The sequence below is a fragment of the Anguilla rostrata genome, chromosome 7 (genome assembly GCF_018555375.3).
Source record: "Anguilla rostrata isolate EN2019 chromosome 7, ASM1855537v3, whole genome shotgun sequence".
Classification (NCBI taxonomy): Eukaryota; Metazoa; Chordata; class Actinopteri; order Anguilliformes; family Anguillidae; genus Anguilla; species Anguilla rostrata.
In genome coordinates this window covers 44,442,319-44,503,266 of record NC_057939.1, presented here as the reverse complement: position 1 = coordinate 44,503,266, position 60,948 = coordinate 44,442,319, and the positions used below count along the sequence as shown (strand labels likewise).

Here is a 60,948-nt window from a genome sequence, read left to right as displayed (position 1 = left end):
CATTAGTGCTTACATTATATATTAAATGGGTGAATGTTATTATCAGGGTTTTTTGCATCATATTTCAAACATTAATGAGGTTATAAAGGTGATTGTTTTCTGGCGATTAAATTGTGAGCATGCTGAGCATAGAGCACAATTTCCCAAAAATGTGATATTATATTGCAGCCGGTTATATAATATACAGTTTCAAATGATCTTGAACCATTTTTTGAATTTTTATTCAACTTCAGCAGATTTATTCTTTACTGATAATTACTGTTGAAACAGCTCGATATATTGGCACACTTAAAAGTTTTTTTTTCCACAAAAATGTCTGGAATAAAATCTACAGCCTACATAAAAACATCCATTATTACTTGAATTACATTACTTACTTAAAAGAACTGTTGCATTGCTCCAAAGCCCAATACATTGATAGAAAATACTTTGATCAATGCAGAGTAGTACAACCACCGACAGAAAACGTTGTAGGATCCAAGAACTTGCATTTGAATTCACTCTGCTTCCATTTAAATGTTTTCATATTCAAGAAATGCATTTTTTTCCCCCAGAAGAGAAAATGCACTGTAAGGCATGACACTGTTATGAATGTTTATTTTAAAAGACACCACGCTAATTCAATGTCCTGGCATACAGTACACTACCATTCTGTACATAAATAAAACACAGCTGTACAGATAAATGGTACCTGCAACAGACCACAAAATAAACATTGACCCATTAGGTGCAAACTTCAAAGATCTCAAATTCAAGTTTGGACTGGCTGGAACAATCTAATGCCTGCCAACCCAGGGCAGTTACCTACATACAGCTTATCCTGTGTGCCGTAAAAAAATAACCGTTATACTTTTGTTTTTCCAACTAGCTTTGCTAAATATAGCAGAGACAACTTCTCATTATTATTTTGTTATCTGCTTTATCTGACTCCCTGATCCTGTCTTCACTGGTAATATGATAGCACTCAGTTAAATAAGTAGGCACGTGGTGAACTTGGAGACACAGGTTTGTACCATTAAACACTGCCACGTCCATCTGTCCCCCGCGGACACCCCTTCCGAGATCACATGCCATTGTACGCTGGTCCCCCGCTACCCTCCGGCACCACCCAGTTAATGTTCTGGCTGGGGTCCTTGATGTCACAGGTCTTGCAATGAACACAGTTCTGCGCATTGATCTGCAGTCTCATGCCCTCCCCGGACTCAAGAGGAACAAACTCGTACACCCCTGGGAGGAGGAAGATAAGAGAGGGGAAAAAATGAAAATAAAAGTCTGAGACTCACGTCAATATAATAGCAATGTAAAAGGTTTCATGACACAGGACCACCTCGGCTAATAATGCTTGCTAGTTATGCCATTACAGGTACGGCGAATGAGCAGAAGTAATACTTGGGCACATATAACCCTGTAACAAAGTAAATTGTGTCTACATGCTTCATCTGTCTGGAATATAATAGCAGCTTTTTCAGTAAGATTTATTTGAAGGATTCTGAATAAGCACTATATAAAGCCTCCATAAGTATTACATAAGCATCAACTACTTCTGTCAACAGATGCAGACTGTCATTTGGTATGCTGTTTGGCATTCAGTGTCATAAGTGACATATGATAACCATGACATTCTGAATTGATAGGCTATGGTAATGCATTTCTTCAAGCCCAGCTATGCTTATAGGTACAAACATTAACGAATATCGTGACAATAATTTGTAGCACCTAAAAAAAATATAACTTGTAGCTTATAAGTAAAACCCTTAATACTCTTAATACCCTTAACACAGATTTTCTTGTGACTGGACTAAATGAGGATATGCAATGCATGACATGCATCATATTTTCTCATTTGACCTCATTTGACAGTGATGTCATAAAAAAGTAATGTGCATGTACGAGGATCTGATGTGATCGGTACCTGCTGGACAGAACCGCTGCTCGGGTCCGTCGTAAATGGCCAGGTTATGGGCGACGGGAACGCTGTCGTCCTTGAGGGTGAGGTGCGCGGGTTGGTCGTGCTCGTGGTTGGTCCCGCTCAAAGCCACGGAGGAGAGCAGGTCGAAGCTGATCTTGCCATCCGGCTTTGGGTACTCGATTGGGGTGCAGTCCTTCGCTGGTTTCAGCTGAGCAGAGTCCTTACCTGCAATCAATACCACGGATGCAGTCAGGGGTCTGAAAACATGTACACCATGTGACCCAAGCCTGCTAAACCCCATTTTGAGAGACAAAACTCGCGAAACTAAGTGCAACACGTACCTGCATGTTTCAAGGTCCAGGGCTCTTTCCCTCTGAATATCCAGTAAAATATTCCAGTGTACACCATTCCCCCGTAAAGCCCAAAATAGTTATGGAAGGAAGGTCGGATGTTCCTAACAGCGTGCAACTCTTTCCAAATCCAAGACTTTCTCAAGCTCTCTTCATATTCAGGAACATGAACTCCTGTTGGAATAAATATTACGAGTACAATTATGACTGTGCACATGTGCAGGTATGTGGGAGGGGCAATGAATGGGAGTGGGGGGGTTTCACAACTGAAGTTTCATAACTTTTGATTAATGCCATCAGCACGCCATATTTGCCAAATTAGAACGGATTAATTAATTTCAAATGGACAAGGCTCCATTTCAGTACAGGGTTGAATAATTTCCATCCCGCCATTCAAACTTAGTCAAATAAAATTAAATGAACTTCCATCTATATTAAAATAGCCACAATCACAGTAAGACGAGAGAGAAATACACGCAATGAATTATTATTCATGAAAATGAAAAAAAAGTGATAAAGTAAAACTCATGCATTTTAACATCTTCAGCAACATCTACACAACTCAAGGGAAATGATCTTCATTGCAATCTACCTTAATGAGAGTTTATTGGAGGTATATTGCTAAGATGGCGATTTTTCTTTAAGGCCAGGGTTAAATAAAACCTCAGAGACGTGCTCTGGGGGCCGTGGGCTTGCTCCTCGTATTTACCGGCGGTCTCGGACTCCAGGTCCTCGTTGGTGATCCTGCTGAAGACCGCCTCGGCCGCCAGTATGCCGCTCTTCATGGCCGTGTGCGTGCCCTTGATCTTGGGGACATTCATGAACCCCGGACTGCACCCCATCAGCAGGCCCCCGGGAAAGGTCAGCTTGGGCAGGGACTGGCGGACGGAAACAACGAGTCATCCCCCGGGGAGAGACGCGGGACTCGCTCGCGAGGGGAGCCGTCCGCGGCAGGTCGAGACGAGGCCTACCTGAACTCCGCCCTCGTTCAGGGCCCTGGCTCCGTAAGCTATCCGGTTTCCTCCCTCGAGGGTCGGGGCCACCGAGGGATGGTGCTTCCAGCGCTGAAACTCCCTGAAGGGGCTCAGGTAGGGGTTCTGATAGTCCAAACCCACCTGCCAAAACCATTCAACGCAGTATTCAGCTAGAGGTTCTGATAGTCCAAACCAAACGGCCAAAGCCATTCAACACAGCGTTGACCCAACTCTTCTCCACATGAGCCCTTCTTCTCTGCATCAACTCTGACCACCTTTACACCTTCCATGTGAATAGGGAAAGCCTACTCACCCGGGTCCCCTTCTCAATATCGCTGCATTGTCACATAACTCTGGGTACTTTGGGTAAGCAGGTCCGGCACAGTGAATGAGATCACGGGACTCACCACAAATCCTAAGGCCACCAATGGTTCCCCTTCATTTAAATGGTACAAGAAGGACCCTCCATAAGTGTTTCTGTCCAGAGGCCACCCGACTGTATGCTCCACTCTGCCTGGTCTCCATTTCTTTTCATCAATGACCCATATCTGAAGAACGTTCATACATTATAAAGCACATATAATGCATACAATACAATACATCAATTACGTAGGATAATACTATGCAGCACACATATATTTAAGCTACGCAAACAAAAAAGGAGCACTTGCTTTCATTTTGATGAGAGGTCAAAAGGTGCACCAATGAATGATACAAAATGCATTCAAAGTTAAGGTGGACAACTGAAATATGTATGAGTGTGTTCAAATGCTAGATGTCAAACGTACAGTACATGAGATGGAGACAGATTTGTGGACGCATAGTAAAGGAATAAAATATACATCAATGATAGATACCTCTTTTAGCCCAATGGCATACGTCTGAGGTTGACAGTTCTCTCGCAGGTTGTAGTGCTTGTATAGTTGCTTGGCTAAGTGCCCATGGCAGCCTTCACCAAATAGTGTTACCTTAGCATGGAGCTCCATACCCCTCTCAAATACATCCTGCATGTCAACAAAAATAAAGATGATGCAAAGCCAATGAAATGTTAACTGCAAAATTTTTTTTTATAAAATAAGAACTTGGCTGAATGCTTATGTTCCTGAAAAAATTAGGAGAAGGATTCATATATATGGAATTGTTTTCCTGTCATAAACAAACCGCGTAACAAGTAAAAAAAAAAAATAATAATAATAATAAAAAATTTAAAAAAAAGAAAAGTTTGAATTCAGGCACATACACATTAAAATAAAACAAAAAACCAAACAAGTGTCAAAATATTTTTTTTTTAAAAAACATTTAAATTATATTTTTGAAGAGCCCTACTTCGATTAATTAATATTTTTTCAGTTAATTATGACACTGTGAAACTTATATACAGAAAGATATTGACATACATGTACTTTCATGCACTTGTGATAGAAAGCTACATGCACACTTTTGCACCAAGACATTACAAATCATCATGTATAAAGTTACTAAAACTTACAGATGGGATCTCAAAAATTGTTTGGTAAAAGCTTACTTTAGGAGAACCATCCTTAGCAATTCCAACATCATTTGTTGCAATCCCCTTAACACTTCCATCTTCATGAAATAATACCTAGAAAACAAATGAAGGAGAAACAGACAAGGAAAAGATGAAAAACACAGGAATCAGCGCAGTGCATGGGTATAGACGGGGTCATAGACAAAAAGTCATCCACATAAGGAGGCTCCAAAGAGTTCTTCCAGTATATTATGTTACATTACATTTATTTAGCAGACGCTTTTATCCAAAGTGACGCACAAAAGTTCATATCAAGGTCATTGGAACAACTACAAAATACAGGTTCGGTAATATATCCAGAAACCTGGTGTAATGTGCCGAATTAACCACCCTTACCTCTGCAGCAGCGTAGCCAGGATATATCTCCACCCCCAGCTCCTCTGCCTGTTCCCCCAGCCACTGGACAAAATGGCCGAGCCGAACAATGTAGTTACCGTGGTTATTCATCGGGAGGCCTGGAGCACATCATATCACACTTCGTTATTTTGTCAATAGTCACGGTTTAGCCAGGGCAATCTGTCATATATTCAACTGTATATGATAATATTAACAAGTTTCTCTCTCCCCCCCCAGGGACCACATCCATATGCAGACACAACACATACTGAATTTTACCAGTCAATTGAACTAATGTTACAGACTGAAGCTGAAGAGCTTTTGAACACAGATATGTTTTTTTTTTTTTTTTTTTTTAAACAAGTGACACAACTTGGATAAAATTATGTAAGGTGCTTAATTTGGACTTTGACTTTTATTGTGCCACATAAAGGAAGTACTATATAAGATGACTGTCACCACTCACCTGGCAGAATTGGGACTGGAATTCTGTACTTTTTTGTTAAAATTCCAAACACATCCTCTGTAACTGGTGTATTAAGAGGTGCCTAGAAACAGTAAAAGAGAATAATCATGACTCTAGTGCACCACGTGATTTCCACCAAGTTAAATCTAAATGAATACCATTCTCTTACCGCCAGAAAATGCATACCTTCTTTATAGTTTACAGTGCAATGAATATTACTGCAAATTCCCATTCGAATGACTTCCATTCAAATATTGTCAGTAAGCACACAATGCCAACTGGTTCAACCTTTGATGTGTGCCTAGTGACGCCCATGAATCTTACATTAAAGCTCTCAGAAACTACCTTTTTACATATGGACAGGTGAAATGCAGGAAATTTCAAACCAGAAAAGAGAATGCCAGGCTTTTGAAGTGTCAGCGTTTTGGGAAGAAGACAACTCACTCCTCTCTCTTTCCAGTCAGGGAAAAGCTCGTTGAGGGCGCTGGGTTCCAAACAGGCCCCCGATAGGGTGTGAGCGCCGATCTGGGAGGCTTTCTCCACCAGGCACACCCGGAGCTCCTTCTCGTGCTCGTTGGCCAGCTGCTTCAGTCGGATGGCGGCAGACAGGCCCGCAGGGCCACCTCCCACGATCACCACGTCCGCTTCATCCGCAAACCTCTCCATCTCCACTCCTGCAGAAATCCAAAACCAAAAACTCTCATCTTTCAACCCACTGGCTATGGCTTTATTATAACTAAGAACCAATCTTAAAACATAAATGTAGAATTTGTAATCAATAATGATACAAACATTCATGAAATATTTGCTAACAGAAAGAAAACATTTTAATTAGTCAGACGAGTGAAATGAACATGTACGGGGCAAAAGGAAAGGACGGCACTGTACCTTCCCATCGCGAGTCCTTGTCCCTTGGGTAGACCGTGTAGTGTGACGTAATGCGCGGCACCGGCGCGGCCGTGGAACACCATCTCGGTGTATTCGGTAACTGATGATCTCTGCGCAGGGCCTTCAGAGCCCGGACACATATTCGTGCTGCATAAACATAGTTTTCAGTGAAAACGACTGCAGAAACCTAAGGTCAAACCCCAATAAGCCCTAACCTTGTATTTTGAAACTTTGCCAGGAAGCGAGACCGGAAGTTCAATTCTTAATGGGGCTAGCTTCACAGCTGCTTCATATATATAGCGACTTGTGGATCAGCATCCACTGCCGTGGAAAATAATTCGGATATACACATTGTGCTCAAACTCTTCTTTGTCATGTTATGAAACCGTAAGCATACAAGAAACAATTAAAAGTTTAACTACTGAAGATAGGTTCCGCTAAACGGCTTATCAGATTTGGCCACTGATTTCTATTTAAGGAAAATGGAAAATAAAACGAATAACTGGAGATTCAGAAACCTATAGCCTATAGTGTCAAGCAGTTAACACAATAAGGTGACGTCGCATGCATACTTGCTGCTCGTGTGTTCATTATAAATACCATACGTTACGTAGATAGCTGGCTTAAAGTGCCTAGATACAACACTGTTAAAAAGTAACAGTAATCTTCATAACATATCTTTTCCTATCTTTTTCTAGATATGTGCACGCATGCATAGCCACAAGAGCTGTTTACAGCTGACAATGTCCCGAAAGCACAAGGACAGTAGTACTAGTAGGTTGAGTAACCTACATTCGGTGTGAACTTTGGCCTACATTGATCGCCAGTCACCAATAGTCTTTCGTATTCTCAATTTTTATACCATGTCTATTACATAACAAAATCATAAATTACTTTTGTGTAGCTAGGTTACTGAAACATCGCGACGTACAACTGCAGAGATAAAGATTCGGTAAGTAGTCACTGTTTTTCCACTCTGTTTAAAAATATGCACACATATGAAGTTTTCAACTGAAAAAGCATGCTTTGTTCTTTACCTTGCAGTGGATACCTGGCTGGAAACATACTTGGACCCAGGTAGCTAGCAAGCTAGCTAATACTGTGTGCGTACTTCTGTGTTTGTAACCACTATTTTGATGATCAATTCAGGTAATCCTTGAGCCGTGCTTCAAGCATTTATCCCGATCACCCCTCCTCGGTGAGAAAACGCATTGCGTCACGACAGCTGGACGAAAAATAGCTATTGTCGCAAAGAACTATGGGAATTAGAGTTTATAAACAATGGTGCACACGTGTATTCATCCGTGTGTTAAACTACAATTGGCAATGTACGTAAATTGTCGCAATGTTGACTTACGAAAGTCATGTTTTGAAAGACGGTGTTTTATTGCAAGGCACGCAACATATGACTTTTGGATCTACTTCCAGGCATTTGACAAATGACCGGAAAAAAAACAAAAACAACCTCCAGTTCTACCAGGCTGGTGATAGAGCTGTACAGAGAGTGCTTTCAAAATATTGGAGAAGGTAACAGACAAATTAAAATTAACATTGCTGTTTTAAACATTTTTTATTGAAAGAAGCTCAACCTTTCAATGTTTTCTGACTACAATACAATTATGTATTTATACATTATAATACAAAATGAATTTATGCATCAATGCAATTTCCATAGGAAATGACTGTATTGCTGTCACAATTTACACAAACAGCACCCTGTGTAGAACCTTCATGATACAGTGGATAACTTAATGAGTATGACATACAGTAACTACTACATATAACATTCAAAAGCCATTATAGTTAGTTATGATGTTTCTATGCATCATACATATCATTTTATGTACTGTACGTGCATTGCATTTTTCCTGAAAAATGTTTGACATTTCTATCAGCATGACTACATGAACTGTGTGTGACATACTGTAGTAAAAATAATAATAATAATAATCTCCAGAGTTACCTTTTTACACTTGTGAAACCTTGGAAAAGTACAATGATTCCTCACTCTAAGGAACGCAGAAAAACTCACCTGCCTGAAAGGCTTGGTTTTTGATACAAAACATATAGGTCATTACGCTAGGCAGTAAGGTATAGCAGCGTAGTCCTGCCCAGAATACATCATACTATCAGTAAACTTGTTCTGCACCCTTTAGTGAACATCTCTTACCTTACAAATGTTTCAAACGTGGATGCTAAGCTTACCAACTTTTAGTTTAGTTTTAATCCACTGTTGTTAAGTGGTTAAGATAAAAGTTACTGTAACATTTTTTTTGATTCATTCATTTTGTTATTATTGTTAAAATCCTTAAACTATAAAAATTACATTTTAATTATGTGATCAAGAGCCATTGCACTTAAATAGACACTCATTGCCACAGTATCTTATGGTCATTATTGGAAATAAAATATGAATCACGTTATACATCATGTGACATCACGGGAACTAAGTGAAACATGGCACAATTAAATGGAGTTCAGGTCAACTGTATAGTTTGTTTCAAGAGTATGCATTGGATCACTTCAGTCATCCAGAAAATGACTGGCATTGTCAAGGTCAATATCTCACATTAGGGACCTTCATAAAATGTATCCATGCTTTCCCATCCTATCCCATAACATCAAACTTTCTAAAATTGTATTTGTTTTGCTTTCCCCATTCAGAATAATGACCAAAATGCAATCAGCAAACACATTGCATGTGCACATGATATGGGTTATTCAGACTGATTGGCCGTGCATTTCAGCGGCAGCAGGTTGGACTTTCCCAACGTTTCAATGGGGAGTGTTGAATATTCTGCCAATGACAGAGGATTTGCAGTGTCCTGAAGTGGCCACATCTCCAGCCAAGTGAAGGATGGCGTGCACGCAGAGTTCTGAATGCTGGAGATGGTCCTTCTCTCTCTGTAGTTTTCCCACACTTGGAGAATGGTCTCCTTGAATGGGCGTGTCGTTAGAGTGTAGAGGATGGGGTTGAGGGCGCTGTTGATTGGCAGGATGAATATCACCACCCAGGAACTGATTGTGCCTATGAGAGAAATGATTGGATGTGAGAATGAATTGGTTCTTTTAAAAGTGTACATTTAAATTAATTTAGAGAAAGACAAACCTGGTATTTCCACCTGTGCTAAAGATAAAATCTTGAGGATAAAGATGGGTATCCAGCAGAGAGAGTCAGTGATAACGATGGAGAAAAAGCGCTTGGCGATGGTCACCTCCTTCTTGATGTGATTTCTGTATTCTGTGGCCCGGGTCCCAGTTCTTTGTATGTTGTAGAACATACTTCCATAAGATATCAGAATTATCAGGAATGCTATCAAGTTCAAACCTGTGGAGCAATGTGGAACAGATTTTTATTTTATTTTTGAGGTTGTTGAAACAAAAGTGGTCATGTTAAACAAGAACAAAAACACTTTATTCATCAATTTGTTTTTATAAATCAGTAATTTATAATAACTTCAAATTCTTGATAGAAATGTTCTAAATAGCTCTTCCAGAAATGCATGTCTAATTTTGCTTACTGAAATATACAACCATAAAATGCCATTTAGCTGTGACTATATTCACAACACAATATAGCATGGCCACTCTTGCCTGATTGCTTAAATATATAATATTTGTAAAGACAAAAATATATACTTGTTTGAGCACAGAAATCAACGCCAGAGGAAGACATTCATGGTAACAATTTGGTGGCTGAGCTATTATTGTAGTTCAAAATTAAAGGATTTTCCTGTCATACATTTGCCATACATCATACGTCAGCTAGCTATACAAATATAAAACATTGATTACATTTATCATCAGTGGAAATGTAGAAACATTGCAGATATGAAGCTGAGAGCAACGGCAATTGATATTCTTGTGTGAAAGCCTGTGAGTTGCTAATGACATCTACATTAGCAACTCGGACGGTTTTTCTCCGCTCAGTGTAACCACAGAAATACTCATATAGAATGGTTTCACGGACGAACATTTTCAGATTTTTGGATTTGTGAGGTTCTGAATTTTAGGAGAAAAAGGTTGTTCATATTCTGAAGGTAGCCATTGCCATGCCATAAAATGAGATCCGTTTCAAACAATTTAGCACACAGATAATGAACATATTGATAAACAGAATAAAGAAACATAGGAAGTAAAACATTAGCCATCACGTTTCACTAAAAGATCTGTACACTTGGGTTATTTTCTCTTAGTTCTCTTTGGTGGTCTACAGAATACCACATATTCTATATAATAACAGGTTTAAACTGAGCAGAGCCCTGTGCAAGAGCTTCTGTCTCTTTAAATTGGCCATCTGCTGGTTCTTTGCATTTGCCAATATATTTGCATTATGCATTTTGGACAAACAGTTAATATCTTAGCTATTAACACACTCGATTGATATGTTCCTGTTCTTTGTTTAACAAGCTCGATGGCTTCTGTTGTCTAGACAATAATATCAGTATTTTTTTTAGCAGACCTTCAACTGTCATTCAGAATGATTTTCATTTCAATTTCACAGTACTCACACTGTGATGAGATTTCCTAAATAATTACTTACATAATGAAGGCTACAGAACTGCATGATAATGACAGAGTAAATCGTTATAAAATGTGCAGTGCAAATTTACAGACCCAGCCATAGTATTTGTACAATGCCAGCAACGAGTCAACTGTAAACCTGGGACACTTACTAGGAATGTGTATTTGTATATAAGCAGATACGTACGTGCAAAGAAAATATTTGGTCATTTATATTTCATGGTTTTGGTCTTCTTCCATAATAAATCAGCAAAAAAGTGGACATTCAAAAAGAGCATTGGTCTGTAGAAAATATTTGCAAACTGGAGATAAAAGCTTGCATCAGGCTGACTTGCTTCAAATTTATTAACTTGGAAGATGGTCTTATTGTGCATGACTCACATGGCCTGCATTGTTATACTTTATCGATTTACACTACTGGATGTTTTCTTGATGACTTTAGGTTGGAGCACTTGCCTACAACTACAGCAACCCTTCTGGTTACAGGGACAGTTCCCTTGTGTACCACTCCCAGCATGTAACAGCACCATAGATGCTACCTACCAAGGAAAATGATGATGGAGTAGATTTGGGCCCCTGGGGTCTCTGGCTGCTCAGAATGCAAGGGGAAGCACACTCCGTTGGTCCCATAGAAGTTCCTGAAGATGCCCTTGCCGACCAGCGGGATGAAGGCGATGATGAACCCCAGGACCCAGATGCTGATGAGGACGCTCACGGTGCGCCCCCTCCTGGGAGAGACGTACCGGAACGGGTACACGATGCAGACGTATTTCTCCAGGGTGAGGTAGGTGAGCAGCAGGACGGACACTTCTGTGGAAAGCATGGCCAGGGAGCCCACCACCTGGCACTCGGAGCTGTCCATCCAAGCCTGGGCGTGGTGGTTGTACTCGCCCCGGAACTTCAGGTCAAATGCGCCAATCACAAAAAGGTACACGCCCATTAAACCATCAGCGCCTGAGGAGAGGGAGTGGAGGGTGTAACATTGTAGGAAAAGCTACTTGCTACATCTGCGAACAGTAAGATCAATTCACAATTAAATGACGTGCCACTTTCACAGTAAACTAAAATAATTAGCAACAGGTGAGAAGATGACCTTATAACTAAGAAGTTTGAACCCGTAATGATCTTTAAAATAAATGTTAAAAAATGACTGCAGCAAAGAGAAGGATAAGTAATATAGCACACTTGAGAGACAGTTGAAACAGAACAAACGGAAATTGAATTAAAGACACAACTGGTAGCATTAGTTGGAACCACAAGCAAAAGGAGGCATTGATGTTTGCATCTATATGAATGCATGAAACAACTAGTCAGGGCAAATGAGTTGAACTTAGAGCACAATTGCTTAGATAACCAGCACATTAGGAGGAGACAGACAACAATTTGGAGAAGCTGAGACAAAGCAATGCATGATCTCTAGAGGTGCGCTAAAGAAAATCATTATTAGTTTGACGCTCAATGCCAGCAGATATCACACACAGATGGGGGCAATCTGAAGACTGGCCTCTGCCAGAGATGGTGCAGTGGCAGTGTGCAGCACTGTGGGCGATTGGAGTGCATTGCACAGAGACAGTTGAGCGTGAAACATTTAATGATGTCCAGGCAGCTGGAAGAGGGAAACTGTTGTCCAAGCTATTTTTCTCTCTCTTGGTTCGCTGATTTGCTGCCAATGTCTCCATCGTATAGTAATTATAGCTGTCGCAGTTATAAGGCTGAGCTCCGTAATACACATTTAAAAGACACTCTTATCCAGAGCAGCTTACAAAAATGGAGCCTTGGATTTATTCTAACCCCTGGCTTGGCTCTGAATTAATAGCAGCCTTGTACCAATTTTTTTATTAATAAATTGTTCCTAAGGCATGACATTGCACAGGTATAGTAATTAGGATTAGCTAAAAAGCTTTGCAAAGGTCCTTTGCTCAGCCTCTACCTTTTTTGCTAAAAATGCCACAACTGCACAAGCATAAGGAACATTTTACAGTTGTTCCAGAGCTTCACAGCTGCACAATTTGGCGTGAATTCAAATGTATTTATTCAACATGACATTTTACTTAATCCTACGCACAAGCCCTCAAACGCATTAACACATTGACTTCACTTGTGAAATTCAAACAACTTATGTCATTTCAGTAATGCCATGAGGACACTGGTTCGCAAGAGCATACAATTTACTCTTCATATGGCAACTCTGAATAGCTTGTTGAAGAACACATTAATTTGTATTCATTTGTTCCACAGTCATGACTCATCATTGAGGAAAGAACATGAATGTATACAGAGGCCATTCATATTCTAAGAACAGAAAAGAAGCATAAGCCACAGGAGAGTGTTCAACATATATACTGCCTATAAGTAGAGACGTAATTCATACTGAACAAAGCTATCAGATCTCCATTGAAACTAATATGTTTCATTATACCTAACACATATACACAACCCAGTGCATGAGAACCAATCAGAATTAATTGAGATGAAGCTAAAAAAAAAAGGCACCAGAAAAATGTTTTACTTACAGCAAAGAGATATGATGCACATGGCGTGCAGTTTGTTCTCGGATCTGATGTATGACCTCATTCCGATGACAAAGATGTTTCCGATGCAGGTGGTGGCCGACACCACCCAGACAAAGACACGCAGCACGATGTTGGCCAGCAGGTCCTCCAAGGAGGAGATGCCATCTGTGTTGGGCTTGCAGCTACGCACGTGGGGAGCATATCCACAGTATTGGAACTTCTTAAAGTATCTGCAAAACATGGAGAACCAGAGATCCTGCCTTTTACCAAGCAAATAATCCACTCTATCAGTTTTCCTTTTACATTTACTTGTAATGTACAAGAAATATAAGTGGCTTAAACGATATTTAGCAGGTCATACACTGATATGCACTGATATGCAAATATTGACATTCCCTTTTCACATTCTAACAAGTGGGTGTTGTGGGTTCCCTGTAACCTTTTTCAATCACCTTGCAAGAGAGATTTTGAGTCTCTATAGAAGGAGGTGGAATTGCAGATGAATGGGAATTCTATAAAGTTGTGTTCAGTTAGTAATAATCTTTAACACTGAAATGTAATCCTACAGTGAAATAATTGTCGTTTATGAAGACTCTAAGGTGTAGGCTGGCCAATGGAATAGCGCAGTCAATATGACATCATCTCCATTGTTAACTGAGTTACTAGTCATGTAGTCATGTGTTTGGCAGCACACTGTTGTTTTATCATTGAACAAGTAACTTAAACTGAATTAACACATTAAAACATCTGTCTGCACATAAGAAACATATTTAAAATGAGCGATAACCAAAAGCCACAGGACAATGGTGTGTGATTAATTAATGCATGCAAGATGTAAAGTATGCATTCTCAGCATTAAAATAACATGGGGATAAGATAAAACTCACATGTGTGTCAGGTTTTTCAGAGGTTCGAACATTCTTCTCTGGATGTTCACAATCTCAATTCCCTCTATGCTTCTAGAAATCACAAATCGTGATCAGCAATCAGCGTTTAATATAAGCAAATTATCATTGGATCTGATGAACATCTGTTCTTAACTTTGACTTGCATTGAAATACATGAAATGATGAATTAAACTGAGTGTGAAGAAAAAAACATTGACATTTAATTCTCCATGTCAAGGACAAGATAAGATAAATTCTGGCATATATTTGTGCTATGATTCCTTTTTGTAAAAGTAAATAATTACAGAAATCTTCAACAGATGTGCTACTGATTGGCCAAATTGCCTTCACACCTGACTCCCAAGTAAAGGGAGGATGTAAAACCCTTGAGTGCCATGATTTGAGTAACAGGCCCTAGTATGAATAATTATTGTTGCCAAAGTGGGAAAATAAAACAGAATGTAACTCACAAAGATTTTAGTTTATGCAGGTTATCAAAGTGGTCCATCTGGAATTCTACTATGGGGTTATGTGAAATATTCCTGAGGGAGAAACAAATATAGGCTTAATGAACCATCTACAATTTTACATTATTTGATTGTCTACAATTATAATTTGTTAATAGATTCTTACTCCTATTTCCTTATTTCCACTGACACCATCTTTACAATGAAAAATACTATAGAAAATACACAGCATTAAGTATATCCAGAACTATTATGAGTAATGGATCCGCTTTTGAATTTTATTTGTAAAATTAATTTACTTTGATTAAATTCATATCTAAAATATATTAACAGGATTTAATAATATGTGTAAAGATGAATGATATATCATACAAATAGTATGCATCATGCAACACGTTTAATACTGTACACTTACAACTGTAGTAGCTCAGAGAGCCCAATAAATAAATCTTGTGGAATCCTTTCAATGTTGTTGTTGGACAAATCTCTGCAAAAATAAATAAACACTTGGCACTATCAAATGTTGCAAACCCTTCGAGGCCCTTTACAAAGTTTGAAAGCATATTTTTTGTTAAAGTTTCATTGTCCATCAGTGACAACAATGCATTCATGAAATGGTTTTGTGGAGTCAGGTACATCATGCTTTTGTATGTTGTGTAGCCAGCCATATTTTACAAAGAATACGCCAGACACTCACTTACAAAAGCGACAGAACCCCTTGTGTATAAAAAGGTTTGTATACCATTTCTGTTGCTTTCAAACTGTCAAATCACATTCTCTTCACTGATGGAAATTTCCCATATGGTACGTTATTAGCATATACCATAAATTATGTTGGTTATTGACATGGTTGCTTTTAATCTGTTGTTCTCCATGGGTTTTTTTGCAGAACAATGGCTTGACTGTCTAGTGCCATTATAGTGTTGATAACCATACAGGATGTACAGACACCAAGACAAAAGGTAGGCTTTTTTAAAGAGCCGCTGAAGGTCTTTGTGTGGAGGGATTTTCATAAGAATAAATTCTTGAGACATTTTAAATTGTTGTAAATCAGAAATCTTAAATCGTTATGCACATCTACAGGTATAACTGTGAGGATGGATAATTCCAATAGTCTTTTTCATTCTGATTTTCACACTATATTATGGCATGTGGTTGATGATATTATTTAGAGCCAACTGCATTTTTCCATACAATCCAATTATACCCCTGGATTTCTTCCTGAAAAATGAACCCAGCTTAAAGGTACACCAGGTACAGAATCGACAGGTGGGATTCAAAAGCACAACCTCTGAGTCAACAACCCAAATCATTATATGACACTTTTAACTTCATATTTCAGTGACTTTTTCTGGTTTTGAACAGTCAGCCACATTATTCTTCAAAGGAGAAAGTACATGGAGAGGAATTAAAATTCAAACTCTAAAGGCACCAGCAGGGGTGAAGGAAGCTGACTCACGTTTGAATTCAATATTTTATTAAAATGTGCGCATGCAATACTTTTTTAAGGGCTGACATATATTTCTTTAATATGTTTTTTCTACAAAATGTAGATGCGGTGGAAAGGTTTCTTGTGAGCACAACGCAGAAGCAACTGACACAGTTCACAACCAGTATTACTTAAGTCACTGAAGCTCATTAGTAGCTCTGTTTTCCCAAAGTCGATTAACAGTAATCCTATGCCATATGAAATGCTATCATAGTGTTGCTTAAAGTATTGCATTACTGGGGTAATATCAAAATATATAACTTACAGCTCTCCAAGTTTTTGCAAAGGTGTGAAAGCACGTCTGTGTAAGAGATTGATTCTGTTCCTCTGTAATACTCTAGAAGAAAAAAGTGAGAAATAACAAGCATTAAGCAAGCAGGGTAATGAATTCTCCTAAATGTATTTCTTTCAACAATACATCCTTGAAATAAAGGCTGCGGCAGTTCCTCCATGTTTTTCCCCCCTCTGGTATTCATATTGTTTCAAAAGGTACTTGTGTATATGCTTCATGAATATAATGAATGGAAAAACACTACTAGACACATCTACTAGATGCCAACATCTGTCCATTACTTTGACCCAGCTTGATGCAAGTAGTGTTTTAATGTAGCAAGCACAATTTTTTTTTCAACTATCTGTGATGTAAGAAAATAATCTGATGTCTGTCGATGCGCCAAATAAATGTTGATTGAATCTAGACAGCAATGCTAAACAATGCTGCATAAATGCAAAATAGCAGACTCTGTATGATTCACTGATGAAAAGGTATTCCATTTATTTTCCTTTTAAGTTAAAAATTGCATTACTGGTTCAATATATGTAAATAGTGAGTGAAGATCCTCAGTTGAACCAGGAAGGAATGCAGAATGTATTTCTCTTGCGTTCAGTTGTCTCTGCTGCAGTAAAACAGAAACCGTAATTAAATCAGTGGAGTTATGTGGGGCAAATGAAATAAGTAAACTTACAGCACAGTGAGCATCTTGCAAGAGCCAAATGTTACATTCCCAACACTCGTGATCTGATTTCCCTCCATGTCCCTGAAAAAGAGACAAAGATCATGGGCTGACACAATTCCCAGCATTGTCTCTATTTTTCAATGTCAAGCCAGACAATGTAACATATTAAGTAGTGCGTTGAACTTACAGCCAGTTTAGCCTTGGCATCTCCAGGCAGATGTCATCAAGCTGATTGAGAGAATTATTGAGCAGTACCCTAGAGCACGGGACAGAGCATTATAATGTTTCAGGAGAAATGTCTGGTTACACAAACTTTATGATTGTAACTGTATTGTATAAACAGCCTTCTTATGTATAAAAAGCTTGAATAAATTACGAAAGCTACCAAAAAATCAGAAGAGGCAAACTTACAAAAGGACAAGTGAACGTAACCCTGAAAAGGTCATTGGGGATATTTGGTTGATGTTGTTGTTTTCTAGTATCCTAAGATCAATAATAAATAAAAATAGATTAGATGATAAATGCATGGTTTCATCAGTCATGACAGTTTTGAAGCTTGTTCTGCTGACATTTATAAAGTATTCCCAGCTACACTGAGTTGAATGGAAGTGAACGATGCTTAGTCTAGGCATACAGTCTCAAAAATACTCGGAATGGAACTACGCTGGGTTTACCAATTACAATTATTCTCTTCCAGCCGTTTCCGAATATAGCTGCAATTTTTTAATCCTCATTAGTTCTGTTTCCAATTCTGTGCCCCTTGGTAGTTTAGGAAAGTGTTTCCAGAGCTTTATATTTTCCTTGACACATATAAAACATAACTCAGCTTTAATGCTTTACTTTAATGTGAGTTGAATGCACTCTTAACTTCATTTAATTGACATCAACTCACCATAGCAGAGAGGCATAATGATTTGTATAACTAAACACAACACGCCTCACCTCCGATCATTGCTAGCTCACCTGTGCCACAGTGTGGCAAATTGGAAAGAATAATTGTAACAAAAACTTACACAATTTGTCTCATATAATTTATTTAACTTTCTTATTGCTTATTTAACTGGTTTACAGTACATAGAAACATATTTAATCTAAAAAGGAAATTGACATCAAAGAAGACCTACAGCCACTCCAGTTGGTGAAGATCACGGAACACACCTGGCTCCAGGACAGATATCCTATTGTAGCTTAAATACCTGGGTATTAAAGTGAAGGGAGGGACGGAATGAGAGAGAAAGACATATTACACATCAGCATAAGCTGCTGAAACAAACTACTCATTAGGGTCCCAGCCTCTACAACACCTGTCTCATTCATTTATAACAAAACTGAATCAAATGCAATTGCCTTTCATCACATTAAATTCATGAAAGGTGAGTAACAGAGGAAATTAAATAGTATTATTAAACTTTCAATGAAAATACATGATTGGAATTGTCTTGCAAACAACCTCTTAGAATGCAGTAGAATTTTGAATATGAATCATTTACATAAGAGCACTATTTAGACATGCAGAGCATTCAAGGCCTTGCAAATGAGGAATAAAACTCAGCATCATGGCATGTAGAATATTGTGTTGAGCTTTCATAAGCTGCAGCATAATTAGATTTAGCTTATCACATTATTAAATGTGACATTGAAAACCGATGGACGTACCGGCTAGAAAGTCCATCTCTTCCTTCATACTAAACTACAGTCTCTTTCAAATTCCAAAAACGCTTTCAAGAATAAATGAACTCTGAGCTTCCTTCCTGCATCCATAACTTAAAAAAAAACTTTTTCAAAAGGAGCAATAACTTAAGTGGTTTCTCTGTGACACACAGTGTCAAATACTCACTGACCCAAATCAATGATATTCATAAAATATTACTAAAATTATAACAAACACCAAACTGCCCTTGATGTTTTTATCAGACTGAAACACCTGCAGAAAGTGTGGCTCTGTACCTGTCCAAAACTTCTGCATTGCAATTCTGAAATGTCACCCGCCCTGCACACTCTACACAGTCTCCAGCTATCTGCTTCTCTTTACAAGCATAGACCTGACAGCCCATAAAATACAGACTAGTTATTCAATCCCTGCCTTCTGTAAAATGCAGGAATGTGAAAGGCTACTCATATTAAATATCAAGATTAAGATTGTAGATCACGATATCCTTTAGTTTTAAAATATGTCCTGTATTTTCAGTGCAAAGTTTCACTATCTAATAACCTGATGGAACATTTACACAATTCAAGATACAAATGTATTTTAACAAAGAAATGTAATCTTGCCTTAACTGCTAGGAAAATATTTATGTTGTATAAAATAAGTGCCCATATTTTACCACAGGCATCTTCTTCAAAGCTATTTTGAACAGGACAACAGTCATAAGCATACCATACATTGTTGTATATTCAACTGCAATACAAACACATAAATAATAACAGATAGATGGATAGATAGATACTTTGTCCACTTTTGTGGAAATTTGCCTTTGGTTTCACCATAGTTACAATAAAAACAAGCAGTCACACAATACAAGCTACAAACATCACAATACTAACAATAGAGATTCAATATAGGTAACGATATATGTTTAGACAAATAAACTGAAAACTCACAGTCTTGTTAAGTTATACAATCCTCGGAATGCATTTGGGTTCACAGCTTGAATCCTGTTGTGCTGCAGATACCTACAAAGACATTGCAAATGGAATTTATATTAGCACAGATAACACAGAGTGGTAGTTGTCCACAGCAAATATTTACTGGCGCACCTGGTCACTGGTCAACTATGTAACAATGCTGTCCATCCACAAAGAGATATACTGAGAAGAAATGGGGAGGAGAGAGGTGTAAAATTGGTAAAGCTGGAAGAAATGTTTTCTGGCCATCACGAAGTGCACTTTGATGGGAAAATTAATTATATTTGTGATACACGAACTTCGCAACTCCCAATTCCAAAGTTATGCAGACTGCAGACCTTCTCAAATAACATTGAACATTGACCAAACCAGGGTTGGAGCCTTAGTGCTTTGAAATAATTACAATATATAATAAACTTACAACTTCTGGAGGTTCTGGAAATCATAGAACATGTCAGCATCCAGCTTCTGCAGTCTGTTTCTTTGCAATGACCTGAAATTAGAAGAATCAATTATATATATATATATATATATATAGAGAGAGAGAGATTCATAACAAGTGTTCTACTCCCAATAAGTTATCCTGCTACAGAAACCATTTTCAGGGACAAACATTCTTAAATGTTTTCTCAGCTAATAAGAAACATTCTGATTGCTTGTGATAAATAAATGACACTCAAGGGACATTCAGTTAACCAGACAAGTGCAAATAACAATATAACCTTCCTGGAATATTCTGGGGACCAAAATTATTGTAAGCAACCTAATTACTATGGCGACGTTTAAGGCTTCATGAATATAGTTCAGTTGCAACTGAATTAAAATTACAGGTGAATTTACAGGCCGCAAAATTAATCTTGTTCAGAATCTCAGAGTGAGGTACAGGAAAAGCTGGCTGACCTTCCAGGATTCAATGCGTTTGTACAGTAAGCACACTCGGGAACTCATGAGGCCTGAAGAAGCACTCACATCATAGTTACATTTGTTGACACTGTGGGTACAGCTTGGAGTTGAGCGCCATCGCAGTCAAGTTCAAGGTCTCTGCAGAGGCACATATCTGGAACTGTTCCAAGCACTAAGAGAAAAACAAACCACAATCTTCAGTCTGTTCACCGTGCCTGCAGAAGCAGAGAGGAAAGTGTTGGACTTTCTATACGCCATCTTCTTTCAGTGCCCACTTCCTTAATTGTACCATGCATGATTGGCAATGAGTTGCTAGAATTTTCTTAAGTGAAGAAAATTTTGACCCAGATATATTAAATTGCAAGACCTTCAATACACTGTTGTGGAACTCAAGTGGCACCACTTGAGAGTTCCACAACAGTAGGCAGCAGTGTAGCACAGTGGTTAAGGAACTGGGCTTGTAACCACTGCTTTTGGTGGTTTTTCACTGGAAATGTGAGTTCTCATTAAATACTTACAACACTTGTTTGACTTGGTTCCAAAGTCATTATTGAGGATTCCAAAATATTTGTCAAAAAGATGGGGCCATCCATTGTTATCTCCTAGAACACAGAATGAATTCAATAAATCATAAATCAAATACAGTCCACCCAAGACAGCATTGAATGGAAAAAACATATGGAATTCCTTCTAGTAAATGTAATAAAAAATGAACAAATGAAGCATGATATATTGGGATATGACAAGCACTAAGATATTGCCCTTTACACAATATTGGAAAGGAGGCAGCCACCTGATTTCAGTTTTCCAGTGGTCCACTGTATCTTGACAAAGTAGTGTAGATTTGTTTTTAACACCAAGGATTGGCTCATGGTAGGGGTGTACTTTTCTGGACATACAGTATGTAAGCCTAGGATTGACTCACAGTAGAGGTATATTTCTCTGGACATATGCAAACCTAGGATTGGATCATGGTTGAGGAGTACTTCTCTGGGCATATGCAATCCTAAGATTTCATTTACATTTTCAAATCAATATCTTGGATGCCTATTATTCCTGAAATCTGTTTGCACAGTGTTTCAATAACACATTTCAAGCATACCCCTCGTGGGCAAACTAACATTATCAATAATAACAGCCGTATGACCCATGTGATTTGGTTTGTGTTAGACTTTCAGCCAGTGCAGTTTAAAGTTCTCTGTCAGTCACATGGTGACATGGAAGCCATCATTCTGCTTTAATAACAGTGAATAGATTTCATGAACAAATTTCATGCGATTGCACACATTCATACGAGAAACACAAGAAATGTGGCTCCATATTGCCCCGTCATCTCAGTTTTACAGAGATTTCTGTTTTTTTTCCTTCTTTTGAACGGTGGCAAATAGCTATAATGTATTCCATCTGTTGAAGACTTCTAGCATGAACAAATACTAAACATGATGTTTCAACTAATATTGTGATTGAATTTTCCTGAAAATACAGCATGTGATGTCCTTGAGACCTCAAATATCATGTATTCCTCTGCCTGTGGTGTGCTCCATGATTGTGAATGCCATGAGAACTGAACAATAACCTATTTAAGAGCACCATGGGGAAAGGGTAAAGTATTTTGAAGCAGCATTCTATTCCAGCATTCTCACCGGTGAATGGAGTGTAGGTTTTAAATCTCATATGATTCATGCTGGTATTGCCTTAGATTTTGGGGCCTCTGCAAAAAGGGGGTGGGTGACTGAAGCTGTTGAAGCAGTTCGATATTTTGGTGGAAGAGTGCTTTTCACAGCAGGGTAGTGGTGTGATGTATTCTTTCTGCAGAATTCTAAATGCTCTATCCCACTAAAATTACATCTTTTTTTAATCTATGGAAGAGTGGCCCAAGGTGTACACATTGTAAGTGTTCACCAATTTCACAACTGAAAATATACTAATTCGACATCAACAGAGACAAGGTAGTCAGCGAGAAACTGCAGAAAATACAGGCTAAATGTCTGTGGCAGTGCTATTGTATGATCAGGTTATGGAGTGGCCCTTCATTTTACTTTGCCTTTCAATGAAGCTCAGCATTATGTTAGAAGAAAAAAAACTGTGTTGCGTGTATTTAACACACTGTAATGTTTTGCTAGGAACGTAGAACTATTTTCTGGCGCACAATCGTAGGGCCTTGTTGACCCTAAAGTTTGATCAGGGGTCCTTCCCGACAGACCCCAAAAAGGAAGGTTAGTACATTCACTCCCCAGCTCCACACTGTCATGGGCTTGGGGTGCAGACAGAACTGGTCACATGCATAAACAAGCTGTTTTCTGGGGCATGCTACAACTCCTTCTTGGTAAGTCCTCCAAACTCAGTTTTTTTTTTTTTTTTTTTTGAAAGTATTCTTTTCAATTTGCCACTCTTACTGTAGATCTGATGCTCCAAGAACGCATTCAGAGATCAACCCAATGTAATGCTGTTCTGTTGCTCCTCAGTCGAGACCATACACCCAGACACGTCCTGCTGTGAGATTAACTTTATTATTGTGTCTGTGATCACCACATTTGTCAATGACCTTTATATGAGTCAGAAATAATGTTGGCTCAGTATTTGACCCTTAAAAATGTAATATACAGATGCCATGGTGACAAAACTGTCAGAGCACAACCTGACATCCTTTTAATGCTGTACATAGCTGAAAACTTCCATCAATCATAATCTTTTTTTAACAGTTTTTCCACCGTTATTTTCTTCCCAGTTTTAAAGTGCTATATGTGTACCACTTGAACCACCTCTGTGGCTCTCACATAAGGACCTCTGGAGGTAAAGCACTTACACTCCTCCACAAGGAGTCAATTGGAGGAGACAGATACTCTAACCATAGCTTAACCTTAACCCTAACTCTGACCTTAACCTATCCCTGACCCATTCCTTTCCTGATGCCAACTTGTACATTTACATTACTGTGGTAGGGTGGGCGTGGTTTTGCGTTGGCTGCAGAGAGAGAGAGTGGGCGGGGCGGCTCTCGGTACTCTGCGCCACAGCTGTTGGGGATTATTAATCAGCACCGATGGTTAATTGTTTGATTGATGGACAATGTGCTGATTACCTCGACAGTGAGCCTGGACGCTTAAAAGCCGGTCCACGGAGACAGAAGCGGACGGACTGGAGACGGAGGAAGAGCTGACAGAGAGTCAGCGGCGAATTGTGTGTTGTACAGAACAGAAAGCCGCGTGGCGGTCGTGAAAAATAAAAGACGCATTCGCGTCCAAAAATAAACTCTCGTCTCTCTCATCTCTTAACCGAGCGGTGGCACTCAGCTTGCTACAATTACATTACATTTATTTGGCAGACACTTTTATCCAAAGCAACATACAATGAGTGCATACCGAAGGTCATTGGAACAATTACAAGGAACAGGTCCAATAAGGTACAATACTCATTTTGTAACAGTTATTTATAGCTGAGAACACATTAGGTTCAGTTCACACAGTAAACATTACTCTCTGACTTAGACTATGATAAGTCAAACTAGGAGGCATGACAAGCTACAACATCAAGATAATGATACAAAATAAAATATATGTATTGGATGGAGGTACATGTAACAAATAAAGTAATAAAGTGGTACAGGAGGTAGATGGGTAACATGAAAGTGCTATAGGAACAAAATAGAGGGATTTAAGGGATAAAAATGATCCCAGTTTGGGAGTGCCCTGCAGAGTGGTGATAGTTAATTAGACCAAATATAGTCTGAAGAGATGAGTCTTCAGACCATGGCAGATGACTGAGTGGTTCATAGAGGAACAGGAGGAACGTGTAGCCTGTGTGTGTCTGACACTTGTAAGGAAGAGCTAATGTGACCTGTGGAAGGCTGGCTGACGTTGGGTTGACATTCTGTGAGAATGTCCCTCAGCAAGCCAAGGTGGCCACATTTCATTGTTGGAGATGAGTGAATGAGTAAGTGTGAGTAAAGTGTGAATGCTTAACATCTCAGTGTATCGACAAGGAAGACATTCAAAGATGAGCGTAACACTCCTGTGCTGCACTGACAGCATTACACTGGTGTCACCGCACTGATAGCATTACTATGGGTAAAATCCTGTAGATCTGCTGTGTACCAAGAAGAACATACAATTTTTAAAAAATTATCAAACAATACACAAATAAGAAGCATTTTGCATATATTCAAGCTAATGTAGTGAGCTGTTTACCCATGGGCAACACGGACAGCCAGATGAGCAGTTATCCACAGACTCTAATCCACGTTCCTAACTTAACTCATGGTTCGGAAAATGGACTGAAAGACACTCACTTGTCTCAGTCAGCGTACCTGGAGACACTTACATCAAGTACAGTACTTTCATTAAAAAAAAAACGCTCTTACCCACGGTAACGTGGGTACAATGAAAGACAACATAAGTGAGAGCAACAGTGCCGGGCATTGCTGAAAACATTCCTAATAGCAACGTGTCGCTGCAACTTCAATAAAGCACTAAGTGCAAGCTGACTTGTGACAGTCTGACTTGTGGTGCACAGTAATAACATAATACATAATAATGACCAATGACTTACTGAGTCTTAGACTCTCTAACATAGATGCCCTTGTCAAAGTCCAGCAAGTGCCCATGCAGAGTTAATGTTTTTTTTTTTAATTATACACATTTTGATGTACCTAATTCATACTGCGCTAATGCTCTCATGCTTTGAAGCAAAAGTTCAACAGAGTCAATGGTGGTCAGCCGCAGCTGCTCGTAAAAAAAAGCACCTTGATTGGTGGTCAGCTAGACAATCTTACACGTATAGGCAGATTGAGTAAGTGACATATATACATCATTTTATTTCTGTCAGAAATAACAGTAGCTATACAGTCTTGTGAATTTATGTTACCTGTAGGGAAAACCCAGTTTAAACAACACTTTAACTGATTTTGTGACTACATTGAAAGAATGTGCAAATCTTTCAAAGTTCTTACTTGGTCTCACCCTGTACTTTAGCTTGGTGAGATGTTCTCTATGATACCGATGTCATTATTATTTTTAATCTCTGAAAAAAGGTCATCTATGTGATAACACAACCTGGAGAAATGATCAGATCAATTTACACCTGCCATGAAAACTGCTCATGTTACAGAGAGATTAAAAATATCAAAGTTACTAGCTCTAAAACAAAGTTCAACATGTAAGTTTTTACGAGCATTGTGCTCATAAATCATAAGTTTTCAGCATTGATTTTACTTCCAAATTTGTACTTCAAAAAGTGATGAAATGCAATAGATTCCAACAAAGCATTTGTTTTCATAAGAGGAATGCATATGTCCTTGTGTTCAACAAATCCACGGTTGAAAAGGCTTTCAACTACTGTTCCAAACAGCCTTCAAATGGAATAAAAAAGTTGTATACACACTATTTCAATGGCAAGATAATTACTTCCGCGATGATTATAAAAATACTCACCACAGTTTTCCTCATCTGCCTTATTCCCACAGTCATCCTCCCCATTGCAATGTAGCAGCTGAGGGAGACATACGGTGAGATTTCCACAAGGGAAATACCCCAGGGGGCAATTTGACTTTTCCTCAGAGATGTTGAATGAGGTCAGTGCAGCTGCAAACAGGAAACAAAAAATGGAAAAAAAATAAATCAAACTCTTCATACTGCAGTTAGATGCACAATTTGAATATCATTATAAAGGGCGGGGTTGAATGTTGGCCACCCTATCCATCCATTATATATACCCGCTTATTCCTGGTCAGGGTCGCGGAAGGTGCTATCCCAGCATGCATTGGGTGAGAGATAGGAATACACCCTGGACAGGCCACCAATCTCTCACAGGGCACACACACCATTTACTCACACACTCATTCCAATCAACCTAACCGGCATGTCTTTTGACTGTGGGGGGAAACTAGAGTACCCAGAGGAAACCCAGGGAGACACGGGGAGAACATGCAAACTCCACATAGAAAGGCCCCAAGCCAAGATTCGAACTCAGGACCTTCTTGCTGTGAAGCAACACCATGCCATCCTTGGCCACCACATGCCATATCGAAATGAGCGCATAGGCAACACACATTAATTCATTGGCTTATCCTTTGCTTTAAATAACAGTAACCTGATATTTACCTTATGCCACATGCATGGATGTGAACTGTGTCTTACAGCCAGCCAATTCCAATAAACATGGGGCCCATTACATAAACATAACATGTAGTCCCAATGACACAAAACAAAAGGTTTACCTTTGCAATACAACAGAATAGATACAATAATGACATATAGCACTGCTTCAAAAGCTGCATTTATCAGACCGAAAAACTCCCATCACATGCGTACGACGTACTTACGGGGAGACATCTTATGGACAATAAACTTCTCTTAACATAAAAACGAATTATCATATGTAGTTACACGTAATGTAATAATGTAAGTAGCTTATCCTGCTGTACCGTGAGTCATACCAGAAAAAAAACAATTTTCTAACTGTTTATCTTTGACCACTTATGTAAAGTTTTGATATTTTCCGCCAACATGACGATACAATGCCATTCATCAGTCAAACAGCGCGGTTTTGAGAAGTACTGTATCACGCAAGTACAAATACAATAAATAAATAAATAAATAACGGTACGTGACAGCACAGCTTGCGTTTAGGGTGAATTCATTTTTTTCAAGGAGATGGCAGAAATGAATTCCACAATTTACAGTCGAAACAATTTTCACAGCACAGAACAGAGAACCCTAAAATACCTTCATGGATACATTGTTTTTCATTCCAAGTAATTTCTTCCAGATAACATGCCGGTTTAAAAAATATATTTAAGATAACGCTTTTGATTTAAAATATTTAACGCATTTAAGCGCATTCAAATTTGGAGAAAGTTTGTTATCCTATTTCTCAATCCACGTTTCCAAACGTCTTCCCTTAATAGCACTTACCTGACATTCCGCACAGGAGAACGTATGCCACATAAGCTTTCATAATCTACTAAATAATTAAAGAATTATACTGATGATGAAAAAAAGTAGAAGATTAAGACGAATGATTTGATCTTTCAGGAGGCTTTAGATGAAAAATCGTGAAGTCAACACTTCACCCTCAGCCAAGTCACTACACCTTGCATTTGTGGACAAGGCGCACTATGCGCACTGAGAGAGAGAGAGAGAGAGAGAGAGAGAGAGAGAGAGAGAGAGAGAGAGAGAGAGAGAGAGAGAGACTGATGATGAATGGGAGTCGAATATCATACAGCCGGGAGAACAGGACACGCAATTGTGCTGTCCGCGTCTGTCTGAAGAATCCGAATTCAATCTCTGCACCAACTGAATTGTAAGACAGGAACAGAATCGCAACATGTTTCATGCACCTTTGTTTGGAGTGCTGTCATCCTTTCAAACAAAAAGGAAGTTCACTATATTACTGTACTTACCATAAATCAATCTCAATAAAGCCAAAAAACATAAAGCCAAATAAATAAATAAATAAATAAATAAAAATTAAATAAAAAATAAAGCCTCAATAAAGCCAAAAAAGACATATAAGAGCATTGATTGCACACTGCATATTGTCATGGTGGACACAGTATGCCACTTGGTCAAAACATCACTTGAATTTGTCAAGTAGGTTAATAATTCAATATACAGTCATTATAATGAACTAGTCATATGCAATCAAAATGAAATTGTAACAGTGAAAACTGAAAACTCGTATAGTTAATTCATAGTATCTTTAATTCAATAATAGATCAATTCAATTCCAAAAGATCGATTCAAAGTAAAAGTAGCATTTAGACACATCCCATATTCAGTTTTCATTCTATAAAAATATATGTTTTACTTGCTGAAAGTTCTAATTTCAGTTGCAGATATCTACAACTGATAAATTATGGCTAATTTACAACACTACTTATCGTGCCTCTGGATATAAATTACTTTGCCAAGTCATAATTGCATTTCAGATATCTGTAATTCTATTTTTAAAGTTTAATTAAATGTTTCATTATCTCTGAAAACATTGCAGCCACATGTAGGAATTAATCTACATGATGAAGGGTGGTATGGGGGCATAACTCATAACTGTTGCTTTTTAACCTTTTTGACAGCCACGTCAGCTTGAGGCAATTCGCTTTCAAAAAAAGAGTGACTTATTTTATTTTATGACATTTTGAAAGGGTCTTCTCCCAATAAACACACTGTTTATTACGCCTGAAGCAAAGGATCAACCCAATGCTTGCTTACATATGACTAGTCAAAGCTGCATTTTTGTTGTCTTTATTTATGGCTATTGATAACTGAATGACAGATATGTGTGAAATATATTAGCACAAGGGTTTTAATGTTTAAACTGCTTACCACTGTACTGCGTTGACCCAAAGCAAAACACAAAAAAGGAGTTGACATTTTCAGGATAATAAATTATACATTATATATTATAAATATATAATATATATATATATATATATATATATATATATATATATATATAACACAATAGCAATGTTACATTGGTGAAAAATTCACTGAGTGTCTGCATGACTGCAATTAATTAATAATGGCAGGTGTGATGAATGGCTTGTAGAATCAAGTCTTCCTTGTGGGTTGAACACTGGCACCTTTGGTGGAGTGAGATTTCAATTACTGTCTGCAACAGGCTCAAGCAGTTCCTACAGCTACTGTATTATAACACACCAATTAAAATATGTCAGTGATTATTACATCTAAATAGACAAGGAGAATTCAGAATGGTGGAGGACGAGTTGTCACACAAACAGACAGAGGGAACATACAGAACATTCCCTGCTTTGAATTTCAAATGAGCGAAGGAAAGATCTAGAAATTTATGTCACTGAACGATGCTGGCGCAAGAGGCTTCTGCATGGTATCCCTACAAATATGCATACATAAATTCAGCAGCTGGGAGACAGGGTATTTCTGCATCCTGAGATTGGTTCTTTTGGTTGTGCTACAGTTCTGCTGACAGTTTGCAACTTTATTTGCCTGTGCTTCATGTCTACTGACACATTAATAATCCATCCCAGCATGAATGAAGGCCATGCCTTCGTATCTGGCCCAATTAGGCAATTGGTATTGCCTGAGCTGATTGTTAATAAACCAGTGTGTGAAGCTGCTGCTGCTGTCCAAGGTCCTGTAGGGCTCTCTGGCTATGGGAGGGAACAGACACAGTTGTTAGTAGCCAAAGTGGAGGAGCAGCCCTCTCTACTCTACCTTCCATCCTTCCAGGCATCACAGAGGGCCAGAAATGTTGATGCCTGGTTGGAAAAAAATAAAGTCTGTAGCTGTGCAATTATAATAAATAGGCATTTTGCTAACTGTGATCGCCAGGGTAAAGGAGATGACCCAAGAAGAACAGAAAGAAAAGAAATGAGAGCAATGCATCCCTACCTGTCATTGGAATGAGGGATGAGTAGAGGCGGAAAGGGTATTCTCATGCTCCATTAGTTACCAAAACAACGAATCAATTCAGCAACAACTTAGCACTTTTAAATGGCACTTCTTAATGAACACTGTGATTTCTGGGGAAAGGTGGGTTTTCTTCTCAGTATTTAAATTGTACATTATGCTGTACATTTTAGTCTGCTGTAAAAAAATTTCACTTGGTGAAAGCTTTCATTGGTACGAACCCCTGATTTTCATATCATATCTGTCTATAGTGAGAAAGGCTGGCTATGTGATGTGGCATCAGATTAATGGTTTGATTAAATTGTATATAATTTTTAAGTGTTTTTGACTGAGCCCCACCCCCAAGTGTTTTAGGAGGATTAGCCATCCAGTTTCTCCTTCCTCTAATTTGTTTTAAGGTGAATCCTTACATTGCACTTTGTTAAAAAAAAAAACCAAAAAAAAAACAAAAAAAAACAAAATGACCTCCATGAAAATTAGAACAAATATGCTGACATCCATGAGGTCACCAAGCTTACACTGAGGATAACAGCTGGTCACGCATGGAAGCTGTCCTTTGAAGGTTATCTTCCAATCCCTTAGCAGAGCTTATCAGCTCATGCACTGCTCATTTAAATGAAGCAGCACTGTGGACTGTCAGTAGAAAAGGACGTCAATCTAATTACATTGTCTTTGCTACCATTTTCCACCAATTTGCTGGGGAAAGCATATTTTTTTCTCCAGCTCAGACAGATGTGATTCTGCCCCATAGGCTACTGGGCGGCAGTGACATTTTCTGATGAATTTTCATGAATGGGAAATAGCTGGCAGCCTTGGGCATCATAGCATCTTGTTAAGGGGCTGGGCTTAACGTCTTTGTTGAAACAATACAATTGTTCTTTGTTGGAACCATTTTTTTAATGCCCTTCTCCTTAATTGGTTTGGATTGCTTTGAAATTGAGAAATATTTATTCCTATTTAAAAGTGTTATAATTTTAACCTCAGAGATGTGAAAGCTTGTACAAGCATCTGAATACATTCACAAGCCACTGTAGCCAGAAGATTATGATGGGAAACAAAATTATTTTATTTCCTTGTTGATTATGTATTAAGACTGCAGATATTTCATTGTCAAAATCATTTTTATGTTGGCATAAACTAAGACAGAGATATAATTGCCCAAGTCCAGGATGTGATTGCTTCCACTTTAAGTACTAATATTGTTTTCATAATGCAAACTGAAATATAATATAGATTGTATGTAAGGAAAAGTAATACCAGAGGACACTATTATTGCCTATCAGTGAGTATTTTCATGGTTACCACACAGTTCTAATACAACCCAATCTAAGAGACACATATTGTGAAAAAAGGATATTTGCTCCAAAATGAACAGCTATGATTGCCACACCACTATTGTAAGTATTGATCTTCTACACTTATCTTGTGTAGAATAAAGACCCATCTATGCTGTGCAGGAGCAATTCAAGCTCCCTGTTCCTTGAGAAACAGACATAAAGAACAAAAATGGTGTAATTAAATAAATAGTAGTTTCGGGACATATTTCAAAATTTAATAAGATTTACTTCTGTGTCTTGAATAGCGATTAATGTTTGGGCAGAACATATTGTGACATCAAAGTACTGCAAAATAAAAGGCAATACTTTTCCTTTGAACTTCACAGAATAAAATGAAACAATAAAAATATGATACATTGGGCCTTCCAATTGCTGTGATTGTATACTTGCCTAATGGACATACTGGGCTCTATTTTCTGGACGGTGCATGGCGTGTTGTGAGTTGTCACACTGGCAAAATGGTATTTTCGCCATATATATTTGATGAGTCAGCCCCTTGGTCATTTTGTGACTTGCCCTGTGCCGATGTGGGAGGGGAACTGAGCCACTGCTGGGGGTGTGTCAGCCAATATTGCATAGCGCAGTGCAGTTTTGGTGAAGCTCATCAGAATTTTTGGGTCAGTCTAGTCTGCCATTTGCACTGCTTGCAGCCTGCCAGCTTAGACCACATATATGGCATAAAAATGCAGGCCGCAGTACAACGGATTGCTCATTTTGGCCTCTCTCATACAATGCTTGTCATGATCGCAGCCTATTCACAAGCCAAACAATGGTTTTCGTGGATCATATGCTGTCCAGTTTGACTTGGACATAATTACCAGAAACATGAAAAATGGATACTTTGCATTTATTGTTCATTGTCTTTTTTATTTAAAAAAATAATAATTTTAATTCCTGTATGTATTTCTCTTTTTTTTTGTTTATGGTTGATCTTACACTGCATTGTGGCCCCAGGGGCACAGTATTTCATTATCTTTCTTAAATCTGCCTGTAATGAGAAAAATGACAATAAATACAACTTGAAAAATCTTTTAATTTTCATTGACTGTAGTTAAAATGATATATAAAATATAGTATATATAAAATACATTACTGGCACAAATTATGAATAGACTGCCAGATATATAGAGAGCTCAATCTGAGAGAACATAGTGCCTCTGGGTACCCTGTGTCTCTGACCAAGTATGATTTTATAGGCTCACTTCTGTATGCTTCCTAGCAATTTGACTTGGTTTTTAGTCAGGGAACTATGCCAGATAGGGATTCCATATTCCAAAGCAGGCCGTATATAGCCTGTCTATATGAAGATCAGTTCTTGGTCTCGAACACCAAATTTCTTCAGGCGACCTGGAGAAAAAAAGGTTCCTATTAGCCAAGGTCAGCATGTGGTCCACCTGATAGTCCCATTGCAAGTCACCCTGGATGATGACCCCTAAGACTTTGACAGTGTAACAGTATTCCAAGATGTTCTGGCTAATGAAAAAGATCAGCAGGACAGGTGGATGCCTCACGTGCGTAGCATGCAGGACTTTACGCTTCTTTGGATTTAATTTGATGCTCCTCAACCCAGGTTTCACGAACATTCGGGCTCAGTTGGAGAGAGCAGGGTGTTTAATGAGCCAGGTTCATGTCATCCACATATTTCCAGTGATACGGTTTGCTCTTCAGGGCACTGTTAATTAGCGCTAGGAAGACTATGGGACCCAGTGTGGGTCCCTGTGCCGCTCCACAGGAGGAATATTCCCGGGCAGAGAAGTGACTCTGAAGGTCAGTTATAAAATTGCAGATGCATGGAATCAGACCCGGTCTCACTCAAAGACCTAGGAGGGATTGAACTTTGCTAAATCAGTTGTAATAAGTATACATCCGAGGCCGTATGCACAAAGTCCATCTAACTAACAAGGATGATTCTGTCAGCTACAAAACTACATTGGGTCTAAATTTGGCATGATGTCACTCAGGATCCAGTTTGCAGCAAACTGTTCACATATCTTGGAGAGCTGAGTGGAGTTTAAGAGATTGGCCTTAATTCATTGATATTCAGTGAAGCAGATTTTGGTATGGGAACAACAATAGCCTCTTTCCATTGTTTGCGGACGACTCCTTCTTCAAATGAGCTATTGATGATCCCACAGCGGGGGGTACTAATTTCGCATGCAAACTCCTTGAAGATGCAGCCCATTCTGCATACCTAACTAGCGTAGTGACATTGTCCTTCAATAAACAATCTATTTCAGCCTCCATTTTGGCTCGGAGTGCAAAAGAAACTGATCTGGGTCTAAAAACCTAGTTGTAGCATCAGCTTTTACCTGAATTTTGGCTGTGGAACCTTCCCTAACTCACCTCCAGACTTGTGCTTATTTAGAACCTTTTTTGAATGTTCTATTTGTATCCAGTCCAACGGTATCTCTTCAATCCGGCCTCTTCCCAGTAAGGAAGGTCCTTTTCTTCATACTGCAATGAGCGGCAAGCACTACTTTTGATGTCGGTACTCCACCTTTACATTTGCTGCTCCCAGAACAGTAACAGGATCCGCCATATATGTTTCCAACTTTAATTTAATTGGCTTCACTTTTGGCCAGTCCATCTCAGTCTATGTTTATAAAATGTCATCACAGTGAGCCCACAGCCTGTTTATTTAAAAATGCACATACACAAGTGTAAAGTGCTTTCCACTACATTTTCTCAGTCTGTGTTTCCCAAGGTGAAACCTACCACTACAGCAACTACCATTGCCGATGTTTTCACTCACCTTGTGTGTGCCGTACAGTGAGCCTTGTCCCCTTTATGCTCTTAACTGCTGGATTTCTTTCTTTCTTTCATTTCTATAGCCTATTTTCCCACAATTGTGGCATTTTTAACTTACATTCCGATACCACATGTCTGGTCCCCGTGCATCTGTAAGACTCGTGCAAGTCCAGACCATCACGTTGTTTGGCCCTATTTGCCTGGAAGACTCCTGCCGCTTCAAAATGATTCTTTAATAAAGTCACTAACTGCCTATAGGTTTTGTCCTTAGGCTTCTTGGGGCTGAGGTGATTACACATCAAGCTATATGCTGACACACCGACTACACTAATTAGTACAGCCCTCTGTCTGTCTCTGTCATCAATACTGCTGGCTGCAATAAACGGATCCAGTATTTCACAATATTCCTCCCATGTCTGATTGTAGGTTCAAAAGTAGACAGTCTGCCAACCATCACCATTTTTTTTTTGCTTACCCTTTTTCTCTCCCCCTCTGCAGTCTCTGATATGTATCAGCAAGCTTACCGTGTGGCACAGGTTTCAGTTTTGCTGGAATCCACCGCCATCCACTTGCATCCTCACCAATATCCAACTTAACACTTTCCGTCAAATTTTATGCGGTAACTTATTCAATAAAGAGACTGTTATTTATGGTAACTTTCTTTTTTATTTGACACGTACAACCACAGCTACAACACCTTGCTCAGTTCTGCCGGCTTTCATTTCTGTCTCATAGAACACTTTAGTTAGTCAGCAGTGCTATCTACTGGACAGTCTTGTTAAGAGATTTAATAGTCAATAGCTACTCAGGATACCACAGCCTCGCACCACTGGTCCTGAAAATACCAGCCAGGATTCACTAGCCACAAAGACTGTGCCCATGCGCCGCGCCATTGATTCTGGAAAATAAAAAATCAATAGCGCGATTCCGTTGATTAAATATTAAATATTGAATCGATGGTAGGACTTGTACCTAACCCATTTGAATCACTCTGTAACCAAGATCCAGGAAAGAGTAGAGTTTGAGGTCATGAATAGTAATGTTTTAACGTATGCTTGAAATATTTACAGTGATGTTTACATTGTAATTTAACACAATAATGTCTTCTCAGTTTTGATATTTTACAATCTTACGTATTACACCCTGTGCATAGATTGCACCCTGTTTGCATAGATTACACCCTGTGCGTAGACCATTGGGGTAATGTTTCCACAATCTTATGCAAGCTTTCAGAACACTATAGCGAAAATACTGGAAACAAATAATAACTTGGAAAAGAGAGAGAACTGAAAGCTGCATGCATTTATAAAAGTGAGATCATCTCATCCGTATGCCTTTCTGTTCCCTTTTGTGTATTCTCTCATCCGAAGAGACACTACCTTTGGGCTAACTCCTTCTATTTTTGGCGCAAGGAAATTACATTATTTAATCACTCAAATACAAAGGAGAACAATCTGAAAAATACATTTAGAACATGTTGCAAGATTAATAGCTGCCTTCGGAGTCTTTTTCTGCAAAGTGCTTTTTCGGAGCATTTGGACGCCATCGGCACTGTGACTCAGTTTGTAATTTAGTGCCATGATCAAAGAAGGTGTCTGAATACATATATAAGCGCATAGGGGTGTGCCGGTAATCAGTTAGCCAAGTAACTATGGGTACATGGCCCGAGGATAATAGACACCAATAAAAAGGTTATTAATTAATTTATTTTGCGCATACCATACCAAGACACTAGTATAGCTAATATATCTGGGCAGCACACTATGGGCCTCATTCACAAAACTTTTTTTATAAATTATTCTTACTTTTCTTCTTAAACATCCCAGGTGTATGAGGTGATGAATGCTGACTGTTTGTACATTTTACCTACAGTCTTGTTCATGTGATTAGCATAAGAAAACAACCACAAATAAATACAGATAAGAAAAGAAAAAAAGATCAACGCTGAATTGTTCGTGGAAGCGTTCTTATGCAAAGTTTAGGATCAAATATGATCATATGCATGTTTCGTGACTGAGGCCCAATAACATTTAAATGTTGGGTGGTAGGCAACATTAATGATGGAGTGTAGCACAGTGGGTAAGGAACTGGGCTTGTACCCGAAAGGTCGCAGGTTCGATTCCCGGGTAAGGACACTGCCGTTGTACCTTTGAGCAAGGTACTTTACCGGAATTGCTTCAGTATATATCCAGCTGTATAAATGGATACAATGTAAAAGTTGTGTAAGTCGCTCTGGATAAGAGCGTCTGCTAAATGCCTGTAATGTAATGTAATGACACATTTGGTTTGAGTAAAGTAATAATACTCTTCTTGTCAAGTAGAAATGCTGCTCAGGGCCAATTATTCAAGGCTGCTGTTCTGATGTCTGTTTACTATGGTAGTTGTTTTGGTTTTATAGTTTCATTAATCACCTGTATGGCATGTTTGCACAAAATTGTTGTTTACACTGTAATGGCAAGTAATGTATGTGTAATTCAAAATGCAATGAATGTGTGCAACACTTTGTGGTAATATCTTCAAAATAAAAACTGAAGCAAGGGAATCAGCAAAGGAAAATGCTATTCATCCCCCTCCCCCTCCCCCCCCGGTTTAATTGTTTACCATGGTCACTTTAAGCATGGTTAACTAAGCATGCAAATTTTGTTACCTGGACTGCCCTATTTGTGCAGCCTATTTGTTATACAATAATATATATCACATATATGCACATGAACATACACACACACACACACACACTCAAAGGCACACACAAGCACACACACACATACATGCTTGCACAGGTACATAGGTACATTTTTTCAGAATTAGAGAATCAAATCAGGGCTGCAGCTGCTATCTGTGCATAAGACACACAGTAAGAAGGCTTCTCTTTGTTCATTAAATGCTACTTTGATAAGTATACCCAAGGGGCGTGGGAAGTGTTTTTGTGACAGAGGCTGTTTTAATGTTTAATTTTAATCTTAATTAGGCACTCGTCCTTTTTATTCCAGGTTTCCACTTTTGCAGAGCAGACCTTAATTTGTGTGACAAGATTTTTCTCAGAGCAAGTAATATGCTTGAATCAGGCGAGCTAAATATAGGCACTCTCACACAGCAAGAGGAAGGGGAGAACCGAAAAAGGGAATATCGGGTCAGCCTCTCTCAATTCAGGTGGTACTTCAGTCTCCATCTACAAAAATGAGATTCTCTTCATCTGATCCAAAGGCTTAATCCTCAAATACCATCGACAGCCCTGAACTCTTAATTTTATCTGGAGGGCTAAAAAATATTATTTTATCTGGGGCGACGCAGTACCACCACAAAATATCAGTGCCATGCATTTGTTTGTGCTGTCGTTCCTTTACACTTCCATCTAGGGGAGAGTCGATATAAATGTAACGCATCATAAATGTAACGTGCTCAGTACACTGCTGCTACAGTAGCCATTTCAGGACTGCACACACACTATTGAGTCCTTATGTGTCAAAAGAACTGAGCAATTCAACAACCTTCGTGAGAAATATTTCTAGAAAACTGTTATTGTGCGAGTTAAGTTTAAATCTGTTCCAGAAGTAATTTACAGATATAAGGGCTTATAGACCTATTTATTTACAATAAATCAAATAATTTAAAAAATCATCTGTCCTTGAAAATTTAATATTGTTTCATGTGCCAATTTTAGAAGAATTGTTTGCTAAGTAACTAAAAAAAAAAAAATGATGTCCTCGTCAGCTGTTACAATGATGCCGCCTCTGATTTGCTATGACAAACAATTTGCTTTTGTGCTGTTATATTTTTGCCAAATGAGAAAACGAGTAAGTTAGTACCCAGGGAGGTCATACTCTTTAGGTCAGGAGTTTAGGGACACAGGATGGTGTTGAAAACCATCCACATGTAGTGTAATTTTGGGGAGACATTAGCCATTTTAAATAGTGTTTAATATTTGTTACTTATACAAGAAATTAATTGTACTCATCAACATGTCTGACTTTTTAAGTTGGTTCAGTTGACTTGGCATGATCTTCTAGATGTTCAGTGATTAATGAAAAAAATGAAAATAAAAACTAATTTCACACATATAATCACATGGAATTCAATCACTGCAATTGTGATGAAGTTGATGAAGCCTTTAGGGCAGGGGCGAATAATTGTGGACAGAGTAGTCATACAAATGATAGGCTTAAAGCTGCACAGCTGTGTGAAATATAACCGTGCGGTCCCAGCAAACCACCAAAGCTGCGCATTCTCTGTGAAACTGAAAAGAGGAGAGCAACGGTGCATAGGCTACGTGACATTGCACTTTTCCATTTTTTGTTTTGTATGTGTATTTTAGGGCTATTTTAGGGCACACACATTCTCAGTGTTCCCGTAATATGCCTCGATACATTTTCCTATGAGTCTATGTGACTGAACCGCTAAAATTTAGAAACACAAACATTGAAATTGATTCACTTGTGTTCTCCATTTCAAGAAAATAGTTTTGCAATATATGGTTTCAAAAGCTCTATGAAATTATGTCGCTGCTGGCACAGAAATCAATGCTGTAATGCTGGATGCGTCTGACGACACTGGCCATCAGCGTAGCAGTAGTATGTAGTAAAAAACACTGCCTTTCTAGAGTTAAAACATTACAGACGCAGGTTGTTAGCTAATGACACACCCAGCACTGTAAAATATTTGACCTGCCCCCCTGGAGATGTCCCTCCAAGCAACTTTTCAGTATATGTTGTGTCTCGCCATTACTCTAGACTGCACCCAGCTCATGTGCAGGCGCTTGTAGTTACAAAATACAACTTTGGGAAGTTTGAGTAAAAGCATAATAGCTGAAGATATATTCCACCCAGAGAAGCTTTTCAACTTTTCTTTAATTTACTCTATAATTTTTTCTTTATATTAAGGCTTTAGCTAATAGCCTTCATAAAGTGTAACAATTAGTGTTCTTCTGTATGTATGAGAAAGAACATTCAGATAACATATTCTACATACATACATTTTATTGTATTCTGTTCAATTAGTTCCATGCCACTGTACCCTGACTGCAGGTGGTTAAACCATAACAATAAGTTACATTCCAAATTGGGTCTTACTAATGAGGCACCCTCCTGCTCTTTGCTATACATACTGTGAAAAAATAAAAACAAAAAAACCCCCAAAAGCAGGACAATGCTTTGATGGACAACCTCTATGTAAAAATAAAATGCAGATCTTCTAACAGAAAAACGGGCTCCACATAATTATGGGGTGTCTATAACTTGTTAATGTCCAAACCCATCATCAGATCAAAGGAAGTTAAACTCATGGGGCCTCCTCTTCATTATCTTGCTGCAGCTCATTTCCTGAAAGGAATGCTTACACCTGAAAGGCCATGACATCAATATTATAAAAATAATTCGCTTCTCTTGGAAAATCATAAGTCTTTCATCAAAAACAATGTTGTGGTGATGGCCTGTTGTAGACCTTGACATTTTTTTAACAAAGCCAACGGCAAACTAGAACATCCCAGAGGAGCTCTGGCGAGTTAATGGGGTGATCAATCCATCACGTGCATGTTGATCCACGTAGAAAGTAAACAAATAGGTGTGTCACATGGGAGTATGAGGTCACGTAAAAATAATGCCATCGTTTTTCGGATAACAAGAATGGAAAGGACGATTTCTATAGCATTTTCATTCGGTAAACAATAAGCGCGGCCATCACTCATTTCGCTTTTCAGTCCGCACTGCCACATATTTTACCAGGTCTACTTCAGGGAGGATGGCCCCTCTCCCAGTGTCTGAAATAAAAATGACAGCGGTTGTCATTCGGTCGGATCCTTTTGTCTTTGTGCCCTTGCCGGTCACTCGAGCTCAAGGCTGATTTGTGCTCAGTAGACTCTGATGTCTTTCATCCTGGATCTGCTTTCTTGCTGCACTGGAACACAACTGATCACAGTGATGCCCAGGAGTCTGCGTGGAAGCAGGAGGAGGCTGATTCCAGAGACTTTTCCTTCGGACACCTTTCACAAGGTGTGGTGGCAAGTGGCCACCAAGGCCATTGTTTCAGAATGCCTAAACGTATCACAAATGCCTAAACGTATTTAGTTGTCAAATGACCCCGCAAAGTGGCATTCCTACCCTCGAAATCTCAACATTTTTCTTCTTTCCTCAGGGAAGTCATGACATTTTAGTTTCAGTAAAATTCATTTTTCACACAATGGATATGCAAGAAAATGAGTTTTATTGACGTGAGCTGAGGAACCTCTGATGCATTTGATCTTATGCTCAAGATCCAGGGGTGGTTTCAGATTGGTTCGTAGATTGTTCACCCCCTTGAAGATCAATAACGGAGGGAAAGGAGACAAAAACATAAAATGCATGAAATGCAGGTGGGGGGTTTGCTGGAAACAGCTTTCACAAAAAGAGTAGAGGTGGGTGGCATTTTATATCTGTGGGAAAACCCAGTTTACTTTCACTTTGGACCATTGGAAAGACCATACTATTTAAGGGAAAAACCTTCAAGTTCTACCCTTGAGGTCTACATCTGTATTGCAGTGCAATTTAAAATGGAAAAGCAACTGAATGTGTTTGCCTTTCCAGCAAGCTTTTTGAGCTGTCCTCATTAAAATTTGTGTTTAACATATTTTCAGGACTAGGGCTTTTCATATCATTTTTTCTCATGCATTCTAATTTCAGATCTAGTGAGAATGAATGACACACAACTTGTCATGCTAGGTTCTCATTTTAGAAATGCAGGGTGAAATATGTGCATATTTCAGAAGGAATTATATTTTCATGTATGGCTGTAACAGTTATTTTTGAGTGTACCCTATTAGATGAATTGTATTCAGTTCCTTTTTCTCTGCAAAGAAGCAGACCACAGAGCACAATATCTGAATTTGATATATATATATTATATATATATATATATATATATATATTTGGTGTAAATGACCTTTGAAGCTCTGTACAATTACTCTTGGCTAGCCATGTATCACAAGTCACAGCTGTTGTTTCAAATCAGATATGGGAGAAAACAGGTAATTATGCAGACACGTACACCAAATCATTGATAGAGGACGAATAGTGAACAAAAATATGTGCAAAATGGCTTCAGGTTGTTTCAGAGAAATACAATTTAATACAGTGTCAAGGAAGCTGTGAGATAGAGGAATACATTGAGGGGAATCCATTCCAATATGCATGCTTTCAGTGAGTGCTACCTTTCCTAAATGAAATCACAATCTAGTGTTCAGGATGAAGTCATGTTTAGTCTTTATGTTTGTATGTAGATTTAGAACACACGCACACAGACACTCACAGACACACATACACACACACAAACAGTTTATTACATTCATCTGCTAACAGTTTGACGTGATAAACCATATCGCTCACAACCGATATTCTTATGGTTTTTATACGTAATTAGAAAATCCAACAAAACAGCTGTTCTTTTCCAAGTCAGCTGTTTCTGAGACAGAACCGCCGACAATTTTGCATATTTTTAGCACTGAAAGTAAAAAATCTGAGCAGCGTCAGCAATATGAACAGTCTAGACGTGCAGATATTCAGGTTCTGTATATGGCATCAATTTGAAATAAATATTTGTACTGGTCTGTACTGATTCAAATAAATTATTAGTAGTATTATTGTGTATTATGCAGAGCACTTGTTTCTTGTATTTTTAAAAACTCCCTTATGAAATAAAATTACTTGGATTACAGTACTTATATATGTTTATTATCTACATAAAAATCATCATGATAATATACTGAAGAACATATTGCTGCACAGATTTTGTTTCCTGTCATTCAGTCCATGCAGTCAAAGTTTATTAGTTCAGGGAAGAAGCAACAATCTTCAGAACTATTCGCCAGCAGCTATTGATTGCGTTGTGTCTGAAGAGCTTTGTAGTGATGCAGAGTGCCGAGAGAAGACAAAAGTAACTTCCCAGCTTACTATCCATGAATGGTAGGCTTGTAAAAATAAAAAGAAAAAAATGAAAGAAAACATTTTCTTTTCCATCTCCCTCCCTTAAGCCTCTTCCCTTCATCTGTTCTACCATCATTTCTTTGAGTACGAGGCCTCATCACCGGCTCCATCTCTTCTGGAAAGTTGCTACCAGTGATGTCATCTCCCAGACTCTCCATAACCCTCATTATTCCTTCTCTCCATCTACTGCTAGGGGCAATCATGCCTGGCTATCCTGAGACAATGGTCCTGACATTTACACAGAGCGTCTTACCATGCTCCACATGGAAATATATTTCATGGACATGGTCATTTTTCATTGGCTCTTGGGAACCCCACCCAATTTCTGAGCTGGCATATATTCATTTTTCATTGCCAAAAAATATTAAAATTAAAAATACCGATTGTTACACCACAAGCATTACAAATGTATCTGTTTGCTATGTCATTAAAAACAAATCAATTTGTTATATACTAATACATCAACTAGTAAAAGTTTAGATAAAATGTTTTACTCCTATAGATATAATCATAATATGGACATGGACACTCGGTCCTTACAAGCATTAACCTATGGGCCCTTTGACCTTCATGTAAACACTCATAGAGGAGAATTGAGTATTTATGGCCTCACTGAGCCCAAAATTTGGACTGTTCTGTGCACTGGCCTTTTATTTTTTCTTCCTTATCTTTTTCCTACAGATGATATTTCAGAGCAGTAATATTATTTCAAAGCGCTGGTCTTTCCTGTGAAGATGCAGAGCTCAATTTCAACTAATTCTGCCTATAACATTATCTGTTCAGTGTTGGTTCATGTAAAACTTTGTAGAAATAGGTAGTGTTGGTTGGTCAATCAGGAAAGGTGGGTTAGCTCTGGCTGCTCACATGCAACAATATATGGAGACAATGAAAGTAGTATAAAGCAAAAATTCATCAGAGAGTACCACAGCTATGCGGAAATGCCTCAGAAGTGGGACTGATATTCAGCTGTGGCTGAAATGGCTCCTTTCTGGTGTTATAACATTTAAATATGGTCAACCTATCTTTGTCATTGCAATGGAAATGGCTACAGTTACACGTTTGTACATTTTATATATAATTTGCAAAAATTCTATCAAACACGGCTTTCCCTTGCCTTGGATTTATCTTGGCAAATTACAAGAACATGATGTCTGAAATTTAACATCTGTCAACATGTATCAAATGTGCTGCTTGAGACTGATGGAACAATGTTGGTATTAATTATTGCAGAGATCTAGAGATTTTTTATTTTTCATCTGTCAGCATCCAACTTATTTTTTTATATTTATTCGTTTTATCTTGTATCTCAGTCCTCATTTATTCAAAATGTTCTAAATATGTGATTATTTTCATTTACAGCAAACTGTGGATCAGAAACAGTGAATGAACATGCATGCATGCGTGTGTGCATGCGTGTGTGTGTGTGTGAATGCATGTGTGTGTACACAGAAGAACATGCACATTTCTATAAGTATTATGGTACACACCAGTTTACAAAATGACACAATTAACCAGACATATTTGGCTCAGTCATACATTTGGATAATTCACATTTTTCATAATATTTCCCATGTCTACAAATGTGTTGTTATTTGTTTCTCCATTATTGCCAGTGGCATCATGACATCAAGATCTCATGTTCTGCAAAATGGTGATTTTTTAAGAATTTTTGATACATATTTAAATAGAACACATTCCCAATACTCCAAGAAAGTTTTGAGTTTGCAACTACAGCTGAGGATCAACTGTGACTTAAAAAATTATGAATCATATTAAACCATGGAGCTGTTGAAACATTTCATCCCTAGCAGGACTTTCACGCCTTCCGTCCTCAGCAGCAAGGTCATGTAAAACTGAACCACTAAAGGGATAAAGAATACCCGTGCAGTTAGGACCACCTGCGATTTATCTGCAAAGGGTACTTTCACATATAACCTCAGTAACCACAGTATTATTACTGGTGATACTGTCAAACAGAATTTACGCAAATCAGAATTTTTAAAGTGTTCGCCTTTTTCTGGGAGAGGTGGAAGTGTAAATGAATCAGCAGTCTGCAGTATGGCTAGAGGGCATCCCAGAATCCTTGCAGCAATTTGGATGCATGGTTCATTCATGCATTTTGGAAATTGCTCCGCTTTCTGGAAATTACTGTGAACATGAGGAGGCGTGACAAACATTAATAAACTTTTAAATACATTGCAATGAACTTTCATGTGTATACAATATAGTGATCCATTAAATTCAGGCAGGAATTGAATATGGTTCATGATGACTGATGTTGCTTTCAGTGCATTTTACATTTTGTTGTTGCAATGTTTTCAGGTACAACAACTATTGCAAGAAACAAGGGATTATTGCTTTTACAGTTACCAAAATGCCTGCTACTTTGAACTGATTAAACACAAGACCTAAAGAAGACTAAATGATTTTTTAGCAGAATTAATAATAATATTAACCCAATCATGGATATTACGCTGATATGCATGTATAGTATATTTGTGAAATGCCTAGATTTTATTATCCATAATAACTTGTATTTTTACAAGTTGTATTTTTAAGTGTTGTATACAGAAGATGATGCCTAATTGATACAATTTAAAATATGTAAAACTAGCAGTTCAACTAGGTAAGTCACATCTGGTGTATAATGTGAAACATGCAGCATGCATTTGTATACAAAACCTTGTAAAGAAAGTCAGCTAAAAAAACCTTCAATAATAAATTATCGACGGTTAGCATTCATTTCCCAGAATTTCTTTGAAGACTTTTCGCAAATAGCTGATGGGTACACTCTGTAATTTCATCTGAGGATACAACTGGCCATGAAATTGTATTATTAGCATTGTACCTCATAGCAGTACAGCGACGTGACTACGGCATGGTAGGTCTGAGGTTCTCGGAACATTAAGCTCTTAATTCAGAGTAGGGACCTTGTCATTTCCAATAGGAAATAACAATAACTAATAGATCAGTACTGTAATGGTCTTTGATATTTAGAACAGTCTTAGGACTGACTAGCAAGGACAAATAAAGGAGATCTGTTAAAGGACATATATGTTTTATTTACTCAGCCTTCAAGAATGCTGTGTATTGATTTTGAGGTTTGACAAAGAGCCTTTCAGGAAATAGGAGAAAGGCAGCAGTTGCTATTTGTGACTTCCTATTCAGTACAATTAGCTATGGTGCTCAGTCGGCAAAAACATTCTCTATTTTGTCTGTTTCTTCATTAACAGGCTTCCTGCTGGTGTTCTTATCAAATTATATCACGTTAGTCAAGGACACACCTCCTTTCTGTGTTCAGGCCAGCTTCAGACCTTGCAACACCACAACTGAACTCTCTATTCTGCCACCTCCTGTTCGGCTGTTCCTCCCCTGCATGGTAAGACCTCCCAAACTCTTCCTCCTCACGACACAGAACTCTACCTGCCAGAACCAGAGAATTGCTCCATTTCACACTTAATCTTGCTCTTACTGTACAAGTCAAGGTTTAAACTCACAGAAGCATTTAATATAACTCTGTGAAGGTCATTTTCAGGTCATTAAATGCGACTATTATTTTCCTCCTAGGCTCTGCTCTAAAACACATGATTAAACATATAAAGTATAATTAAACATACTTAAACATGGTCATGTACATTCAACCGTGATTAACCTCTCAAGGTTTCTATCTAGCCCAATGAGTTTTGTCCTTAATTTTGGATAAATATTTGTGAATGGCTTGTTTTTGGCAACTGGCCCAACTGGCTGAGTGACAAAATACACAGGGGCTGATTATAACTTGGGTGGGTCAGTTCAAATATTTTTGATTCATTTTCAAAAATATACATGCACTAACATTACAAACTGGACCGTAAACGCTGTGGACATTTATATTACTACGATAAGTAACACTGTAGTTTGCAGGCCCATATTGTTAAGCAAAATGTAATCATAAAATCTATGACCATTAACACTTGATTTTAGAACGATCTGTATATTGTTTTTACTTACTCAGTGCAATCAAAATCAAAACTTTTAAACAGTTATATTGCATGAAGTTCTGATATACCAAGTTTAATTTATTCCGCTTATGTTATTATTTTATGGTGGCTGTGTTCATTCTATAACTGAAAAGGCATTTTACATTTCAATCAATCAACAATGTGATTGTTTAATGGGTTGCCAGTAAGAAGTCAATTCAAAGTGAACTTCACATCAAAAGGAAAAGTTATTATTCTCCCCTGTTTCTAAAGTTAATATCTTGCAGCTTAATGACCACTTTGTATGCAAGAGGAAAAAAAAGTTACTGCACAAGATCTAATGCAAACCTTCTGCAAATATTGCCCAACAGTGCCGCTTAGTGGCTGAATTGTTTATTGTCAAATTCACAGTGATCCTGCCATAGAGCATCAGAAAGCTGTCACGTGTGAAGCAGTTTTCATTACCCAGGTGAAGTAAATATGAGGTGGAAATAACAAAGCATTGCTTCGTTATTGAGCAGATATTAATGATATGTGCAGACAGGGCACAGCAAAGTGAATCTACTAGCCCAATAAACTCACCCCAGCCTCAGTGCGGTTCATGCTCAGAATGGACCTAAAACCATTACAGTGCAGAGGTAATACTATGTGCATTAAGTTAATAAAAGCAGACTGATATATCTCGAATCACAGGTGTTACACATCAGGAAGGCTGACAAGTCTACAAGGTCAGCACTGTGGTGCATGTACCTACCTACGTTTATTTTATTCAGTCTAGGTTATAATTTAACCAAGTGTGGAAATCTACAGAGATGTGGTTTTTTTTTCTTTTTTCAAATCTCTTATACATATTAAGGGGCCAAATAATCCAACAATATTTGTAATGTTTTCGAATTTCCTCCCATTTCAGCCCACTGGAAACTGGAAAGGTACCCAATTAATGATATGAAATACATTATTCACAATAATAATAATAATAATAATAATAATAATAATAATAATAATAATAGAAAGTTAGAATGACAATATTTGATCTTTGTTGTCTGCAACTGTAAACACAAGTACAACCCTTTCTACAGTGCATCTCACACTTAGTGGTTTATTCATGTTACAGTATACCTTTCACCAGCACAGTCTGCCAATGATAGTCAGCCCAGTGATAGCTATATGTGAATCTGTTGACTGCCATAGGTAATCTGAACAATAGCCTTATAAGCCTGCACCATTTTATACAGACCTGAACTATAAGAAGACTATATTGTCAGAGTGGTGAGGACACTGACATTGTTATTGCCCGAGAAACATTACAGGTATCCATACAGAGCTGAGTGTGTGTTATGCATGACCTTGTAAAGTAACATATAATATAGAGTGAAAATCGCAAACATCTATGGAACGCAAATAAAATTAATATACAAAATACTTGAAAATGCTCTAAAGACAAAAGATCAGAGAAACATTACTTCAGATTACTTTTGCAAGTTATGGTTTCTGGGTCATTATCTCTGATATTTGTGATCTCTGTGAGGTTTATTCATATTTTACAGAACTGATGAGATTAATGAATCCTTCCTGGAATTTATTTAGCACTTTAAAATGCTATCACTTACGCAAGCAGTTAAAAACTTGGACATTTTACAAAGCAATCTTGTATTTGGCAGGAGCAAGTATATAATTTCTTAAGAATTCTTGGCAGCATTTAATTGAAAATAATGCTGTAAGATTACTTGATTATTTCCACTGGGGTAGTTATTCACCAAGAACCAGCATCATGTGATGCATTCCCAATTCCTTCAGTGAAAAAGAAAAGTCAAATGATATGCTATTTCCTGTCAAATGCTACTAAGAAAAAAACCAAATACAACTTTTTTTTTAACTTTAACTACATCATTTTTGACATTATTTCTGCTACTTATGTTGAGTTCTGAACCCTTAGTGTCACAGACTGTATATCCATCTTGTTCTGTTGCCATGGTGCCACAGATTGAAGGTTCGAAATTGCTAGCACGCCCACTCAGCTGACTCATTCTTGCATTTGTGCTTCCTGCCGCGGCATTGTGGTTTCCCACTCTGCATATCAACTGGAGGGGAAAAAAATTTCTATCCCTTCACAACTGATGAGGAATCCAATATGGGTCTTCGTGAAACCACAGTAAGATCTAGCGATCAATCTGGTCAGTGGTCACTTTGGTCAGAATACAATACATCCTTGCAGCTCTGAACCATGAAAAACATTTATACTTGAGAAGGATGAAGCAAACAAAATGACCTGTGTTTCAATTGCTGTACAAAAAAAATGCATTACAAACAACAGCAAGCAGCCAAAAGACTGAATTCCAACATTATAGACTATGACTTGATGACGAGTAAGATTCAGATCAATAGTGCACTCAAACTCTTGAGCTGAAATTTACAGTAAGAGGTTACATTCAAGAGCGTGAAACCATTTGGTCTGAAGATAGATATTTTAAGAAAAAGTTTTAAAAATGAGCCATTGTATTTTGAAAACATTCTGGAGGGCAGTGAAATGCTTTTCTTCATAAAAGAAAATTGAGAGTTAACGTTTGAGATTTGGAGCATGATTTGTTTGCTCCACAGTGCCCCGTCGGGAGCGAGCCTTGATGTGAAGAGATGGACTGATCTGCTGGGGATCTGTTGCAACTCGGGTCTTAATTATACACATCTTTTTCTGAGCAGCTCTCAAATCGCTTAGTAAGCCTCATTTTAATCAGCTGCTGATTGAAAAGCGTAGCTTGAAATCTGTTCAGTAACAGCCCTTGAGGTTTCCAAGGCTGGCCCAGTGCAGAAAGTGCCTTTGCATAATTAGTGTTAGCACCATAGTGTTGTATTTGTACAGTATATTTCAATTCTCATTATACTGAAACACTTTCAATGTGATAATAAGAAAAAAAGCATGAATAAGATAATGAGGGGATCATTTTCCCTGAAAATCAACTTTTGACTAATTAGGTTGGATTTTGGGACCTAGAAAGTTTTGTTCAGTTACATTATATTCTTTAGCTAAATCTTAATTTGGGTAACTTAAGATTCTTTGAAGGGTTTAAACAAGGACTGCTCAGCCCTGCTCCTGGAGATTTACAATCCTGTAGGCTTTCACTCCAATCCTAACAAAGCACACCTCATTTAACACCTAGAGATCTCATTGATGATAGATAGATAAAAAAGGGCTGGGCAGCCCTGGCTGGTTTAAACTGTCTACAGTTCTTTTAACCTTTAGATATCCTTGCTTTCCATCTAGACCAGGGGTGGACAATTCCAGGGCCGGTGTATATGCTGGTTTTTGTTTACCCAAATGACTCTGGCTAAATTAGCCAACTGGCTGTATAAACCAACACTGGTTCACTTGTAGTTAATTTATCAGTTCATATAGTGCTAGGTACAGTAGATGTATTATCTTAGTTTGCTTAAATGTACGATATGCATTCCATGTACATGTTTACTGGAGAAACTGAGGAGCCCTGCTTCAGAGAACAGCAGAGTTGCTCCATTTTGGACTGAAAACCATAAGCCCTCTGGTTACAAGTTCCTTCCCCTTAAACACAGTATCATTCTTCCACCAAAGGCAAGTAAGAGACAAATTTATGTGGATACACAGTGTACTCCCACAGAATCCTTGTCATTGTCAGTGTCCGTTCCTTTCGCAATGACAATGGTTCCCATAACTGGTGACAGAGGCATAAATCAGCCAAAAGATCTGACGGGATTGTCAGGGCTCACAAAAGGATAGGACCCAGCCACAGAGACCAGCACAGAGGCAAGAAAAATAAGTCTTTTCTGAAGCTTTTCATCAGAAAAAAAAGGGGGGGGGGGATAAATTAAACCAAGCATGGCACAGGAGACAAGATGCCAATAAAACTGAACAGAGGGGATCTAGTGACTCAGACAACCATGCAGGAGAATAAGAAGGCCAAGCACTGTCCTGAACAAAACCAGGAACTTAAATACACAGCGAAACACATGCAGACAATTACTGAAGACGAACAGACATGCACAGAATGCGAGAAAAGCAATTGTCCAATTACAAGAACAATTAGCAAGCACAAGACACAAAACTCAGGGAATGCACAGAACTCAGGTGAGAACTAAAACCAGGAAGCAGGCAGCGACTGGCGATCGGGAACCGGCATTGCACAGGCATCACTTAACGAATGGTGGCAGGCATTTGATAACATTAGTGAAGATCAACATGTGTGCACAACCCAAACATGTGCACAGATGTATGGGTCAACTGCAGAGCACTTAGTGGTACTTTAAGCCAGAAAACTGAATTAGAACTGGAATAGCTACTCCTATAATCTGTGAGATAGGAATCAGCTCTCAGCCAGTTTAATGCAGTTCAGTGGTCCAGTGGTTTAGCCTATAATCCAGCCAAGGAGTGAAAAAAAAGAAATCATTTACACAGACACATCGGTGAAGTAGGGACTGTGTTGGTGCCTATCTGGGCAACTGCATGGCTTCTGGGTTAGACTGTAAGAAAGCCTGTGTGGATCTGGACATTCGTTCTTGCTATATGGCAAAACAGCTATATCCCACCTATGACCTCTGATCCTCATAATTAAAATCGAGTCTATTACTGCCTGGTAGGGATTGCCTCTAACCCTAAAAGCAAAAAAGAACAGAAGGAACATGGCAACAAGACCCAAAGTACACTGGCATGGTTTTTGAATTTATGACTTATCCTGCTGTGGATACGAGGATATCCTGTGTGGATATGGAAATTGTTGTGGGGTCCTATATTTAAGTCTAATCTGCAGAAGCAGTGCTTCCAGACAAAGGTGGTGCTTCCTGTTTTTCCATTGCCTCAGTGTATGTCCTAACCTGAAACACCCTGCAATCTTTTTTTAAACTGACATTGTATTTTAGGAATCAATTTTTACAAGCGTTTACTGTACAAAATATTTGTAGTGCTACTACTATCGCCGTAAATACTAATTACAAGTAACAAAAATAATCTTTCTGAAAACAGCGCATAGGCTATACTGGAGCATTTTCTTAACGAAACTTTAAAACAAATACTTTGAAAGGCATATTGCCTTGTTCAGCAATGTCATGCATCAAATTAACAAGCAGAGGGCGCTACGGAACAAATTGTTAAAACTAAAGAGAACATTCAGTTATGTTTATTGACCATTATCCGTAATTTACGAGCTAGAGTGAGAGTTGAAGCGAGTTTTAGTTCTCCTTGTGGACCTATTCAATATTTGCGGGAGGACGCTTTAGTCACCCTTGTGGGCAAATTCTATGTGTATGAAAGCATTCCTTGTTCAGTGTGGCCCACAATATTCTGTAGTAGGGTATTATTTTAGCAACAGCGTCACAAATTATTATTATTATTATTATTATATACAACTCGCAATTTCTTCTGTGAGAATTTGAAACCAATCAGCCTACTGTTGTAGTTATTGATGCTGTTGCTGCTGATGTTGTTTGAGAATATTCTGGCTTGTAAATGTCACTCTGAAAGTGTTTTAATTATTGACTTCACCCACTGTGTTGACCCACACATTCATCCCATTCTGGAAAAAAAAAGTCATATTTAAAAGTTTTATTTCTAACTTCTTTGGGGTATATATATATATATATATATATATATATACTTAAACACTAAAGGTATCCTTTTCCTGCCACATTTTGGAGGCTCGTTTCTTAAAACTACATGTTGGCAAATTCGGCTACATTTTTGCCTGTTCCCGTCCGAGATTATTATCTCAACTGATCTCGCTAACTGTTTGTGCAGTTGTTTCTATTCATTGCATGTGACAAAGACACCCCCTTCTGTCCCGTACTGAATCTGCTGGGACGTGTTGCCAACCGGACACTCCGGCGCATTCACCAGCAATCACCAACGATGTGCATTGGAAATGAGCCTCGGAAACAGGAGTAGTGCACCACCCTTGGAATCTAAAGTCACAGCGAAAAGTGCATCATGTTGGAATATAAACTCTAACGGAGATGTATATCATTCGTCCGGGAGAAGTAAAACACGACTTAATTATTTGGTCTTGTTCATGTTTTCTCAGAATATCTAAGTGCTTCAGGAGATACCCCCCTTCCAAGAGGAACTGGATAATCGCCGGTGTCTGCTTTATATATTTGTTTTACGTCGTTTCTCAAGTGGCATACGTTCTGCCCACGGACAGGCTTTCGGAGAAGTACAAGTACAGAAGGGCCAGAGGAATTCTTACATCTAGGTTTGATGATACCTTACAGGGAACAACGGGCTCTCCGGCCGTTCAAAACGCAAACGTGTCTTATAATATTACACCCAAGTACAACGTGGTTTACATTACTCTCAAATCCAAACGCCGCAAACCGGCAATCATCAGAGGCACAATACGACCAAAATTAAGGAAGAAATCTGTTGGTAAGGACAAGCGAAGTGAGTCCAGTTTTATAAATGAAGTTGCTACTGGCGGTGAAGAAGAAGGAAAGCAGAGACAAGAATACCACAGTGCTTTATCTCGGAAATCCGCAAAAAATGTTTATTATACACTTAAAAACATTAACCCGGACACTAGAGACACTGAGTCCCATTATAGTGCTATTAGAATATATAGCGAAAGGGCTCCGCCGTGGTTCAGCAAAGGCGACATTGAAGCGCTGCGCTTTCTTGCTGATTGCAAAATTTCGGGAATCAAAGAGGTATCGTTCACAGACGGTCGGAATGTATTGCTTTTTGAAAGCATGACAGACGCCTCGGCTAACTCACCAGGTAAATATAATCAAATGGGTGATAATGCCGTGTGCCAGGGACGTTGTGCTCTCATCAAAAGACCGCTGGACACGAGTGAAGTTTTCGCCTTTCATTTGGATAGAATCCTGGGGCTCAACAGAAGTGTTCCAACTGCTTGCAGGAGGTTCAGTTTTTTTGAAGGTATTGAAATTTATTATCACTGTTGCAACCCATACTCACACTGATAAACAGGTTGTTAGTTTTTTTCTTTTAAATGCACATTCATCCTACAGTTCTATGCTAATTCGCTATGCATTAGCGCACTAAGCATTAAAATATACAGTATATTGTTTCCAACATTACCATAGCGTTTGCTGTATATTAAGGCCTGACATGTGTCAAGAGCGCTCTTATCATTATATCGCCCTTAAGGCCTGTTGTAGAAGTAGGCTAAACTTGTATTCGGACAGCTCAAGGTCATGACTTGTGACAATGAAATGTGTTGAGACATAACCTTGGAGGCGATATTATCATACTTAACGGGTGAATTATTAATCTCCGTCACTAGAGAGCTGGTCTTAAAGGTCCAAGGTCTTTGCACGCGCGTGGACCAGATGGGTGGCCTCTTTGCTGCTTTTAGCACAGATCAGGTATGATTTACAGTAAAGTGATTTTTTTTTTTTTAAACGCTGTTTTCCAGATGGTCAACCCAGCCCAGTTGTTCTTTGGGACCCCACACTCTCTCCAGCGGACAATGAGGCCCAGTCCTCCATTCGAATAACCTGGGGCTCGTACCAACAGTCTCTGAAACACAAGTGCTGGCACAGAGGCATTGTGCCAAAGGCAGAGTCTGGGTGCTCTAGTATCCATCACTATGAATGGAGCAGACTGGCGCTCTTCGACTTCCTGCTACAGGTAATCTCTTGGAATGTCACAGTACACACACGGTATCATTGGTGCCACTTTTTTGTGTGTGACCTCATTTTTAAAATAATGTCCCACTGGAGTGGGTGAAACATCTGGCCAGTGCTGGCAACGCTGCTGTAAGGCTGTAGGCTGTTAGGTTACCGGCCGTGTGCTCTACACAGTATAATGTCTGGTGTTAATTAAACTCGAACAGTGTTAATTCAACGCTTAACAGATAACGTTTAGTCCCACTCTGGAATGTGTTATCTGTTAAGAGCTGAATTAACACTGGGCATTTTACTGTGTAGCCTACTTACCATGCAAACTGTTGATGGTTTGTTCAACTCTCAGTTAATGAAAAAGTCAAAACAATGAAACCTGTGACATATGTAAGAAATGTATGTGTAGTATGAAGGAATACATTGGTTTAGTGGAATAAAGCACATATACATGTTTTGTTGTTAGCTTTTTAAGGTGGTTTAATACTGACCCATACACACTGTGTGTCTGCATAGGGTCAGTCAAATTCTGTGAGTGCAGAATGAATATTTAGTGACATCTTTTCTATATTGTGTCATCAATAATATTGTGCCATTAATATTCACTCAGGACTGAGAATGTCAGAAGAGAATAGCCTCATGGGATATTGAGTACAGTGGAATTATCATTATGACTACATCAGCTCCTTGAGGGAAATGCATTCCCATGGGCACAGGATACGCATGTGGATCGGATGTTTTTTTTTTTAGACACAGGAAACTTGGAACAGTATGAACCGGAAAAAATAACTCGTTATTGTGAACTACAGTGGACACTACTTAGGCTAGCATAGTCAAACTAACAGTAATAAAAAGGCTTTATAATCCGAGTCTGTATTGTGTTTCTCTCTCATTACCTGTAGGTGTACAATCGGCTGGACCGGAACTGCTGTGGCTTCAAACCACGTAAGGAGGACACCTGTGTGAAGCTGGGACGGCACCTGCAGTGTTCGAACCCAGACAGCGTCGAGCTGGTGCACATCATCCACAGGAAACACGACCCGAGGCGATTGGTTCTCATCGACAACAAAGGCTATTTTGACCGTGATGAAGGCAATCTGGATTTTAAACTACTAGAAGGGATAACGGAGTGAGTAAAAATGCGCATCTAAGTGCAAATTAAATGTCATTTAAAATGTAGTTTTTTTTTTTATAATTGGCAAAATGAAATCATTTTCATTTTTGTCAAGCATTGATGTGCAAATTGAATGTCATTTTAAATGTAGTTTTCTTTAAAATTGGCACAATGGAATCATTTTCATTTTTGTAAAGCATTGAACACAACTTTTAAAAAATGACAATACATTGCTGGTAGTCTCTTTCTTCTATATTCTATGAGGACTTCTATTCTGTTTGTTCTCCCTGCTTTTGTGCGGAAGGACAAGCACTAAATCCATGTGTTGCAAAATAGACCATGTTTCAGATGACAGCTAACTCCCCACCGCCCCAAAGGAAAATACTCACGGTCCCAACCTTTCTTTTCTGTTCAATAAATCAGAAGGAGAAAAACAGCAGGGGAATTTCAACAATGCAAAAGCAGGGTTGCCTCCTTGCGCAGCAGTCCTTTTCTGTTTATAGTTCTATTGCTGAGGTCTAAACTAAAAGCTCCTCCTCGTACCTAATCATTTGCCTGTCTTCTACAGACTGAACATAATTCACATCCTGCTTGTGAAGTTCCATATGAACGGAATAATCACTGCTGATTAGTCTTTGCAACTTTTACAGATACTAATTTTTATTGCATCTGCACCATTTGGAACCCTACTGATCTGATCAGCACCATTTGATCTGTACCATTTGGAACCCTAATGAATTATTTGTTAACAGATTGTGAAATGATGTTGACATGGTGTTGAAAAAGTTTTTAAGAGTATGAGATTTTTAAAACTGATTTTAACAATGAAACCTCAGTCAGCGAGCCAGAGCAAGCAAGCAGGTTAAATCGGCTCATGACAGACTGCTCCAATTGGAAGTCTATCCCGCAGGCACGCCATACTCCAGAATGATTATATTTCCTAGAATTTCCCTGGGTGGGAAACGAGTTTGAGCACTCTGTCAGTGTCTGCGAAGTCCTGCGGCCTGCCTTTGAGAGGAGGTATGTGCTCGCTAAAAAGGCAGATAAATAGTCAAAAAAGACAACCGTATCACGGGTGAACTTTACCCCGGTGTTTAATAAACTGTGTGCCGTTGTGTCACACATATGACAAAAAGCATAATGGAACAAGACATGAACTGGGTGCAAATCCTTCCATGAAAAATGCCATTCCAGCGTTGGGAAATATGCTAGTTCTAAGGTGACATACTGTGGAACCAGGAATGCGCTAACAGCCAAATGAGCTTTGAAAACAGGGAATTACACTGCTGTGTGGCAACACCTCGGGACTTTCAATGTTGATGCTTCTCACTAGTTAATGATGGTGCCAAAAATAAAGTTTGGGACAGGAAGAATTAAATGCTTGTTTATGTCACACATACATTTATCACTTGTGATTCATTTTCACATAATAAAAGCAGGCTAAAACCATTATTAACAAGAAAGCACACTTAAATTCAACAGCTAGCTGCTATCCTGTTGAGCTGCTAATTAGCAGGTGTACAAAATTAGGGCTGAAATGAAAACCTACGCGGTGGTAGATCTCTAGAACTCTAAGGTTGGTTACCACTGCCCTAGATGATGCTACAGTTATGTGCTGCTCTGTGAGGCTGTTGGTCACATGAGTCACTGGCACAGTCCAAATTCAGAACTGGACCGTGGCGTGAATGAGACTTGATAACCTGTAGAATTATCCGAATGTGATCTTAACGGATGACATTGTTTCTCTATGAAATTATGTCATTTAATTGGTTCATATATGTCACCGATTGACCTCATTTCCTGTATCGAACCCCCAAGGCTTCCGGAACACGCTGTGAGCGTCCTGAGGAGCCATCGTCTGAGGGAGCGGCTCCTGCAGTCCCTGTTCCTGGACGAGGTGTACTGGGAGAGCCAGGGCGGGAGGCAGGGCATCGAAAAGCTGATTGACGTGATCGAGAAACGGGCCAAGGTGCTGCTCACGTACATCAACGCCCACGGGATCAAGATCATACCCATGAGCATGTGATGGGACAGCGAGCACATGACAGAACTCTACAAGTACATCCCTACATTTTTGGCTGGACCGCAACAGCGGGGCCAGCCCTACAAACGCGAATGTCTGTGACTGAGTGAGTGATGAAGTTATACCATTGGTCGGCCAAGTTATGAAGTTACACCATTGGTCGGCCGGATCACGTGTGTTAGGTCCAGCCATATACTAGGTTTTGACCTGGTCTTGTTTTTTCTGTCAGCTTTATACCAGGAAATGAATAAAATGCACTGCACTTCATGAAATTTGTTTAGCTCTCTGCATTGCCAAGTGTAGGATTCCATGTGATGCAATTTGAATCTCAAAATTTCACTCTAACACATTACTTTATTTCACATTATTTTTTTAAGTATTACTTTGATATCAGCATAGAGTATGGCGTTTACAGTAAGTCAATTTATCATCATTATTGTAATCCATATAATAATGCAGTTTCATTATTAACTAGTTTAGTTAATTATTAACTAGTTTATCAGTTAATTTGAACAGAAGGTGTATGTTTACCAGATATCAACATACAGTGAGCTCCATAATTTCTGGGACAAAGACATATTTTTTCTTGATTTGGCTTTGTACTCCACAATTTTAGATTTGTAATCAAACAATGTACGTGTGGTTAAAGTTCAGATTCTCAGATTTTATAAAAGGGTATTTTTTATACATTTAGGTTCCACCATGTAGAAATGACAGCACTTGGTATGCATAGTCCTCCCATAAAAATAATAAAAGCGATGTCTTTGTCCCAAGCATTGTGGAGCTCACAATATGCACATACCAGAATATCAGACAGTATATGTCTATCTACTTGAAAAGTCAATGTGCAATATATTTAATTAAAATATGTTTCTATTGGCTATTAGACAGTTGGTAAATTAATTGTGTAGAGAGAAATGTGTGATTGGATGTATTACATGAAAGGAATCTCATTGTAATTTAAAAAAAAATGTTATGTTGTCTTTTTGGACAGCTGAAGTACTTCTTTGCATATTACCTGTATGTCATTAAAATTATTATTATTATACTTTTTACAAAAAGTTAATTTGTTGAATATATCACATTGTTATAATTTAATTGCGAACTAAAAGCACTGCGGTTGACAAAGACAACCTTTTTGAAGGCCATATTTCCATAATCTCAATAGCTTTGTAAGCAAACAATGGTGTCAACTATCCTACGCTAGATGTGGGGTAAATGAAGTGCAAACATCCGCTGTTTATATTTACGAATTTCAGAACCAACGGCCTTGCCTGCCTTTAAGCTCTGAAAATGAACCGGGTGTTATGGTTACTGGTCTCTGGGTCATGACTCGGAGTGTGAGCGTCGCTGTTGTTTTAACCTCTTTAAACCTGCATTAACGCCGCTTCCATGCGTGTTTTTCTAAGGAAGTCCCCGGTTTCCGTGAGAGCCGAGCTGTTCCCGAATGTTTCTCATGGTCATGAGTCATGACCATACTCCGTTTTACTGGGAACAGTGGGGCTGCTTATCAGCTTGAATGTTCCTCGCGACACCGAGAAACAGGGTAGCGAATGCACCAGCTGAGGGAACATCCCCGTGCAGCCGTAACATTGGGAGCGGCGTTTAGAATCCTGCGCGAGCAGCCGCATTATTTTTTATGTCAGCGCACTTTTTGACACGTTCATAACATTCACACGCATAAGAATATTGGTGTTATTAATTCACTATCGCGGACTCGTAAAAAAAGTTTCTCCAACGACTCATGACGAGGCACGTAGGCGTATAGTTGCATAAATGTCACACGTCTGGTTTTGGCCGTGCTTGATTACTTTCTACGCGGCTGTGTATTTGATTCCTTGGAACAGCCTGAAGCAAATGAGTGTTCAGGAGCTGGCAAGACTTGGACCTTGGTGGAAAAGTGTTTTGGAGAGAGGGAGGGGGTGAGGTTGGAGCAGCTGGCCCACTCTGAGGCTCAGATCCAGGAAGAAAACTTCTCTCTCAACAGTAGAGTTCTTTATTCCAACCCTAATAATCACCTCAGTCATCCATGATGTGACTTCTTCCACTTCCTCTAACGGAAAGTGCCCATTACAGTTTCAGAGAAAGAATAAAGGTACTTTTGATTTCACTGTCTTATTGTGAAAAAAAAAAAGCCTTGTAGATTTGCATATAGCTTTAATCTAAAGTGAGCGTACTGTACTTAAAAATGTACATATAGGTGTTAGACATATATAAAATGTATATTATATGACAGATATACAGCACAGCATAATGTATAACTGCCAGACGCAAGTTTTCCCTGGAACATTCCATCAATCACATATCCTCAGTAGCAGTACAACGATTTCTAAGCAGTACGATAATTCACATTGATTACAGCAATGTAAAAATAGCGCTGTGATGCAGTAACACTTGTGAACAAGAATGTTTAGGGTATGTTAGTTCACTCTATTTAATTCTTTGTAAACCATTAGGGTTGAAAATGACCTTCACCATAAAATGCTAGCAGGTCAAGCTCACAGTTGGAAGACCTCTGGCCTATTTCAGTAAGCAGAGAGTGTGGCGCACTGCTTGGCTAACGGGTTCTTCGACACTTTGCCACACATCGGTCAGGAATTTCGCAGGACGGCCTGCTGCCAAAGAGGCTTGTGGGAGTGGCCCAACACGCTCACACCTGGGTGGCAGGCAGGCCCCTGAGAAGAGAACGCGACGTCAGTGTGGATGAAAAGATGAAACCCTTAGCACTAATGTTTAAAAAAAAAAAAAAAAATCTAAGTCAAATGCAAGCCTACAAGAGTTTAGACATAACATTATGCTCTCAAAGTGAGATCAAAGATAAGATTGGGCATGTGTACAGAAATTGTTCTTAAATAGGAAGAAAGCTCACTGAGGATGAAATTTATTCAGAAGAGAATGAGAACAAAGTTTAAAAGGATAAAAACTGTGTAGTTTTGCTTTTTCTTCAAAAGGTTGCAGTTTTACCGCACTGGATTTTTAAAATTTTTTATCAGTGTCTGCAGTAAGCACATTGTGTCCTAGAGGCTTGTAAGTACCGATGGTGTCTACAAGTACAAACAGCTCCTGAGCCAGGCTTTGTGCCAAGGTCTTTTGTTCCATTTCACAAATTGTCAGAAAGAATTTCTGAAGGTATTAAAAGGAGCTATCCAATTTAAAACCAAAATATACATTTAAAAAAATCTAACTGTTTTCTTAACGCTGTTCACCGTTACAAGAATTATGCTTTAATGATCAGATACCGCAAACCATGTCAAATCAATTCAGTCAAAAACACTAAAATACCAGCAATCAGGTTATATGAACCCCAAAATCAGTCAATCATTGATGCACCAATCACTGTGTTCCACTGTGTAGATCAGAGATTTTCATTGGTCAACATGGCACATGGTTGTTCCACCTGTTATGGGGATCATGAGACAAGACTGTCCAATCAATATTAACATACTTTCTACCGGCACCTCCCAACGTATAAACCAGCCGTGCGCTTTCCAAACTTAGTAATGGTCACAAAGATTTGGCACGGTCGTCGGTGGGGCGTCTGGTACGCGGATCTCGTTCGGGTGACGAAGACCTGCCTGGAAAGAGAAATATGTGGCGCTGAGCTCATGATCGCGGGTCATCCTGAGACCTCGGTGCGTGTCTCCCCTGCCCTAAATGGCTGTGGATTACCCCCGCTCGCCCAGCAGGAATGTTGGAGGAACAAAGAGTAAAATAAGCCTCATCTCGGTGTCGTGGAATTGTCGGCATGTCAACAGAGGCCGCTGCTATGGCAGCATTTTTTTTTTGCGCGGAGCGAGAGGGCTTTGCGCGCGTTGGACGTTAGGGGATAAAAATGTTGCGCATCTCATTTTTCAAACCGTAAATAAGAGGCCTGCGAGTGTCCCCGCCACCGAATGGCATCCCAAACATCTGCTCGGGGATATATAGGGCAAACGGACAGTTGTGAACCCGTTATGTCACTGTCTAAATATACTCCCTGTGTATGATGGGAAGG

At 38.8% G+C, this 60,948-nt stretch overlaps 3 protein-coding genes across 4 annotated transcripts; 1 reads left to right on the top strand and 2 right to left on the bottom strand.

Annotated features, from left to right (window-relative positions):
* Positions 1-580: 580 nt before the first annotated feature.
* etfdh (electron transfer flavoprotein dehydrogenase) lies at positions 581-7,695 on the bottom strand. Its single transcript, XM_064344575.1, has 13 exons — positions 7,510-7,695; positions 6,473-6,619; positions 6,029-6,258; positions 5,585-5,666; positions 5,119-5,237; positions 4,759-4,836; positions 4,091-4,237; positions 3,641-3,781; positions 3,231-3,374; positions 2,969-3,137; positions 2,251-2,433; positions 1,913-2,134; positions 581-1,227 (listed from the first exon to the last, which is right to left on the bottom strand). Exons 1-13 carry the CDS (start codon positions 7,535-7,537, stop codon positions 1,064-1,066), a joined length of 1,854 nt encoding a protein of 617 aa, XP_064200645.1. The 5' UTR covers positions 7,538-7,695; the 3' UTR covers positions 581-1,063.
* Positions 7,696-8,158: 463 nt separating this feature from the next.
* On the bottom strand, positions 8,159-27,914 carry LOC135259811 (relaxin receptor 1-like). The gene is made up of 18 exons (XM_064344574.1): positions 27,748-27,914; positions 26,266-26,415; positions 21,358-21,441; positions 20,906-21,011; positions 20,358-20,429; positions 19,913-19,984; positions 18,433-18,504; positions 17,720-17,791; positions 17,496-17,564; positions 17,318-17,389; positions 16,618-16,689; positions 15,279-15,350; positions 14,867-14,938; positions 14,397-14,468; positions 13,510-13,739; positions 11,540-11,950; positions 9,582-9,800; positions 8,159-9,500 (listed from the first exon to the last, which is right to left on the bottom strand). The coding sequence occupies exons 1-18, from the start codon at positions 27,788-27,790 to the stop codon at positions 9,190-9,192; spliced, it is 2,271 nt and encodes a 756-aa protein (XP_064200644.1). The 5' UTR covers positions 27,791-27,914; the 3' UTR covers positions 8,159-9,189.
* A 24,095-nt stretch (positions 27,915-52,009) lies between these two features.
* On the top strand, positions 52,010-58,002 carry gask1b (golgi associated kinase 1B). 2 transcript variants are annotated; one of them, XR_010331384.1, is made up of 5 exons: positions 52,010-53,113; positions 53,613-53,827; positions 54,720-54,946; positions 56,750-57,475; positions 57,629-58,002. XR_010331384.1 is itself a non-coding variant. In XM_064344573.1 (4 exons), exons 1-4 carry the CDS (start codon positions 52,192-52,194, stop codon positions 56,955-56,957), a joined length of 1,572 nt encoding a protein of 523 aa, XP_064200643.1. In that variant the 5' UTR covers positions 52,010-52,191; the 3' UTR covers positions 56,958-58,002. The 2 variants fall into 2 exon arrangements, 1 of the variants encoding a protein (XP_064200643.1); XM_064344573.1 differs by having other exon boundaries at positions 56,750-58,002.
* Positions 58,003-60,948: the final 2,946 nt, after the last annotated feature.

Coding starts and splice junctions, on each gene's coding strand:
- gask1b (XM_064344573.1), top strand. CDS start 52,192: ATGTATATCATTCGTCCGGGAGAAGTAAAACACGACTTAATTATTTGG. Junction 53,828..54,719: donor TCTTCGACTTCCTGCTACAG/GTAATCTCTTGG, acceptor CATTACCTGTAG/GTGTACAATCGGCTGGACCG. Junction 54,947..56,749: donor CTACTAGAAGGGATAACGGA/GTGAGTAAAAAT, acceptor CGAACCCCCAAG/GCTTCCGGAACACGCTGTGA.
- LOC135259811 (XM_064344574.1), bottom strand. CDS start 27,790: ATGAAAGCTTATGTGGCATACGTTCTCCTGTGCGGAATGTCAG. Junction 16,690..17,317: donor TGCAAGATGCTCACTGTGCT/GTAAGTTTACTT, acceptor TTTTTCTTCTAG/AGTATTACAGAGGAACAGAA. Junction 11,951..13,509: donor GTGCATCATATCTCTTTGCT/GTAAGTAAAACA, acceptor CCCTCTCCTCAG/GCGCTGATGGTTTAATGGGC.
- etfdh (XM_064344575.1), bottom strand. CDS start 7,537: ATGTTTCCAGCCAGGTATCCACTGCAAG. Junction 6,620..7,509: donor AGCCAGGTATCCACTGCAAG/GTAAAGAACAAA, acceptor ATGTTTATGCAG/CACGAATATGTGTCCGGGCT. Junction 2,434..2,968: donor CCTGGAGTCCGAGACCGCCG/GTAAATACGAGG, acceptor TTATTCCAACAG/GAGTTCATGTTCCTGAATAT.